General features: G+C 54.3%; 4 protein-coding genes across 12 annotated transcripts; 3 read left to right on the top strand and 1 right to left on the bottom strand.

Moving 5' to 3' along the window:
• Positions 1–6,973: 6,973 nt before the first annotated feature.
• Positions 6,974–25,417, top strand: ARF1 (ARF GTPase 1). 3 transcript variants are annotated; one of them, XM_079770719.1, is made up of 5 exons: positions 6,974–7,091; positions 23,367–23,551; positions 23,636–23,746; positions 23,823–23,947; positions 24,077–25,417. In XM_079770719.1, exons 2-5 carry the CDS (start codon positions 23,404–23,406, stop codon positions 24,236–24,238), a joined length of 546 nt encoding a protein of 181 aa, XP_079626845.1. In that variant the 5' UTR covers positions 6,974–7,091; positions 23,367–23,403; the 3' UTR covers positions 24,239–25,417. The 3 variants fall into 3 exon arrangements, with proteins under 3 accessions (XP_079626845.1, XP_079626846.1, XP_079626847.1); XM_079770720.1 differs by lacking the exon at positions 6,974–7,091 and adding an exon at positions 7,096–7,214; XM_079770721.1 differs by lacking the exon at positions 6,974–7,091 and adding an exon at positions 19,100–19,219.
• On the bottom strand, positions 24,484–34,059 carry MRPL55 (mitochondrial ribosomal protein L55). 2 transcript variants are annotated; one of them, XM_079770722.1, is made up of 4 exons: positions 33,949–34,059; positions 33,064–33,150; positions 31,022–31,223; positions 24,484–30,770 (listed from the first exon to the last, which is right to left on the bottom strand). In XM_079770722.1, the coding sequence occupies exons 2-4, from the start codon at positions 33,111–33,113 to the stop codon at positions 30,618–30,620; spliced, it is 405 nt and encodes a 134-aa protein (XP_079626848.1). In that variant the 5' UTR covers positions 33,114–33,150; positions 33,949–34,059; the 3' UTR covers positions 24,484–30,617. The 2 variants fall into 2 exon arrangements, with proteins under 2 accessions (XP_079626848.1, XP_079626849.1); XM_079770723.1 differs by having other exon boundaries at positions 33,064–33,153; positions 33,949–34,053.
• On the top strand, positions 34,017–42,458 carry GUK1 (guanylate kinase 1). 6 transcript variants are annotated; one of them, XM_079770715.1, is made up of 8 exons: positions 34,017–34,202; positions 39,721–39,834; positions 40,057–40,098; positions 40,787–40,883; positions 41,623–41,761; positions 41,837–41,930; positions 42,069–42,154; positions 42,259–42,458. In XM_079770715.1, exons 1-8 carry the CDS (start codon positions 34,142–34,144, stop codon positions 42,292–42,294), a joined length of 669 nt encoding a protein of 222 aa, XP_079626841.1. In that variant the 5' UTR covers positions 34,017–34,141; the 3' UTR covers positions 42,295–42,458. The 6 variants fall into 6 exon arrangements, with proteins under 6 accessions (XP_079626841.1, XP_079626839.1, XP_079626842.1 ...); XM_079770713.1 differs by having other exon boundaries at positions 34,017–34,331; XM_079770716.1 differs by having other exon boundaries at positions 34,020–34,202; positions 41,846–41,930.
• An 8,676-nt stretch (positions 42,459–51,134) lies between these two features.
• GJC2 (gap junction protein gamma 2) lies at positions 51,135–52,461 on the top strand. Its single transcript, XM_079770324.1, has one exon. It carries the CDS (start codon positions 51,137–51,139, stop codon positions 52,400–52,402), a length of 1,266 nt encoding a protein of 421 aa, XP_079626450.1. The 5' UTR covers positions 51,135–51,136; the 3' UTR covers positions 52,403–52,461.
• Positions 52,462–54,149: the final 1,688 nt, after the last annotated feature.

Genomic DNA, 54,149 nt, shown 5'->3' with positions numbered 1-54,149 from the left:
GGAAGCCCCTTCCTGCCCTAGCTGGTTTGGCTCAGTAGATAGAGCATCGGTCTGCGGACTGAAAGGTCCCAGGTTCGATTCCGGTCAAGGGCACATGCCCAGGTTGTGGGCTCAATCCCCAGTAGGGGGCGTGCAAGAGGCAGCCGATCAATGATTCTCTCTCATCATTGATGTTTCTATCTCTCTCACCCTCTCCCTTCATCTCTGAAATCAATAAAAATATTTAAAAAAAAAAGGAAGCCCCTTCCTGCCAGCTGTCCTCATCATCAACACATGTCTCTCCCATATGACTTCCTCCCACACAAGAAATGATAGAGGCCCGACTGGTGTGGATCAGTGGTTGAGTGTTGACCTATGAACCAGGAAGTCACCGTTCGATTCCTGGTCAGGGCACATGCCTGAGTTGTGGGCTTGATGCCCAGTCGGGGGGTTTGCAGGAGGCAGCCGATCAATGATTCTCTCTCATCATTGATGTTTTTCTCTCTCTCTCCCTTCCTCTCTGAAATCAATTATATATATATATATATATATATATATATATATATATATATATATATATATATATATATTTTTTTTAATTTATTATTATTTTTTTAAAAGAACTAGCTTAAAAAAAATGATGGAATCTGAGTTTTGGCTCACCTAGAACAAGCCTTACCTGATGCCAACACTCATGTGTTGAAAGTCCATTTAGCCTCCTTTAGCATGCCTCCAGCCACAGTAGCTCATTCATACTGTCTTCCCCACATATGGAGCTGCTCCCTACTCTGTGCTGGCCCCACCAAAATGGCTGCACCCCTAGCCCCTGGACATTCCTGGAGAGTTCCCACCCCAGCAGGCCCAAGGTGGAGCAGTTCCACATCCTCATCCCTGTCCCCTGATTTGGCATCACACAGCAGAGTTCCTAAGAGCCCTGGGCTCAGATGCAGGCCCTTCAGGTAGCCAGACAGACCCCAGCTGAGGGTCCAGTTGGTTCTTTTGCAGGATTCCAGGGAGGATTTCTTGATCTTCCCAAGAAGACATCTGGCCTAGAAAAAGATGAAAGAGTTTCCTCTCCCCTCCCGAGGAGAGGGCAGGCTCCAGGCTCCTGGCTCTATCGCAGGTGAGAGGACAGAGGGCACAATGGAGAGCTAAAACCATCTGCCCCTGACAAGGTAAGTAAGGGGTGCTGCCCTGCGTTCATCCCCTCCCTGAACCTCAGTCACCTTCTGTATTAAGCAGCAGAAGCAGAGAGCCCTCTGCAGAAGGAGAGAGTCGCCACCGCAGCAGGTGGGAAAGCTGTCAGTTCCGGCCCAGCGAGAAGGGACCCATGGCCTGGCCCCACCAGCCAGCACTGCACCCCGCGGCATTACAGTAGTGAAAGCAGGTTGCACAAAGCCAGCCTGGTTGCTCCCTGCAGCTGATTCATAACTGCCCAAGGGTCCAGCCATGTCTGGCAGGAGCTGCATGGCACCTCGAAGGCGTGCAGATGGAGGTGTTCTGTGTATTTGCTGGAATGTGGGTTTCACAAGGGTTTGCACAGATGTGACCACTTTCCAAAGCTCACTGAACACTTGTGCATGCCACTGCCTGTGAAATATGCCTCAATTTAAAAGGGAAAAACCAGAGAGGCCAGGACCCAGCTGACCACTCACCACAGCCATGCTAGAGCCCCCACTGGACACCAGGGCAGCCTGTCCTGTTCTCAGGCCTTGATTTCCTTTTCTGTGGGGGGTAGAAGGGGTGGGGGTCCTAAGACTCTAGGACAGGTGATCTGTCCCCAGTAGAACAGGATCAAGGACTGGTCTCTCCTGGGACCTGGGCTTGTGAGGAAAGTGGGCCTGGAGGTGTGAGCACTAAGCGATGGGCGCCCAGAGGCCTGGGAAAGAGGAAAGTGACAAGGCCCCAGAATGTGACCTCCGCAGAATGAGTGCAGTAAGCCCTCCATCTCAGAGCTGAATCACAGAGCCAGGCTTCAGTATGGATGGGGCTAGGAGTGTCCAGGGGCTCCTCCCAGAGCCCACTCTGCCCCTCCTAAGTACAGACTCCTCAAAGGTGCCAGCACCTGCACCCCAATCCACAAAGACAACATATACATGGACAGACACTCGCCAGCAGAGCCCCCCAACCTTAGGGCCTCAGGGCCAGAAGAGGCTAGCTGTCCGTCATCCCCACCCCATGTCACCCAGAGGGCTCTCTGGGCCAGCAAGATCTGAATCAAGAGAACCTGTTACAAATGCAAATTCTCAGGTCCCACCTAGCACTGCTGACATGGTTAGTGTTATGTGTCGACTGGGCTGGCTGAGGGAGGGCCAGATGGGTAAAGCATCACTTCTGAATGTCTGTGAGGGTGTCCCAGATGAGACTGACATTTGAAAAGCTGCCCTGAAGGAAGGAGATGGCCCTCACCAAAGCAGGTGGGCCTGCGCAGAACAAAATGGTAGAGGAAGGGCGAATTCACTCTCTGGACGTCTGTCTCAAGGATGTCCATTTTGCCTGCCCTCAGACTTCAGAGCTCCTGGTTCTCCCATCCTCAGACTGGGACTGCCTCACCCATCCCCTCTCCTCTGTCCCCAGCCTGCAAATGTCCGGTCGTGGGACTTCTTGGCCCCCATAACCACATGAGCCAATTCCCATGGTCAACCTTGTCTCATATATGTCTGCACACACCCTATTGGTCTTTTTCCAGATAACCTTCATACAGCCACTGACTGGGAAACAGGCAGAGGGGTCAGAGGTTAAGTGACATTCCAGGTGGCTGAGATGAGCTACAGCTTGGGACCCACACAACCTGAGTGACAAAACTGGCTCCCCCTTTCCCTATTGATATTTTCTTCCCAGAAACTCCACCCTAACCACCGTGAAGAGTGAGGCCAGTGGCAGGGGCTGCACTGGGTGCAGGCAGACTACTCGCCAAAGTCCCGGCGGGGAGGGAGTGTCTGGACCCAGCAGGTGTTGGGGGCCACTGTTGGGGGTGTCCAGAGTAAGGAGGCCATGTGTGCATCCAGGACTCCCCTAGCAGACTGGCAAAGATGGGACCCTTTTGCGGAAGAAGGATGTATCACTGCCTAAAATAAATCACGCCATTTCAGAAAAACAGATCCAGTCATCAAAAGCTGTGTCTATTGTAGGATGTGACTTAAGGGGTGACAGGTTTCTATCACCTGGATGGGGGCGAGGATCCTGAGATGCACCAAGTGTGATCAGAACTTTCCAGACTGCACACCTCCAGTGTGTCCAGCTGACTGCGTTCCTCTTGCACCCCCTTAAGGCCAGGAAACATGGAAGTGCTGTGCAGAATGGGACACAGGGTGCCATCTGTTATGGATGTCAGCCTCAGTTATTAGCCCTGGAGGTGACAAAGCCAGCTGACAACCTCATAATTTCGGCTGAGTGGGGAGGAAAAAAATCGTATTTCATAGTCCTTGCAACAGCCATGATGTGACATGAGCATGTCTGATGTTTCTGTTGCTGGCACAGTCATAGGTCCTGTGCACACAGTGTTAGGGAATGTTGCCTACATTCCAAATGGAAGGAAATGCTCAATGTCAGTCAGAGTCTTCCTAAGAGCAAAGACCTGTTTTCAGCATCCCTGTATGAGCCCCACTGGGTAGGGCATCCCATACTTGCCTCACCTGCTGTTCACCAGGTATGAGGGGAGCCTGAGAACGAGGCAGGAAACATCCTTGCCCTGTGGATTGGCCTTCCAGGGACAGCCACAGTGCCTGGGAAATCCCAGCGGAGCTGCCCACCCTAAACAGCGTCACAGGAGAGGGGGCAGGACCCTCAGGGAATGGTCCTGGCCTGTCTCGGGGATGGAAAGGAGCTCCATGAGCTGGGCCAGGGCCAAGGGATCATAAGAGGGATGCAGGAAGGGAGGGGCTGGCATGAGATGGGGAAACTGAGGCAGGTGCATGACTAGAGCAACAGGAGTCAAGGCCTGGCTGGCCCCAGACTCCAGGTTAGGCCAAGGAGCAGGGCTACCTGGGTTGGGGCGGGGAATTTGGTGTGGGTATGGGGGCTCTCCAGGCCCCCTCATGAGATCTGTGCTGTCAGAACAGCCGTAATAATTCCCGCAGCTTGCATCAGGAGGGGCATGCAGGAGGGCCGGCTTTGGGAATGGGCCTGGAAGAGAATAAGGGAGCAGGGCCCAGCAGACCGAAGGGCAGGGGCCTCTCCACACCCACCCCTGTCTGCACAGAAACCAGTCTCAGGGTCCCCTCTGGGCTCAGGGGGCCCATAGAGGCCGGCCCCATGGAGCCAGGAGCATGTGGCAGAGCACAGGGAGCCAGAGAGCCTCCTTTCCCCCCACCAACCAGGGACCCCTTCAAGAGGATAATGTTGTGCAAGTAGGTGCTGAATGTTGAGTATATTGACTAAGGAGTGAGCTCCCTGTCACTGGGGAGATAACATTGCAGCCTGCAGAAACACCGAAGCTTTAGTGTCTTGAGAGCCTGGGGCGGGGGGGGGGGGGGGGGGGGGAGAGCAAAGGTGTGTCAACAGGCATGCTGAGGGCAGAGTGAGTTCCAGAGGCTCAACCCTAGCTGTGTGACCTTGAGTGGACTTTCAACCCCTCTGAGTCATTAGCCCGTGGTGAACACTGCCCACTGCACAGGTGCTGCACACGAAGATGCAGAGGTGCCTGCCAACTTGGGTCCTGGAGAGTATGAACATTTCCTACTCCCTCTCTTTCCTGCCCCTTTGTTCTAACTGTCCTTCCATCCTTTCAGCCGCCTTCCTTGGGGGACTTAATGTTCAGCACACCTGGATAGTAAGTTCAGGAACTCCCAGAGGGGAGGAGTTCAACCCCAGCCACCTCCCCTCCCCCACGTGGGCAGGCTGGAGTGAGGATCTGGGCACGGGATACTTTAGCCTGACCGTGGAGGATCTCAGGCTGGCAGCCCTCTCTCTAGTCAGCTCACCTCATGCCTTCCTGGCCAAAGTTGGGCCGCACTCCACTCAGTGAGTCTCCAGGATGTCTATCCCCAGAATCCCAGGGAAGAGGGGCTATGGCCCCAACATAACCTCAGGAAAGCACCAGGGCCTCAGTTTCCCTAGGTAACTGCCTGGCACTTTCTGGCTCCCTGGCAGATCTGCTAGTCACAGCTGGGATCCCCATACCTATATGGCCTGAAGATGCCCCAGGACCGAATCAGGAGGAAGGTAAATTCCCTAACACAGGAAGCCATCTTGTTCTTTTTTAAACTGTGTACCTTTCGCATGCTCCTTCCTGTCTATATTTCTCACAATTAGAATAATTTTAGCCCTGGCCAGTGTGGCTAAGTGACTAGAGTGTCAGTCCTGTGCACCAAAGGGTCGAAGGTTTGTTTGATTCCTGGTTAGGGGTACGTATCTGGGTTGCGGGTTCAATCCCCAGCCCTGGTCAGGCTGTGTGTGGAAGGCAACCGATCAATGTTTCTCTCTCTCTCTCTCCTGTATCCTCCCTCCCTTCCACTCTCTCTAAAAATTGATGGGGGAAATATCCTCCGGTGTGGGTTTAAAAATAAATTTTTCTAAAGGACCTTCCTAAGGACACATGAGCAGGTGTTGAAAGTCCTGAGCACTTGCAGACGACTGGCCATGGGTCAGCTCTCCCAGGCTGGGAGCCAGCACCACCTGAAGGTTCTGTGCCCCACTTTGGAGGTATGGACCCCTGGAGGCACTTTGCATGAACAACCCTGGAGTGTTTATGATGTTGGGAGTCAGAGGCAAGGTCCAGAACACATAGGTGGTGGGGTCTGGGGGAGGCTGGGCTCCTGAGGGGGACCAGCGGGTCTGGCTCCTAGGGCCAAGAGCCCACAGCCTCTCAGAAGAGGAGGTCATCAGTGTTTGGGGCAGGAGGAATCCCTGTTGAATATGGGCAGCCCCTAGAGGCTGCTTAGGTCCCAGTGAGGGGGCCCTGCCCAAGGGGAGCAGGTGAGCAAGGTGGGCAGAAGGGGGACAGGAGATCCCCACCCCCTGCCAGGCCAGAAACACAGGCAGGCCCCTGGGCCAGGGCCCAGGTGATGGCTGTTTTGCACCCTCTACAATACTCAAGGCACAAGGCTGAAGAGACCCCCAGCAATCTCCTCAGCGCTTCTTGATTGGGGGAACCTTTGCAGCAGGAAGGTGGTGGGGGAGGGAGGAGCCCAGGTAGAGTAGGTGAGGGTAGGGTGGGGGTGGGACTATGGTCGGTGGGATGCCAGAGTAAGGTCCCGAATGGGGGCCACAGCCAGGCCCTGAATCTGGAGAAAACAGAGAGGACCATGATGCTCCTCGCCTCCCTTCTGATCTGCCCAGGGAGGCTTCCTGGAGGAGGGGGCTCCCTCTTCTTGTCACCTGGACCGTGACTCAGCGGCCTCCCCTGGGGCAGAGCTGGCACTGCTTGGCCCCTACTACTGACAGCTTTTTTTTTCTTTCTTTCTTCCTTTCTTTCTTTCTGAGGGAGAGGGAGAGAGAGATAGAAACATCAATGATAAAAATCATTCATCCTTTGCCTCCTACACGCCCCCTACTGGGGACCGAGCCCGCAGTCGCAACCCGGGCATGTGCCCTTGATCAAATTCGAACTTCATTCCGCAGACCGATGCTCTATCCACTGAGCACCATACAGCTTTTTATTTGATCCGCGACCAGCTCCCCCACAGCAACAACTCCGCGATCAAGGGACTGCGTGGGTCTCAGTGGGTGTCTCCACAATACGGGGGTAAGAGCAGCCCGTTCGCGGGGACCCCCTGGCCGGGGAAGGGGTCTGACATCCTGGCTGCTGTCTTTCTGGAACCCTAGGATTTGCTCGAGCCTCAGTACCCGTAGCCACGAAATATGTTTTTAAGTTCCCCCACCCCACCTTCCCGGGAGACAAGCGGCCCAGGCGCAGTCGGACTTCGTCCCGGGGGTGCGCATGCGCAGAGGTGGGGCGCGCACGCACAGGGGCCCCCCCACACAGCACTCCCACTCCTGGAGTCTGCGCGTGCGCGCCGCGGCGGGGCGTGGGCGGGGCTCTGGTGGCCTGCCCCATTCCCCAGCGCCCACCGCGGCAGCAGGCACTGACGTGGCTGCCGTCAGAGCCGCCATCTTGTGGGAGCGAAACCAACGCCTGGCTCGGAGTAGCAGCAGCACCGCGGCTGCCGAGGGTGAGGCAGGGGCCGTGGGCCGGCGCGAACTGCGGCCGGGGGCTGACCTAGGCCGCGCGAGTCCCTGCCGACCGCGGCTGGAGCGGCGGGGCAGGGAGGGCCGACGCCGGTCCGGGGGCCGCGGTGAGGGCAGAGGCGAGGCTGGGCCGGGGACCGGGTCCGTGGTGGGGGCCGAGGCTGAAGCGAGGTGAGGCAGGGCTCGGGGCCGCGGTGAGGGCCCAGTCTGAAGCGAGGCGAGGCCGGGCTGGGGGGCGAGGTGAAGCCCAGACGGTAAGGGTCGAGGCCAGGCTGGGGCCGGGGTCGAGGCCAAGCTGGGGAGCGAGGCGCGGTGGGGTGGGCGCGTAGGGCTAGACTGGAAGTCTAGTTGAGGCCGGGAGGGGGTTGGGAGCGGGGCCAGTCACTCGCTGGGGGTCAAGGCGAGGTCGCGTGGAGATCGGGTCGGGGGGGAGGGGGCGGTCAGTCTCCCGCTTAGACCCCGCCGCGGCCCCGAGCCTCCTAGAGCCGTCGGGGCTGGCGCCCGGAAGTCGGGCCCGGCCGTGGGCTCCCTGGAAGCCCCGTTTCCTGCTCCGCCTCCGGCTTCGGGGCTTAGAGGACCAGGAAACTGAGGCCTCTGTCCCGGGACGCGGCCAAGGTCACGCGATGACCAGGGTTTGAGCCCAGTTCCTGTTTGCTTCGAAGATGGGATGGGACGGGTGGGGCGGGGTGGGGCCCGGGTTCCTGGGCCCGGCCGTGGGGCGAGGTCCTAGGGTCTGAATGAGAACGCCTGTGCAGGGTCCTTTATCAAAGCTTGCTGCAACGCCCAGCTTGTTTCTTGGGCCCCGTTGGCAGAGTTGAGAACACTCTTCCGAGCTGGTGAATCTTTGACCTACCCATACATAGAACGATGGCCTCCCTAGCAGAATGCCTTCACACTTTCTTGTTGCACAGTCCGGGTGGTTATGCTCAGTAAAATTGTAGCTGTGTTAATAAGGCTTGCCAATTAATTACAGAGTACTTAAAATATTAGCTAGTCAACTCAGATGGCACTTCTTAGCTAGGTGGCACTCTCCAAATTTCCTCAAAATGCGAAGTTGCTGTCTTAAATGAATTGAGCGGAATTGCACAAGAAGTTATTGGCAGGAGAGGAGGCAATTCAAACGCTTTGGAGTGGTTTGGGAAGTCACTGTTGAGAGTTGTGTAGAAGGTGCCACTACTGGTGTTCCAGTGGTCAGCTCTGTTTTTTTTTTTGTTGTTGTTTTTTTTTTTAGATACTTTTATTGATTTCAGAGAGGAAGAAAGAGATAGGAACATCAATGGTGACAGAGAATCATTGATAATCGAGTCCATAATCTAGCATGGGCCCTGACTGCCCCTGACAGGGAATCCAACTGTGATCTCCTGATTCATAAGTCAACGCTCAACCATTGAGCCATGCCGACCTGGCTCAGCTCTAGTTCTTGTTTCGGAACTAGTGGTCAGCACTTTATGCTGCCAGCTATTTTACATGATGGGTCTTGCCTTTCCAGCTATGTGTCTGGAAGAGTGTGAGATGCTGAAGTGCATTATGGCCCTTTGCTGGGGCAGTTCCTAGTATCTAACTAAGTGTGTTGTCCTCAGAGTTTTGAGCAACTTCCATGAGTAGCCAAATCTGTAAGAACTTGAATGCATGGTGCTACTAGCTAGTTGGGTACAAAGTTAAGAGTAATTGAATGTGTGTATGTTAATCACAAATCTGGCCACATTTTTAGAATGTGCTACTTTCTTCTCATAAAAGTTATCTCTCCATAATGGGCAGAATGTAGCTGTGCCTCCTCACAGGTGTCACTGTCTTCAGGAATGTCCTGTCGAAAGTAAATCCTTCTCACTTGGGTGTTAGGAACATGCTATTTCCTGTGAGGGCTGTCTTCAGATACAGGTATTCAGAATTACTACTTCAAAAACACTTTAAAAGTTGGCTTGGATAATAGGTGACTCACATGCTTTTTAGTTCACCACTAAGAAAGTTAGTAGAAAGCAAAAACTGGTTCTGTGCTTCTCACAGTTCTGGTTTTTAAATTGTGTGGTCTAGCTATTTGCTTTACCTCTTGCACAATTTGGAGAGAACATTCAGACCTGCTAAGCTGCCTCTACCAAGACTAAATGTACTTGAAATTATAAGAAGGTACATTTTGATTTATCTGTAGATTTCAGTGGAATTTGATGTGGAGTATTGGCCACAGGGATGATATGCAGAGTCAAATGGGCACAGGAATAAACCTAACCAAGGAGAAAACTCTGTGCAAGTTTATCAATAGTATGTTAACTTGGTTTGAGAGAGCTGAATCAGTTTTCTTCAGCTTTTCCAAATTGAATGTTGCTTTGACATATGCATTTAAATGTGCACTTGGTCACATAAGGTCAGTCTTCCTAAGCGTTGTGATAGTTTACTGAGCAAGTGTTTCAGATCCCAGCTAGGTTGGGCTTGCCAATACCATTCGTGTCCCATCAACATTCCCACTGGCTTCCAACCTCTGTAAAATTAGGAGAATGAAAGGAAATAAAATGCACATCTGTCAAAAGTGGGTGGGAGAGAAACATGAATGAAAAGTTTCACTTTAGATCTTAAAATTAGAAAAGAACTTATCTCTTGTGCTCTGTCTGCACCTCCGTGGAATGGATGGTGTTAAAGATGTCCATCCAGCATCATCTGAAGTGGTCTTTTGGAAATGATTTTTACCTACTAGTGGGGTTGGGAATACTCTTCCTACTGGCAAGTAAAGGACACCTTGGAGAATATGTGAGTGTATGTATGTCGGGGGGGTTGATTTCAAGTCACATATAACATCTCAGCTCATTTCCTTTATCCTTAGGTTCTATCCTTTTGTGTTAGAAACACTTTAAAATATAGTTGCATTGCACCTGTTACGACTATAGCTGTGTCAGTATTCTGGAAGATGTTCAGAATTCTCAGATGGATCAGATGACCTGATTAACTGGGGGAGAGGGGTAATTAACACAAAAACACCAAAGCTTTGTATTTCCTAGGAAAGTACTCTGGGTGAACACCATTGCTATCACTCCACCTTCTTTATATGAGTTGGAAGGAATGGTGAGTGCCTGATGTAGGAACCTACCTCCTTGTCCTTAAAAGACCGTTTTTTTCCTGTTGTTTTGTTTGTTTTGTTTTTGCATACAGTGGCACAAGAGCTTGGCAACCTGTCATCAGCAAACAGAAAGGGAAGAGACAGGGAAAAGAACAGATTTTACTACACACACAGCAATTGGGAGTGATTCTGTTTAGGATTCAAATGTTTTTACGCACTTCTGAGGCTACAGGGTGACTGTTAGTATAGGGCATAAGTTAATAGGAGGCTCAGGTATGACCCATGCACGTTTTCAGAAGTTAATGTATACAGTGCATTTTGGAAATGTTAGTTAATGTTTAATCAGATTTTAATAAGTAATGCTTCTCAAAGGGATGCTAGCAAGTCATAATGTAAAATAGCCATCATCTTTCATTTGTGTTATATGTCAGGTTGTTTTTGCAGTACCCTATCAGTTTAACTTAGGTACAAATGGCCAAGAAAGCAATTTTAAGATTTTGTCTAGACCCATTCATGAAGAGTAGGAATGAAGGCAAAGTTAGATGTGCCAGTATTTTGATAATCAGAACAAAAGATGTCTTTTAAATTTCTAATCTGTACATGAGTATGCAGTGCCTAATTAACTGATTGGATCCATTAATTTATATTTAAAATACTGCATCTTTTGTCAGTTTTGCTTAAAATAATTATAGCTTCTAGCATCTCTTCTGTCAAAGTGATATAGTATCTTGCCAATCTTGGGGACTCAATGAAAATGTATTGAGTCACCAGTTGCAGGCACCTAAGGGCAGTGTAGGAAGCAGACGTGCACACATCCCTGCCATGTACTGGACATTAGATGCTCACCTTTGCCCTGAGTAGTCACAGTGTCCCCACAGCTCTGATCTCACTGGATCGTCAAAGGAATGTTCAGACGGCACCACCCATGTATAGTTTTAAACCAGCATGAAATTCATTGTTGACTTGACAGGTTTTTCCTGATAACTAATATTTTGGGAAAGCATATTTGTAGATATGTATGATTAATATTTTTGCTTTTCAATCCGTAAGGGCCCTAGTTCAGTGCTCTTTTACAGTTCTTTTCTTCTCTCCTTGATGGTGAATCCTTTGGGTGCCCAGGGAGGTACACAGTGGAGGAAGATGGTAGAGGTGTGAGGAAAATGGTGAGTTCTGGATAGAGGAGACCCCAACAGGCAGAGTGGGGCCTGGTGGAGATACAATGAACAAAAAGGGAAGGCAGGCCCACAGGACATAGGAAAGGGGCAGGCGGTGAATTTGGCCTATCGGGAGGATAGGGAATAAGCATGGGGGGTTGCGGGGAGAGAAGAGGTGTGAGGGAGCAGAGGTCCTGTGGCTCTGTGGGAGAAATAGGGAGCTTCTAGGCAGGGGAACAGTGAGTACAGAGTCCTTGGAGTGGTTTTGGAGACCTGCCAGAAGCAGAATGGTTGAGGATCCGGAGGGAAGTGTACTGGTGTGTTCCAGTGGGCCTTAGAGGGGCTAGCTCCACAGAAAGGGTGTTTGGGGATTTGTGAGAGCAGCAAGAATGCATTCTGTGTGACTTTCATATCTTAGACCTAATTCTGTTTTATCTACAGAGACAACAATTTCCGGTTTTTGGCATGGTTTTAATAGATGTTTTGAATTTTCCAGGAAATCAGGGAGTGGGGTTTATATTTTGTTCTTTGCAGAGCCTTCCCAGGAGTTGCTTTCTCTTTCTGCTTCACGGACAGTCCCCTAGTGCCTGAGCTACAGGTACTGGCTCAGGCAGTGTGCATTGCAGCAGGCTCCTGCGGTGGTTCTTTGACAGCCTCCCTCAGCTGATGGTGTGGTCGTGCCCAGTATTGAAGCGTGTGTTTTATTCTAAGTCACTATCCTTCATTTCCCCATGACATTACAGTTGGGCAATGTAATGGGTGTTTTACAATCAGAGCAGATGTTGGTTGTGTAGTCTGCTAACTTCCTTTCGTGACAGTGGAGGTGGTGCTGTGAAATGCCCATTCTGACCTGTGTAGGGACCCTGAATTAGCATGTGGTGTTTCAGGCTCCTCTTGCTGGTATTGAGAACACCTTGTGGAGTGGAAGCTACAGGCTGTTGAGATGCCAGAGAGGAGATGAGGTGGCTGTACCAGGGCACAGGCACATGATGGTGCGGATGCATCTTTCAAAGGGAGAGGCAGGACTTGCTGGTAAAGCAGACAGATTTGGGGGTGAGAGAGATGGAGAAAGGGATTGTGGGTATCTCTAAGAAACTGGGAGAAAGTTGCTCAGTGTTAAAGTGAGGAAGGGTGGGTCCTTTATGTTGGAGGGTTAGAATTCGCGAAGAGATTTGTGTGTGGAGGGGATGGTAGGAATGGGGGTAGCTAGGGTAAGGGAGGGGTCTAGCTGGGAATAGAAATAAGAGGCATTTTTAGGGGCCACACTGCCCTGGGAGTAAATGGCTGAGAAGAGGCAGTGTTGGGGTGTGATTGTACCAGATGCAGAGTGTAGTGGACAGTGGCAGGGATCTGGGAGATTTTAAGGAGAGGCCAGTGTGAGCAGGCATGTAAATGAGATTTCTCTTGACACTAGGGCTTCTGTTTAAAGCAGTGGTTCCCAACCTTTTTTTGGCCATGCCATACCTAAGCATCTCTAAAATCCTGATGCCCCACCTGTGACATACAAATCTTATTATTCAAAAAGTGAACTCCTATTCATGTGGAGGAAGCCTAAAAGGCCATTAACTTGGTCTAAACAAGCTTCCAAAGAACATGGCATCCATGAAAGTGAAAAATAAGGGAACAAAAGGACAGTTGAAGTACTGAGGAAGAAATCGCTAAAAAAAAGTTAAAAATTAAAAAAAAAATCATATAATAAAGGGCTAATATGCAAATTGACAGAACTGCGGAACAACCGGTCACTATGATGCACACTGATCACCAGGGGGCAGACAATCAAACGCAGGAGCTGCCCCCTGGTGGTCACTGCGCTCCCACAGAGGGAGTGCCGCTCAGCCAGAAGCCCTGAGCTGGGCTCACAGCTGGCAAGCACAGCAGCGGTGGCGGGAGCCCCTCCCACCTCCGTGGCAGCACTAAGCCATCAGTCAGAAGTCCCCCGAGGGCTCCCAGACTGTGAGAGGACGCAGGCCAGGCTGAGGGACGCGCGAGCACACACACACAAGTGCACGAATTTCATGCACTGGGCCTCTAGTAATAATAATATGAAGTGATATGGAAAAATAGCAAGTTTCAAAATATATAACAGAACTGAAATGCATGAATATGTCACAATATAAATATATATGAGGCCCCTAGAACCGTAAGAAATGCAAAAAACTCATTCTTTAATTGCTCCCCTTAAAAATCAAATTGTCCCCTGTGTCCATGTTGGGAACCACTAGTCTAAAGTGTGACCAGAGGTTGGAAGAAGCCCATTGAGAGGATGCTGTGGCCTCTCAGGCAAGAGCAGCTTCTTTCTTGGAGGATGAAAAGGGCATCCTGAACCCTGCACCTCTGTGTGCTCTTGAGCTGGCATTGGCTGCCACTGTGGCAAGTCTGGCAGGGGACTTGTCCCAGAGATGGAGGGATCTAACCGAGGCTCTCAACCCCCTGCTACACTTTCCTTTTCTGATCACCTGGAAGCCTGGACCTCAGAAAAAGAGGTGGGGCTGCAAATTTTAAAATACTGTTTTCAAAATGAAAGTTCCCTGAAGGCAAAAATCAATTTTTGGAGATTGGCTTACCCCCTCACCAAAGCCCCTGTGCCAAGAAAGCCTCAGGGACTGCCTGCCATTTTTGAAGCTTAGAAGGGTTCCCAGGGTTCCTGGTTGCAGTTTCTCTTTTCTTCAAGGGTATGGAGAGTGGTCTTAGAGCCCCACCCTAGTGTTGGTAGAGGACCTGTGTCCACATGGTGGGCCTGGGTGGGCTCTTTGAGAAGGCACCGGAATCGAGTCTGCAGAGGCTTATGTATGTTTGCAGTGCCCACATGATTAAAGGAGTGGAGTGACAGAAACAAAGGAATGTGATATATTTCACAGTAGAAATCAGAATGCTGAATCCTTTTCTCCATGTTCTCACGATTAGAACTGAAACCCAGGACTGTGCGGTGTGCCCCCCTTTCTCTCTGTTGGGTGTGGGGCTGTGCATGTCTGGGGCTGAAGCTGTTTAGCTGCATTGAGAGGGTCCCAGTGCCACTCTCAAGCAGCTTTTGATGTTGCTTGACCTAGAGGCCTCTTAAGAACTAGCTTACTCATCAGGTGAGGGAGGAAGAACAGACGCTGTTTGTTGCTGCACTCTCCTTCACCACCTGTCAGTTGGATCACTGAATATTCTTGGCCTCTGTGTGCCCAGCTCTGTTCTCCTCACACAGCTTTTCCTTTTGTGAGTATGGTGACTGTTAGCCCCGCAATGTGTCAAGGGTGCGCTGAGAATAAAGATGAAAGGACCCTCCTGTGGAACATTTGAGCTTAGTTTCAGAGATTGAGCAAAGGACCTGGTGGGCACAGCATGGAGAAATGGGTGTGGCAAGGGCACTGGGACTGCAGCTGGGGTTAGAACACACCGGAGCAACTTTCTGAGGCACTTCAGACTGATCCCAAACTGCTGGTCCTCTGGTTCCTACTGTATGGATCAGAAGAACTCTAGTTGACATCCAAAGAACCACTAATAACCTGCAAAATTAGTAAGGAGTTGATGGTAGGACACCTTTCAGGTGTCTGGGTGCTTTAGAGTTGCCCCTGCTTTGTATTTTAGTCATAAATTAATTTTCTCCATTTTTTTTCTAGAAACAGGTCCTTCAGACTTAACTGCAATTGGGGTCAGACAAAGGGTATCTGTGCCCTTACTTCCAGAGTAGACGTACTCATTAGGGTCTAGAGTGCTGATGGCTTTACAATAGAGGACCTGGACACTGCCCCATTCCACAGGCCAGAATACTCAGTTGGCCTTAATGGCTGTGGGGGGAGGGGGCAGGAATGTAGCATTGTTCTGGAGCCCAGGGACAAATCAGGGAGAGGAAATACAGATAAGCAGGGGTCTGGCACAAGAACAGGTGCACAGAGCTGTGAGAGCTGTTCCTGGCTTAGCTCCAAGCTGTGGGTCTCCTCCATCCTGGTTTCACTTTCATTTGGGCTAGCCCATCAAGTTATTTGCTTCCAGCTGTAGGTTTCAGGTCATTAAGTGTGTTTGGTAAATTGTTTTGAGAATGATTATCTTCTCTCTATATCTAAAAGCCTAATATGCAAAGTGTCCCCTCTGGATTTTGACCTACCGGGAGTTCGATTGCTCGCTATGACATGCTCTGACCACCAGGGGGTGGCGCGGAACGAAGGAAGGCTCCAGCCGGCAGCCACTAGGGACCTGACCCGTGCACAAATTTCGTGTACTGGGTCTCTAGTGTTTAATAATAAGTAGAACTTTAAGATTGAGAATAAAGGGGAACTACAAAACATAAATATGCTCATCGATTAAATGCTTTTGTAGGTAGTAGTAAGTAGGATTAATTGCAGTTATGCTGTTCCTACATGTGCCTTATGGTTGCTGGGTGCCTGTTCACTTAGATAGTGACAGTGGCTCTTGGGTGTTCAATTCATGTTACTGTGAACCAAGCATGTCAAACTCAAAGTCTAACACAAGCCAAATAAACAAGGTTTAAGTTTATATGGGCCGCAAAAAAAACACTAAAAGCTTCAATTTTCATAGAAACATAGGTTTATTTTTATAGAGAGATGCTGAATACAAAGGGCTGAAATAAATGAGTAATCATTAACATAAAATAATAGAACATTTTTAATATTAAATATTTTAATTTTAAATTAATATTTTTTTCTTAAACATTAACTTATCAGATACTGAATAACTGCACAAATTAATAAGTGTAATGCAAATAAACCTATTTTTCTTGTTCTCGGAAAGCGAAATATTTCCTGTTGCACACACCAAACAAGTCAGTCCAAGACTAATGACAATTGGCTGCTAAAATATTCGCTGCTAGTATTTGTGGAAAGAAATAGTGCGCAGGCGCGTAAGGGAAATGAATGCAACATGATTATAGTAATCAGTCATTAGCAAATGTTGTAGTTCGTTATTAATAATCTACATATATAAAAGCCTAAGCGAACCTTACTACTGGACAACCGGCTGGTAGCTATGCCACGCACTGACCACCAGGGGGCAGATGCTCAACGCAGGAGCTGCCCCCTGGTGGTCAGTGCCCTCCCACAGCCAACTTCCCGTGGTCCCGTCGTCCCAACGGCCCAGATCACCTGCCAGGCCAAGGGACCCCCCACCCATGCACGAATTCGTGCACCAGGCCTCTAGTCATGTATAACAGGATATTGTAAAAATTAAGTTATGAAGTTTTTATTAAAACGTTTTTTACATACCATTATAGCCACAAAAATATTTTGTTGCATGCAGCCCATGGGCCATGAGTTTGACATGCTTGCTGTAGACCAAGAGTCATATACATGAATGAAACTCATTTCTAGCTGTCACTTTAAGGATTTTTACCTTGAATCTTAAGCTGGCAAAGAGTGATCTAAATTGAATTTCACTTGTTGCTCCTCCTAAGAATTGGACCTCACAAGTAATGCTCTCCTTCAGGTGTGGGAGATGCTATGCAAAGGATGTATTAGAGACCAACCCTCCAGTGTAAGGATGCTGGCCTTCCTTGGGTAGCGGGGGTCACAAGGGGCAGAATCTTGCATAGAGGCTTCCTTCGTACCGCGCCACCCTTGTGCTTGATTGGTTCCTGCAAAACATCCGAAAATTTTGTTCTGAAAAAAACAACAAAAACTTGAACTCGCCTTTAGATGCAGATCAGAATGATACAATTCTAAAACATTGTTGCATGTTCTTTTATTTATTGAAAGTTTGGGGTTGGGAAATGGGTGGGTCAAAAGGTAAAAACTTACAGTCTTAAGATAATTAAGTAATAGGGTGCTGACTGTAGCTAACAGTACTGTGTATCATACATTTGAAAGTATTTCAGAGAGTACATATCAAGTCATGTTGTACACCTGGAACAAATACAGTGTGTATATCAATTATATTTGAAGGGGAAGAAAAGAAAGTTCTCTCAACTTCTTTAGATCCACTGAGTGTCTCAGGCTGAATGTTGTTCTGAGCCTGTTGTTGATGCATATCTTTGACACAGTTGTATTAAGCCTGTGAGGTATACCTTCTTATCACTAGTATTGACACATTCAGTTTTCCTCTTAACACTAGTTTTTACAAAGGAAAAACGTCAAAGCTACAGAAATTGAATGTTGGGCTAACAGGCAGAGTTAATGGCTTGAGGCTTTTATTTCACTGGTGTATAAGAGTCCCAAGGTGATACACAAAAAAGCAGTTTGCAGCCTGTAAAAGTAGAAGTCCGCCTTTAAATTTAAATTCTATGTGTCAGGGATGAATTGGGCTTTTGAATGATGGATACTCTAAGTACATATGTGACTGCCAGAGGCAGTTGCCCATTCACAAAACTCTTTAAAGAGAATGTTTTGTAATGTATATCAGTTTCTCCGGAATTTTCACTTTGTTAATTTTTCTCATACTAAAACAGATGAACTATTTTATCCTAGTAACTTACACCTCAATGACCTTTAAAAAGGCAAAAAGAGAAAAAAATCCCCCAGCTTTCCATTTGAGTAGGGGATTCGTCCATCTTAACTCCCATTTACAGAGAAGACCAATGCAGCTCATCCCATCTGCAGCGCAAAGTGCAGTTCAGTTCTCTCTTTCTGGCTCCCTGGGTCACACTTTTTTGTTTTGTTTCCCAAGCTATGCTCTGCATTGGTGGTGTCTTCTTCCTAGCAATCCCAACCATTTAGGTCATCTAGGTGTTCGCTGTTAAAGAGATTCTGTTGCATAAACCAGCTCTAACGGTTTCAGAAAACCTGTCAGACTTTCCTTCTGCAGAGATAAGTTGCACAAGTCTGATTGCAAATTCTGAAGTAGAGCTACCTCTGCTTCTTCTGAAACCACGGAGGCTTGGTGGCGATGCAGAGGGCACAGGTACACTTATTTCTCTGAAGCATTTAAAGCAGTCGTTTATTGGAGTCGGATGGATGTTTTCCCCAGGGAGGCCCCATCGTTTGCCTTGTTGGCCTTTAGATCTTTGCATGTGGGAGTTGTGTTCTATCCTAGGCTTTAATGCTGGAATGCTACCCTAAAAGTCCTGTCTGCTCTCAGAGAAGGGTCTCTGTTACTCTTGCATTTTCTAGATTGGTCATTTGCAGACTCACCGGTGAGGAGGAAGGGTTCTGCTGAGAAAGTCAGTCTTCTCTGCTCACTACTACGATGAACCTGAAAACGGGTTTTGCTTGAGTGTGGGGGATTCTGGTAGAGTAAAAGGTGAAATAGCACCTGGGCTGGGTGTCCCGTCCCCACGAGTTGGAATCTGTGCCAAGAGGATGGCACAACTCCGGTGGCCAGTGTTGAACTTTTCTGTTATAACAGATACTGGGTTAGGTCGGGACCTCTGACAAAGCAGTAAACGGTGCTGAGGGCACAGGCCAGGAAGCCACCAGGATGCCACCAGGATTCCTGGACCAGGTGCAGGGTGGGTACAGATGCTTGTAGTGGGGAGAGACAAAACGCTGTGTATCATAGTATCTTAAATCTTGAGACTTGGTGCTCATCCCCATCCTGGTTCTACCACCAAGTGTGACTTCCCTCTATGAGGCTACATGACTTTGATCTGTTTAAAAACAGTGAAGCGGATGAGGACCATGCTGATAATCAGGACTCAGATAAAGACCAGGGGGTAGAGGTAGGGACTGTGCATACAGAGGCCACACCCAGGTTGAGGGGGTTTTACCTGGAGATGTTCCCTCTGCCCTAGTTGGGGAGGATACAGATAACCTTTTAACCCCTTGGTGAGTAGAGGGGTTTTTTGGTCAGTTTTTGTGAAGGGGATTTTTTTTAATTTTTTTTTGAATCCTCACCCAAGGATATTTTCCATTGATTTTTAGGGAGAGTAGAAGAGAGAGGGAAAGACAGAGAGAAACATCGATGTGAGCGAAACACATCAATTGGTTGCTTCCTGTACGTCTCTGACCAGAGTCCAGGCCGGGAGGAACCTGCAACCAAGGTACGTGCCCTTGATCAGAATCGAACCCGGGACCTTTTGGTCTGCAGGCTGATGCTCTATCCACTGAGCCAAACTGGCTAGGGCATGAAGGGGATACTTGAACAATAAAACAGGCATAAATAGCAGTCCTCCATCCTGCTTCTCAGGAATAGCCCCTTTCATCATTTGGCTGTACCTCCATATGAGTGTGTCTGTTTGGATGGTGAGGGTGGGCCCTTCATACCACAAGTTCTGGCCTTAGCAAATAACAGTAACTATTGTGACTAAGTAAATATTGTACACTGTTGAGCTAAGAGGTGACTGTCTTATGTTTTCCCATGGGAAATCCTAAAATGACCTCCTTTTGTTCGTTTTTATCTTTGGATTTTTTTTCTATGTACCTGTCATTAGTTTTTTCCCAATTCCCCTGGAATTGCCAAGCCCATGTTCAAACCATGTAGGTAGTAATGGTTGGGCTGACTGCTGCTCAGGCCTGGGGCCACCTGGCATTTCTCACCTGACATTTGCTCTGCCTTATACCTACTTCATACTTTGCCTGGTGTTAGTAGTTTTCTGATCTACTGTAAGCAGTACTGCTGCTTTCTTATCTCTGGGTGCTAAGTTTAAAGTTCTTTGACCCTTTGTGTTCTGGAATTTAGTCTGCTTTGAGTGAATGGGTTTGTTTCAATCTTAGTCAGATGTTGATTTTTTTTTTTTTTTAAGGGAGCAGTTTTAGGTTCACAGCAAAATTGAGGAGAAGGTACAGAGATTTCCCATACACACATGGTATGGGAAATCCCCACTCTGAGCATCTCCCACCAGAGTAACCACCATTGCAGCTTCATACAGAGTAGCTTCACAGCCCTGAAAATCATCTGTGCTCCAACCATTCATCCCTCCCCACCAACCCCTGGCAACCACTGATCTTTTCACTGCCTCCTCGTTTGTGCCTTTTCCAGAATGTCAGATAATTGGATTGTCCAGTATGTGGCCTACCCCAGTTGGCTCCCTTCACTTAGTAATACACCAGGTTTCCTCCATATCTTTTGATGGCTTGTGATAGCTGATTTCTTTGTAGTGCTGAATAATATTCCATCATATGGTTGTAGCACACTTTATTTGTTCACTTACTAAAGGACATCTTGGTTGCTCCCAAGTTTTAGCAATTATGAATAAAGCTGCTGTAAACATCTGTGTGCAGATTTTTGTGTCGACATAAGCTTTCAACTCCTTTGAGTTAATACCAATACACAACTGCTTGTAAGAGTATGTTTAGTTTTGTAAGAAACCTTCCAAAGTGGATGCACCAATTTGCATTCCCACCAGCTCCTGTCAGTGTTCTGGATGTTGACCATGCTATTAGGTGTGTATTTGTGTTTCCCTGAGGTCATATGATGTGGAGCATCTTTTCATGGCTCATTTGCCTTCTGTGTACATCTTCTTTGCTTGTTTCAATGATAAAGTATTTTCTTCACAAAAACTGTCATAAAAAGTCTTTGACCCAGCCCTAGCCAGTTGGGCTCAGTGGAAAGAGCATCAGCCTGCGGACTGAAGGGTCCCAGGTTCGATTCTGGTCAAGGGCACATGCCTGAATTACAGGTTCAATCCCCAGTGTGGGGCATGCGGAAGGCAGCCAATCAATGATTTATTTTTTTAAAAAGTATTTGACTTATTTTTAAATCAGGTTGTTTTCTTATTATTGGGTTTTAACTAGTTTTCCTGTGTTTGGGATGCATATTCCTTTATTAGATGTGTCTTTTGCAAATGTTTTCTCTTTCTCCTAACAGTGTCTTTCCCAGAGTAGAAGCTTTCAATTTTAACAAAGTCCAGATTATCACTTATTTCTAGATCATGTGTTTGGTATTATATCTAAAAAGTCATCAGCATGCCCAAGTAGATGTTAATCTTTCAAACTCTCCCAGTTTTCCCCTTCTTACCCATGTTTTTTTGTGGATTTTTCACTTTGTCTGCACTGTTGCTCCCTGTGTTAGCACCCTGCTGTTTTTCAGGTAGCCCATACCCACCTTGTTAACACTGGGAGGCTGTGTGGGGGTTAGGGTTTTGTTTGTTTTCCTTTTAAATAGTCTCTGCTTTCTGTCTTGCCTCTCTCCAAATTCCTTGTTTATTTCGGTCTCTTCCATGGGGACTCCTTATAGGGAGATAGGAAGAAAACTTGCTATTTGCAGAAAAGGAAATGTTACAGTAAATATATTTTTAAACTTTAAAATTTAATTTTTTGAATAGGTAATATTGTTCAAAACCAAAAAGAATTTTAAAATGTCAAAAGCCCCCGACTGATTCCATGGTTGAGTGTTGACCTGTGAACCAGGAGGTTACAGTTCGATTCCTGGTCAGGGCACATGCCTAGGTTTCCAGCTGGATCCCCAGTGGTGGTGGTGGTGGGGGGGGGGGGGGGGGTGTTGCAGGAAGCAGCCAATCAGTGATTCTCAACTTTGATGTTTCTATCTCTCCCTCTTCTCTGAAATCAATAAAAATATATATTTAAAAAAAAAAACCTGTCAAAAGTGCACTGGAAAGAGCTCTACTGGGCATGTCTGGGACCATTGGAGCATCACATTCACAATGGGGCAGCTGACCCATTGAGTGAAATAGGAATATGTGAGTTCGTGTTCATGTAGATACTTGGAGAAGGAAAGGTGGTTTCTTACAGCAGAATGCTAACAGCTGGGAGGAATGACTAGATTAGAAACGCTCCATTTGACAGTTGTCATGGCAGTTCAGCCAGGAAATGTCAAGGTGCTGAAACCTGAGAGGGTGGGTGTTTGATGAGGAGCTGGGTGTGTACATTGTCACTCAGTGCTCAAGTGGAGAGAATTTAGAATAGAGAAGACCCCGTGACTCCACCTGAGCCTTTCATCAGAGGTGACATGGGGCTGTGAGGGTCTGGACACGTCCCATACAGTGGGGTATGCCTGTGCTAGGCCCATATGATGTCTTTCACTGGCCTCTGACCTCAGCAGTGTTTGTTCAAAGACTGGGAGCTCTTGGTTACTTCTGGGGGCAGGCGCATCAGCATTTAAGAAAGTGGCAGTTTTTTTTCTTGTTTAGAATAAAAGTTGAAGAGTAGCCCTAGCTGGTTTGGCTCAGTGGATAGAGCGTTGGCCTGTGGACTGAAGGGTCCCGGGTTCAATTCCGGTCGGGGGCATGTGCCTGGGTTGCGGGCTTGATCCCCAACGGGGGGGCCGTGCAGGAGGCAGATAATCAATGATTCTCTCTCATCATTGATGTTTCTATCTCTCCCTCTCCTCACCTCTCTGAAATCAATAAAAAATATATATTTAAAAAAAAAGTTGAAGAGTAACAGTGGTGCAGCATGGAGGGGCCATCTGGGACTGAGAGCCTACTCTTCCTGGCCTATAGCTTCCTGGGCCTTTCTGCCTGCTTTCTGACCTTGGGTAGTAGTTGACTGGATGATGTGAGGGGAGCCTGGGGTGAGTGTGGCCTGGACATGGCACGAATGTTCTCAAATAAATGTGTTGCCACACCACTTGGGCCGGGCCTCCTCCTCTCTGGGACAGGGGTCACCTCCACTGGTGGGAAAGAGCCCCCCTTGACATGCTACCCTGGGGCCCTTGCTGTGCCTTGGACTCAGTGCCCAGGTGTGGTCCCCATGTCTCGCCTGCTGCTGGCTGAGTGCTGAGCTCTCAGTGTGTTGGGAAAGGTTGGCTAGTGCTTCGTTCCGGGGGAGGGGAGTCTAGCTCCCCATGCATTCATCATTTTGAGCCTGGTCCATCTTTCACTGGGGCTTGGGTCAATTGAGGGACACTATGGGGCCTTGGTTCAGTTGTTTCTGACCCCTTGAAAAGATTAGAGAGAGTCTAGCATTCCTTTGAAAGCCATGGATGTCAGGTGGTAAGGGTCAGCCCTGTTCCTAAGATTCCCAGACTCTGCCTTCTAAGGGTGATTGGTGCAGGGGGGGGGGGGGTGCAGGGGGTGTGAAAGGGGGCTTGAGATGCCCAGCAGACAGAACTTTTTTTATTGTTCTGTAGCTTGGGAACTGGAATTTCTTTAGCTCCTGTCCTGTGAGTTTTCAGGAGGAAGCAGGATGTTTGTCTCTCCATTCATGGTGGGAGGGTAGGTTGTCTCCTGTGCTTAAACCCTGGGTTGCATAGAAAGAGACTCAGGGACCCCTTTCTTGTCTCTGCAGGTTTCTCTGGCCAGTGTCTCTCCCTCCAGTCTACAGCATGGGGAATATCTTTGCGAACCTCTTCAAGGGCCTTTTTGGCAAAAAAGAAATGCGCATTCTCATGGTGGGCCTGGACGCTGCAGGGAAGACCACCATCCTGTACAAACTGAAGCTGGGTGAGATCGTGACCACCATCCCCACCATAGGTGAGGAAGCCAGGCCATGGGGGGTTGGGGAGGTGGCTGGAATGGCTGGTGGGGGTTGGCTCACACTGGGCCTTGCTCCTGCAGGTTTCAACGTGGAGACTGTGGAATATAAGAACATCAGCTTCACTGTGTGGGACGTGGGTGGCCAGGACAAGATCCGGCCTCTGTGGCGCCACTACTTCCAGAACACACAAGGTGAGGGCTGGGGGCCATGGCCTGTGGGAGAGGTTGGGTGTCCTCAGCACCTTCGTTGACACCTGCTCCTCGGCAGGTCTCATCTTTGTGGTTGACAGCAATGACCGAGAGCGTGTGAATGAGGCTCGAGAGGAGCTTATGCGGATGCTGGCGGAGGATGAGCTCAGGGATGCTGTCCTGCTCGTGTTCGCAAACAAGCAGGTACGCACTTATATGTGACTGAGCCACCCCAAGGGGCGGGGGGTATGAAGGGATCACAGGTCAGGTGGGGAGGGATCCCAGTCTTCCTGATGATCCATGGCTGCCATGCCACCCTGCCCTTCCCACCAGGACCTCCCCAATGCCATGAACGCAGCTGAGATCACGGACAAGCTGGGCCTCCACTCTCTGCGCCACAGGAACTGGTACATTCAGGCTACCTGTGCCACCAGTGGGGACGGGCTCTATGAGGGACTGGACTGGCTGTCCAATCAGCTCCGGAACCAGAAGTGAGCCGAACTCCTCTCTTCCCCCTCACTCCCTCCTTCACCCTTGCTTTCCTCTCATGTGGCAGATGTGCCCCTGTGGTGTGAGTGCCAGAAGCTGTCTCCATGGTCGGTCTCAGTGTGCTTCATCATGCTGTACATGTGCAGACGCAGCCTGCAACCGGGTTTTTATTTAATGTAAATAGTTCTTGTTTCCAATGAGGCAGTTTCTGGTACTCCTATGCAATATTACTCAGCTTTTTTTATTGTAAAAAAAAAAAAAAAGAATCAACCCACTGTTTAGTACTGAGAAGGGATTTTAGGCACCCGGGGCGGGGCCTCTAGGAGCTGCTGTGAGATCACCTCAACGCTCCTCCTCTGGACTTTAAATCTGTATTGAGATCCATTTTGGTGGTTGGTTTTTAACCCAAACTCAGTACATTTTTTATAATATAAATATAAGGTAAAGGAGACACTTTAACACAGAGAAGGGAGAAATGTGCCTAGTGTAGGTTCTGCAGTAATGGCTTGAGTCCAGTCTGCCTGTGGTCTGTCTCCCATCTGGAGCGTGCAGTGGGCAGAACCAGCCACAATACATTCTGCATGGTCACTTACGGTCCCTGATTGGCTTTGTCTCGCTGGGTCATCTGCATCCCATAGCATTCATGCTTGTACCTGTGCTTACACCACTGCCTATGGGGCAGGGCTGGGGGCTGCGGCCACCACTCAGACCCCTTGGAAGGACCCCAGCCTTCCCTTCGGTCAGTGTGGGTCAGCATAGGTGCTTTGGTGGGACCACTCTGGCCAGAACAGGAGACCCCCATGGTCCCTACACATACTCACTTGCTCCAGGTTGTCTGGGTCTCACCAGTAGGAACGCATACAGGTGACCGGTCATCTTAGAGCCTAGCTCCTCAGAGCCCCCGTCCACATGTGCTTTCACTCCCTCAGCCTGCAAGGGTCAGATTGACATAAAACAACAACCTCTACTTTTTTCTTTTGTATTTTGATAAAACACTGAAGAAACTAGAGCTGTTAAAATTTATCTTGGGGAAAACCTCAGAACTGGTTTATCTGGTGTCGTGGAACCTCTTACTGCTTTCAATACACGATTAGTAATCAACTGTTTTGTATACTTGTTTTCAGTTTTCATTTCGACAAACAAGCACTGTAATTATAGCTATTAGAATAAAATCTCTTAACTATTTCATGGCTTTCCAGTGCTTGGGTGCCACTGACCAAGGCTGCCTCCTGGGACACAGGCAGGGATGGCTTAGGGAATGGGACCAACCCCTGATCCACCCCAGACCAGTTTCTTGCCAGCACTCCTGGGGGGCTTTGTCATTGGTCTGTCTCCACTGGCAGTCCAGTCCCCAGTCCTGGTCTAGTCTTGGGCCAAGAAGATCCCCATGTGGGGTATGCCTAAGAGGCCAGGGCCTGGGATCACCTACGGTGGTTTAGTTCCTTATCATTGCTTCCGGAGCCTTTGCCGTGGTGCACATCTCTGCCCATTTGGGTGCTGTGGGCCCCCTACCCACTCCTTGGGGGCTATCCCTTTGACCCTTCTGGGCTCCCTGGTACCTGCCCAATCCAAGTTCCAGGTGTCCTTCCCCCAGAGCCATCCAGCCCTGTGTGGGGCCCAGCCCTCTGCCCTGTTATCTAGTCTCACTAACATGTTGATAATCAGGGCCAGGGCTCTGAAGACAGAATCATCTTTCCTTTTTAGTTCTTTAAAAGCAAAATTGAATATATTTCATAATCCAGCCTGGATTTTTGTCTTTACTCCAATGTGATTTATTGTACATTTTCATTTCTTGCGTGGATGAGGTGGTGAATGGCTGCAGGCACATCTCCTAGCAGAGGAGCTGGAGCGGGGGGGTAGGGGAGGTGTACCTGGAGATCTGCCTGGGAGAAGCAGAGCAGATTCATGGAACAGGGTAGCAGATCTCTGGATACCTGAGGAACAAGGGTGTCTCCAAGTATAAAATCACCTTCACCCCCCATCCACCAATTATAAGCAACCTTGTTCTGACTGCCTTCTCCCCCTGCACTCTTCCACCTCAGAACGGCCCACCTGCAGGTGAGCAATTTCTGCCCACCACCACCAACTAGGGAGTCCCCTACCTAGTGAGACCTTAGGTGGTACAGCTGGAATCCAAGGCATCTGACATTTTCACACATCACTTTCTATTAGGACACTTCAACTTAAAAGTTTATTTAAGTACAAAGGATGAGTCAACACAAAGAAAAATCGAAGTATAGCACTAACTGGAGCCTAAAGCAGGTGGACCTCTCTCTCCTGGGCAGGTTTGTACTCCCCTGATGGGCCTGGAGTCACCTGGGGGTGAGGCCTCATCTAGATACCTGGCCTGCTTACAGGGTCCTGGTAGGGCCCCCAGAAGCCTGCTCTCCAGCTCCCTGGGCCTGGTGGGGCACATGCTCAAAGGCTTCACTGAGGACAGGGCCTGCCTAGGGTGAGAGGGTCCTGGTGGGCTGGGCCTTAGTCGCTGTCATGCCCTCGCCTTCTCTTACAACAGGGCAAGGGGTCAGAGTAGTGCCTGTGGTGGCAAGCCCTGGGGTGTATGAGGAACTGCCTACCACCTGGCCAGCCCCACAGGCAGAGTTGCTGCTCCTACTTGGCAGGCGCCAGGGACATCAAGGAAGCTTACCTTGGTCCTGTGCTGTTTTTCTCCTCGTTCTTGTGCTGCTTTTTCTTTTCCCTGCTCTTGTGATTCTCAGGGCTGTGAGGCGGGCACACAGTGCCAGCAGCGACCACAGTAGTCACTGACCACATATGGCTATTTCAGATTGAAGTTCCTCAGTTCGATATGTGGCCAGCGACTGGCATAATGGGCAGCTCCAATAGGGGCCTTCCCATCTAGGCAGAAAATTTGTGGGGCCTTTTCATGGTCCCTTCCAGCACATTCGCCAGATAGTACCTCCTCCTGCACCCCTCAAGTGGCCTCCACAACAGGTGGCCCCATGCACTTGGGGCTACCTGGACTCCAATGGGCAGTCCTGTGATGGCCCAGGCTCACAACTTAGAGACTCCCCAGAAGAAAAAGGGGCCAGAGATAGGAACATCACTTAGCCCAAGAGGAAGTCAGCAGGCCTGCTGAGAGCCCTGAGTCCTGTACCCCCAGCCAGCCCTTCCACCCCAGTTCCACCATCTCAGGCCTCTGGTTCTTTATTCGGACAGGGGGGACACGGGTGAGACATTCTCGCCCACCCCTCCACACACACACCCCTACTCCCCCCAGGTCTTCCTTGCCGATACCAGCTTCCACCTGGGCTGACAAGGCCGAACCCCCTGCCCTTCGTTAGGGCCCCCACACTGCACCTGTAGCTCCCCAGGCCAGAAGCCGGTCCACTCCCTTTCCCCCCCGCGGTCACTTCCTTTGCGCCTGCAGATCTCCACAGTCATGTGGGAAGGCTGGCAGGAGCTCATGGGACCGTGTAGTTTACCCCATCCCACTCGCACCTCGAGGAAGCCGCCCCTCACTTTGCTCAGGCCGGTAGGCTGCTTTTTCACAGTGGAGGCGCATGAGTGTCGGGCAGTGGGCCTTACCTAGGCCCGCCCTCCCGTCCTCCCCAGTGCGCCCCCAGGCTCCCTTCCCGGTTCAGCACAGCGCCGTGCGCCTGGCCCTTAGCTTACCAGGTGAGGTCGCGGCCCACCAGCGCCGTCAGCGAGTTGCCTGCAGGAACAGGCCAGTCCTCGGCCCACGAGTGGGTATGCACCCTCCGACCTCCTCCACTCGGGTTCACCCACAAAGTCCACACACACACACACACACACACACACACGTTTGCCGCTTAGGCTGGAACCAAACATGGTTCCAGGCTGCCCGTCGCCTCTGGGTTTCCTGGCCTTGGCGTCCGCGTCGCGCATCATGGTGTCATGCGCCTGTGCTGCTGGGCTCTGGCTTCGAACCCATGTGCCTGAACACTGCCCCGCCCTAGCCCGACCCCAGAAAGGGCAGTGGACAGCTACTATTAGAAGCCCTATTGTGTGGCGACGCAAGGACCCAGGGGTGGCGCCCGAAAGTCACTGTCCCAATAAGCGCTGTGTACCGGGGCCCACAGATAGGTGCCCTGGAGGAAAAGTTGGGGAGATGAGTCTCCAGCCGCACCGAGGTTCCCGCCATCATGTCTGCAGCTGTGGGAACCAGGGAGTGGCCAGGGCTGGGACCCAGCTGTGGTCTCAGCATGCAACGCCACAGAGAACCTCTGCCCCGGTGCTGGCGAAGGCTCCACCAGCTGGTCATTGGACAAATGCGTTCCCACCTGTCACCACAGCCTGTCGCAGACCCAACTCGGTGACAATGGGATAATGAATGCAGGGCCCGTTCAGTAGGGTGGCTGCAGACATGTAATAGGGCGTACCCTGGGTTGTCATTTTGGGTTCTTTTACAGGACACTGCCCTAGTGTGTACCCTGCTTACGTGGCCTGCAAGTCCTCGGTGGGTTGGGCAAAGAAGAGGCCTCTACCTGCTCCCCTGGCCCACCTCTGACTCCCTCACTAGCTTTCGGGACTAGGGGGCCCCCACAGTGGGATTCAACAGGGTTTGAACGCCAGCCTTGTAGTACACTACCACCAAGTCAAGTTTGAGCCTCAGTTCCCCCATGTGGGAGCTCCACACTTGCCTGCACAAGCTCAGGGGCCTCCAGTGAGGGACAGCAGCTCTGCCGTGCTGGAAAGCTTGTGGTGGGAGGCATGGGACCTCACTGGGCAGCTGTGGTGGGTCCAGAGGCGGTACTGCCATGTCTGACAAGGGCTAGATGCCAGTTGAGGGGCGCAAAGGTGCTGGGGAGCCGCAGGATCAGCTCCAAGTCTGCTCTCCCAGACCCACATTACCACGTGGGGAAGACCCAGCTGTAATCTGGATATTGGGGGTAATCAGCATTGATGGTATTTTAGATCGAGTTGACTGTGGATAAGGAGAGACAAGAGGCATGGAAGGAGCTAAGGCCCCGCCGCCGCCGCCACCACCACCCTAATGGAGTGCAGATGAGACTCTGCTTAACCCCTCAGGCTCCTCAGAGCTCTCCCACCAGGCATTGGGCCTCTAGGTCCATCTTTACACCTCCAGTTCTGGCAAGAACCCCCACCTTCCATATCTAGTGGGTTCCTCATTCGAAGTCTGATCGCCTGCTTGCCTTCAATAGCAGTCCTGCTAGATGGATTTAACCAGAACCCCCATTGGGTAAGTACTCTTAGTAACTTCCCAGCACTGACCCCTACCCTGCTCCTGGCACAAATCCACTTTTCTGTGCAATACTTAGCCTCTTCCCCCCACTGCACCCACAGGCACAGCCCTACCCGAGTCAGTATGCCTTACCATCTCCAATAGTGTCATGAATAATTTGGCCCTGAACAGTGAGTACAGACACTGTTGCTAGGTGTCTCCCTGGAGGTGAGTAGTAAGCAGTAAGCTGGAGCAGCAGCTGAAGGGATGAGGGATCCAGGGAGGCTGCCCAGGCAGGAATGTTCCTGAGCAGGCCAGAGGGTTGGCAGATCATGGAGGGAAGCCACCCCTAGGAGCTACAAATGGCTAGTTGCATGCTCAGTGGACCAGGGGGCAGGATTGTAAGGTATGAGTCCATCCAAGGTGGGTGCTCAGCCTAGCATCCTTCTGTGTGAGCAGGGTCACTTCCCACAGGCTTCTGCCTCCCTGGTCATGGCTGGAACGCCCTCCCCATTGTCTAGCTATATATCAGTGTTCTACCATGGGCCCTCAGGTTTATGAAAAAGAGCCTCACAGCCAGGGTCCCACGATCAACCTCCAGGAGAGGACAAGGTGTAGCCCCATGCCTAGGCCTGCTCAGCTGCTTGTGTAAAAGTTGGTAATTGCTCACTCAGGTCTTGCAGGAAAGGGCAAAAGGTGGCAGCCCACCACAGCTCTTGGCTAAGACTTAAAAAGTTAGCAATGGGGCTGGCTGCTCTGCTTGTCCCGTCAGATAGCACTTCCCCACTGTCAGGGGGCGGGGCTAGGGGAGCATCGGAGAGGGGCAGAGTATGCCAGCAGCAGGCTGGGTGCTACCATCCTTGGATCCCACCCACTCCCCATGTTGTGCTGCCTGAGAGAGCCCCTGGCACTGAGGCAAAGGCAGTGCTGGCAGAGCAGGCTCCAGAGCTGAGGAGTGGCTGGACAGTAGCAGGCACTTCCTGCAGTGGGAAGAACACCATCAACTTCTGTCATGTCAACAGCTCATGTGCCCTTTGAACCTCCTCCTAAAACCACAATTTGACCCAACTGATCCCTCCAGTGGGCTCAGTCGCAGAGAGCCCTGTCCAGCAGGTGTGTAAGAAAGAAAGACAAGGTGGATTTAAAATCCTGACATTCAATTTAAAGATGAATACCCTCCCCTTCTGCAGCATCCTGAGCCAGGGCAGCTTGTGGGCATGATCACTTCTTGGTCCAAAACTGCTTGTACCGCTCCAGGTCAAAGTTGTCAAGGAGCTCTGGCTCCTTCTCCTCCTTCCCTCGGAGCTGGGCCTCACGTTTGCGGAACCGTGCCCGCCTCTCCTCTGGGGACAGGGCATCCAGGTCCACGGGCATCTGGAGAGGAAGGGAAGGCACGCACTCATTCACTGGAAGGGACCAGAAAGTGGATGCCACTTCTCTCCCTTCAAAGCTTCTACTCTTGAAAGAAATTTCTGCCTGTCTACCCAGGAAGTGTTTTTTATTTTTATTTGTTTTACACATAGCCTGTTGCTGCTGTCTGATCTTGGTGTGTGGGGTGAGTTCCATGACTTGCCCTCCCTCCCCCCAATCCAGCCTAGACCTGCACCCCAGGGAGGGAAGCTTACCGCCAGCACTCGCCTGGGCTCCCGGTAGCGGATGTGAATGGTGGAGCCATCCTGCTTGACCAGGAGCATGGGGTAGAAGCGTGCATAGGCCTGTCTGTGCACACGAGTGAGCGAAGCTCTGCTGCTGTCAGCTCGACGGGAAGATATGTGCAGGCAGCGGCCCACACGGGGGGCCCCCATCACCACATGCTGCCGCACCAGGCTGCAGACACATATGTTGGTCAGTGGCAGGTGCTGGGACCAGAGTGCCCCCTAAGCCCCAATCGGCCAGCTCCTGTGGGTGCCCACAGGGATCTCCTAGGTTTGGGATATGGTCAAAGCACCTTCTGCCCATTTCTGGGAAGAGGCCAAGGGGGGAGAGCACAGAGACTTTCAGACTGCTGAGGACAGGAGACTTAGGATAGCAGTTCCTAGATGTCTGCAGCTCTGGACGTGAGCATGGAGCAGGAAACTGCCTTTTAGGGGAACACAGACTTGGTGCTGTGAACTGAATGTTTGTATTGCCAAATTCATATGTTGAAGCCCTAACCCCCAATAAGAAGGCATCAAAAGCAGGGCCTTTGGGAAGTGATTATGGTTACAAGAGATCATGAGCGTAGGGCCCTTACAGTAGGAATGGTGCCCTTATAAGAAGGGACGGGAACTGGCTTTCTCTATGCCCTGTGAAGACATGGAGAAGGTGACCATCGAACCAAGAACATCTCCAGAATTGTGGGAAATAAGCTGCCTGGTCTGTTGCGTTCTGTTGGGGCAGCCTGAGCCCACCAAGACCTGTGGAGCCCACTAGCTTCTGAACATGGCATACACTCAAAACCTCCCACACGGGAAAGCACATACTCTGAGGCAAGGCCCTGCCCTGCCCCATCTCTCACCCACTTGGGGCCTTGCCTTGTGACCCCCTAAGCCCCCTACAGCCTGGCTTTCATGCAAATTTGAATTCAGACCCACCTCCTGCACCTCCCAGCTGACACCCAGGGCTGAGGGCCCAACTCCTCTGCTAGACTCTGATGGCCTGGGGGCAAGAACCACAACTTATTGACTGTTAAGTCCTAGCCCAGTGGTTGGCAAACTCATTAGTCAACAGAGCCAAATATCAACAGCACAATGACTGAAATTTCTTTTGAGAGCCAATTTTCTTAAACTTAAACTTCTTCTAACACCACTTCTTCAAAATAGACTCGCCCAGGCCGTGGTATTTTGTGGAAGAGCCACACTCAAGGGGCCAAAGAGCCGCATGTGGCTCGTGAGCCGCAGTTTGCCGACCACGGTCCTAGACCATTAGCTGAGCACTCAGTAAATTTTGGCCAAATGAATCCAGTCCCTGCCTTCAGAAGTGTGACGGGAGAAAGGAGATGGTGGGGGAGCACCAGAAGAGCCTGCCGTCAGGCAGGGCCTATGCCTAGCAATGCCAGGGAGCCCAGGGCACAGCCTCTCCTGAGAACCTAGGTCAGTGGGTTGGGGAGGCTTCTGGAAGGGGATGGAGCCAATCCTTGAGGAGAATGTTGGTGTTCTCCCACTATAGCACGGTTCCCACATGAACCTTTCCCAGGATGAGGGCCCTCCAGGGAATGCTGAGTTCCTTCCCCATGTTCACACTGACTCAGACTTCAAGTGTCACATCCCTCTCCCCGGATTCCACAGAAACAAGAAACCTGCCCTCGTTTTCTCCTCTGGCAACACTAACCACACCATGCTTCCCATTTTGGGGAGGCAATGGGGCAAGGGGAACAGGCAGTGCCTGTGGGAACAGCAGGAAAGCCATGGCATTCTCCAGGGACCCAGAGCAGAGATAGGTTGCAGGCTCTGAATAGGAAAGTGATCACCATCACTGTCTGATGCTAAATAGTCACAAGTGGCTTCTAGTCCCCCCTCAACACCCTGTTAAAGCATCTATACGTGTGTACTTGTGTGTATTCTCCAAATAACAAACACACTGGCTTGGGAGGCTTCCCTAGGGCAGCGTGGCCTGAAGCTCCAGAGTTGATATTCCTTTGGATGACCCCAGGACAGCAATCACAAGGGGCCTGGAAGTTTGTGCTTACCCAAGCATGCTGCCCACAACTGCCATTCCTCCTGAGGGCCACTGTGGCATTGGAGGCCCAAGACCAGTCACTGGCCCAGTGTGTGACCTGCTGAGCAAGAAAAGTATTTTTTAAAGTATGTTTTTATTGATTTCAGAGAGGAAGAGAGAGGGAGAAAGAGATAGAAACTTCAATGATGAGAATCACTGATTGGCTGCCTCCTACACGCCCCCCACTGGGGATCGAGCCCACAACCCAGGCATGTACCCTGACGGGGAATCGAACTGCGACCTCCTGGTTCATAGGTCGACGCTCAACCACTGGGCCACGCCGGCCGGGCAAGAAAAGTATTTCTAATAGGCAGCCTTTTCCAACATAATTAATCCTTGCCAAATCCCAGCCAGGAAGAACGCCACAAACCAAATCACATCTATAAACCGGTGTGTGATTCCCAGGTCACTGCCAGTCTCTCCCAGTAACATACCAAGCTCTCGCCCTAACCTGACATTAGAACCACCTGTGGAAGGTTTGTGACCAGCAGATGCTCAGGTCCTACTCCCAAAGAGCCAGGCTCGGTAAGTCTGGGCAGGGCCTGGGCCCATTCCGGTGAGTTAGGCCAGGGGTCCCTCTTACTAAGCCCTTACTCTGTGCCGAGGTTCCCGCGGTGACAAACCAGAAGTTTCAAAACCCAATGCCTGAGGTCTCCGCATTCAGACCCCAAGGCCGCGCCGAGAGGTGCAGGTTTGTCCCGCTGTCCCCCATCGGTCAGAGCAGGGCACTGGGGCCTCTCGCCGTAGGCGGCGGCCCGGCGGGGGACGGAACAGCTGTGAGCTGCCCCAGAGGACGCCGGCGGGATCCGAAACCTCCCTTGGGGCAGCCGTCCCCGCCGCACGCCGCCGCACCTACCTGCCGCTCTCACGGAACTCGGACCCAACACCAGCCCTCCCGCGGCGCAGCCGCAGCGCGGTCACCGCGAGCACTCCGTCGCGCAGCGCTTACGTACGGCCCTCAGGGCGCTGCGCTGACGTAGCCCCACGAGCGGAAGTGGGCCGGCGCGGCGCTGCGACGCACGTCTCCGAGGGTGGCGCCGTGGCCCCTGATGCTGCGGCGCCCGCTGGCGGGGCTGGCGGCTGCCGCCCTGGGCCGCGCCCCCGCAGACGGTGAGTGGCGTCCGAGCGCACGCAGGCTCCGGAGGTCCTTCCTGCGCGCCGCCGCGACCCGCATGGTTGGAGCCGTTCGCGTTCCGCTCTCTCCCTGCACCCAGGACGTGGCATCCCGCGTGCTCCAGGGTGCGTGCGGGGGCCTGGGGGCGGGGGAGCCGCCGGAACTCCCCACCACCCCGGTCCTCAGTAGTTTCCAGGGCTGGCTTGTCGCCGAGTCCTAGCGAGCGAAGAGGGGCCACGAGGACTGGGTAATGCGGTTTGTCGTGGAGGTGAATTGACTTCATTTAGGATCGTTTTGAAGCTGTGTCCTGTGTGTCTGGGTGTTAAAGCTGGCGTTTGGTGGCCGCATTTCTTAGACACATTAAAAGCTGGTTCCTCTGTGCCAGTTCTCAAAACGTAGGAGGGAATTCTGAAACTGAAAGCTCCAGCCAGCTTGTAAAACCCCTGCAGCCTGAGGACTTCATGCTGATGACATTGTGGACCCTGAAGGACGCGGAGGGGCAGAGAGGGAAGCAGTCTGACACTCCTCCCCAGGGTGGGCACACAACAGAGCCGGAAACCCTGGGAGATCAAAGGCCATTACGTGGCCGCCCGAGGAACCTGGTATGGCATCATCCCCACAGCCCCTACCAGCTTGTGGGCCCCCAGGACTGCAGGGTCCTGGCCTGCCCCAAGGCCCAAGCCTGCTGGGCAGTGCAGATACAGATACACCACCAAGAGCAGGTTCTTGGGGGCGGGCATGCCGGACTGGTGGGTGTGGTAATTTGATGTTCAGCTTCTCTCAGTCCCAGAGACCTCAAGGCTAGATTGCTGGAGCTGCCCATCTGCTGTTCTTAGACATTCTTTTGGGAACAGAGAGGGGATGAATCTAGTTCATCCAGGTGGTGGTTTGGGGAGGAGCAATGAGGGGCGTCACCTCGCCTGTTATTACTGGGGACAAGGGAAGCAGTGGGCTGAGATGACCGCTGGCCAGTAGAGGTGGGGCCCACAGGGACTGGAAGAGGGGAACCAGGACTTGGCCTCTTGTGAGTCCCCCAGGCAGCATGCCTGCAGGCTTTTCTGGACTGTCACTCTTAGATCTTCCCGACCATGACTTGCTGTGAAGAATGCAGGAAAGCCTCTCTCTTCACTCCTAGGAGGGATGGGGAGGGGTGGGGTTTCCTGTCTTACCACTAACAAGCTTAATTTCCTGCTATGTGAGTTTCCACTCTGTCCCTGCTCATAGAATGCCACACAACGGCCTGCAACACCAAACTCCATTATGCGCAGGTCAGGGCCACACCTGTGACAGGTGTAGTGTGCTTGGACTTTGTTTAGATTCTGGGTTCACGTAGACCTGGCCCTTGATCTTTGACTGGGATGGGTGATATCAGTTATTTTCTATTCTTTTTTTTAAAGTAGGTTTACCATTTTTAAAATATATTTTTTTTATTGCTTTCAGAGAGGGAGAGGGAGATAGAAATGTCAACAATGAGAGAGAATCATTGATCGGCTGCCTCCTACACGCCCCCTACAGGGGATCTAGACCGCAAGCTGGGCATGTGCCCTTGACCAGAATCGAACCCGGGACCCTTCAGTCCCCAGACTGACGCTCTGTCCACTGAGTCGAACAGGCCAGGGCTCACTTATTTTCTTGAGTAGCAGATTCCGGGAGTTACAGCACTACAGTCACTACTTTTCAGCCACACCAAAAAAAAAATTATTTTACACTTAGACTGTAAATTTCAGGGTTTTTTTGTAGCATGTTCACCACAGCCTGAAAAACATGTTCAGTCGATCTGAGGAAGAGCAGAAATGAAGAGGGTGTTGTGATGTGTTTGGGGTGGAAAGCGGTGACTCCAGCCCACCAGCAGTGAAAGTCAGTAATGGGGGGGAGCCCCTGGGAGCACTGGAAGGGGGGAGGTAGTTTGGTAGTCGGCCCCAAGTCCTTGCTACGTCCATGTGTCAGGCCTCTGCCTCCCCCAGTCCCTGCTGACTCTGCACTTGAGGGTTTCGGTTTCTTCTCTGAGAGCCAGGCTGATTCCGTAGCGCCTCTGCCCTTCCTGCTTTGTGGCTTGCTTGCCTGGGACCCTTCCCCTCTTGTGCCTCCTCTGCCCTCTGTCTGTGATGCAGAATTGGGATTTGGTACAAGACTGAATCCTGGTTCTTCTCCTTTATGGGAAGAGACCCAGACATGCCATGCAGCACCGATACAGGCCCAAGTCCTGCACGGACAGTGTGGCTCTCGCTCCTGCTTTTGGGGGGCCAGCTTTCTTTTATGAGAGGAATAGTTCCAGCCCCGCTGTGGGGAGAAGTGAGAAGTAATGGCTGGCGCTTTGTGGCTGCCACATTGCAAGCCAAGTTCCCAACGGCTGGGTGGTTTGTCAAGGCTGCTTGGCCAGGATGTGTCCCTCTGGGGGGGTGGGACGTGACCTGCTGTCCTGGGCCAGATTCTGTCCCGTCTTGTGGCTTGGTGCTTACACGAGGGCTGGCAGGGCTTGACTTTCCTCCCCGTGTTCTCAGAGGCCACGCCTTACCTGGGTGTCTTGTGGAGGAGTGGGAGGAAAGTGGGGTGGCAGTGTCCTGCTCTTGGGACAGAGCGGGATGAACGTGGAAGCGGGAAAGAGGAGGTCCCACCTTGTGCTTCTGGAAGAAGGCTGCCTGGCTGGCTGCATCGGGTGCTGCTCGGCAGGTTCTGTCGGAGAGCATTCCGGAATGCACGTGCTTGCGGCTGGGTTTTTAGTGCAGTCCCGTGAGCTTTGCCGTTTCTTGCCAGGCCACTAGGGTTTGGGATTGTGGGATAGTCGAGAAATGGAGAACACAGAATACCCCAGCTAGAGGGCTCTATGCCCAAGAGATGACTCCTCTGACGTACACGTTTCAGTTGGTTGGTTCTGCAGGCCCTGGGGCCAAAGTCAGTCTCCGTGTACTCAAGGCCAAAGCACTGTCCCATGCTGGGTGTTCTGTGGAAAGTGGCTTTACTGAGTGCTCTGTTGCGTGCTTACTGGACAGAGCCCTGTCCCCCGCGGCTCTCTAGGCACTTGTGCAGGGCCAGGCCATCCCTGTGTGGTTTGTGTGGGCCCCTCAGGGTAAGACTCAGCGCACATGCCCTTAGCCAGGCTGAGCAGGCTGGACTCCACCACCATGAGACTGCAGAGTGGGGCAGGTAATGCTGCACTGGGCACATGGAGCTTGGGCTTGATGTCGGTGGGGGCTCAGGAGAGGCTGAGGGCTGCAGTGACTCAGAGTCAGGCAGGGAGTGAGCTTTGCAGTTGCCAGCCAGTCCTGTGCGGCTGCACCCCCTGCTCACTGCTGGCCCGGTGCAGGTAGGCAGTGAGCCTGGGAGTGCTGCTCCGTGGGACAGGCTCCCCTACCCAGTGTCCCACCACAGGGTGGAGGGCGCCGGATGGAAACCAGCGTTTGGATGTGAGGTGATAAGCAGGACGCGTGCCACATGCCCTGTGGGGGTGTCGGCACTGGGATTTGGTGTGTGATGTTTGGTCCAGGCCAGTCCTGTGCCGGTTGGCAGTCTCCAGGTGTCAGAACTCAGTCAGGAGGTGTGGCCTTATGCAGGCGTGGGGAACGCAGCAACTGCTGGGAAGCATGTTGGAGAAAGCCCTGGGTCTTGCTGACCAGGTTACAGTTGGAGGCTGGAGGGTGCCCCTCGGGGTTGTGGGGTATGAGGTAGGGCACCCCCCCCTGGCAGACACATGACAGAAAGCAGAGCGTCCCTGAGGGGCTTCTATGCAAACAGGCAGATGGGCCTCCCTCCCTTCTCTGTGCTCCCAACCCCCCTGAGCACCTCCCAAGTCCCTAACGGGAGGGTAGGGGTGCCTTTGGGTCCTCCTCTCCCTAGAGGTAGACTCCCCAAATTGGGTGCTGGGATGAGTGCCCACTGGGTTGAGGGCTTGCCACTATGATCAAGGCTCCGGCAGTCCTCCTGGTCCATCGCTGTGGCCATCACCATGTGTCCACTCGGGGCTGCTCCTGCCCTGGAAGAACTAACGTTCCTGTGGCACCAAACACAGCCCGCAGGTCCAGGAGTTCTAGGCCACCGACAACCGCAGCTGCCCGGCCTGAGCGGCAAAGACCCAGCACTGCCCAGAGGCTGGGCCGTGTGGGGGTCAGACCCCAGCCCTCAGTCCCTCACGGGACCTGGTGGCACCCAGCCTCTCCACTGCCTTGATGGGTCTCTCCCTCCACTCCCCTCCCAGTCACCCAGTGCCTAGGGAGTCAGGACAGATCCAGGGGAGTAAGCTGGGCTGCCACTGGGACATCCTTCCTGCAAAGGACAGGCTTTGTGAAGGTTGCCAGTGAGGGAGAGACCTCTTGTGCACCAGGCCTCAAGGGAGAGGCAGGGCTGCACGTTGCTAATGGCCACGAGCTTAGAGCCAGCGCACGTGTGTGCAGCTGTGTAGGTGGCACATATTTGGGTGGGAAAGCTGGGATGCCAGTGAGAAGCTAGGAGTCCGCTGGGATTATCTCTAGATAGAAACGGTACTTTTTGTCATGTGTGTGGTGTGATTGCCCAGAATAGCAGTGCTTAAGCCAGATTACCCAGTTGGCCTACATTGTGGATTAGGAAAGCAGTGCCCGGTGGGTGCCCTGCTGGAGATGGGCAACAGGGCATCCCTGAGCCAAGTGGCCTTCCCTCCTGGGCCTGATTGCCGGTCTGCTGGCCACTGATTGCACCTTGGAGGCTTCCACGCCTTATCAGAGGCCCCCAGACAGCCTGCAGGGCCAGGCCTGCATAGGGAGCTGTTCCAGTTCCCACATGCCCGCCGGGGTTTCCCTCTGAGGCAGGGCACACTTGCACCTGGCATTCTGCCATCAGGCTCACGTGGCTGGGTGGGTAGGCCACTACTGAAGGGCCGGAAGCAGCCTCCTCTTCCCAAAGGCGCCAAGGGCGGGGCTGATTGCCCTGGGAGGAGTTTAGTGCTAAGAGGTCAGAGCAGGCTGGGATTACCCCCTCCTCCCAGTTTAATCGGAGCAGCCCAGGCTGACAGAGAGGGCCTAGCCCACCCAGGAAGTAGGTCCTGTTCCTGGGGAGGGGCGAGAGGTGTCAGGCAGGCACAGAGCTGTCAGGGTTGATGCCTTCCTAAACCCCTGCTTCACCCGCTCCCATCTGTGGCAGATGTCTGAGCCCTGTGCCGTTGGCTGGGAAGGTGGGTATCGGAGAGGAGGGGAGGTCAGGAAGCTGTGGTCCTCTGGATCGGCCCCTCACTTCTGGATGGAAGTTCCCAGAACAGGGTTTGGGTTCCGCTGACGTTAACCTTGGAAATGCAGGGGTGGGGACCCAGATGTGCCTCTCCCAGGAGCAGAAGTCCAGGCTCCACAGGGGGGTGGGAGGGCACAGCTGGGGAGGTCATGTGTTTGTGGTACCAGGTAGCCCACCCCTCGAGGAGGTGCAGCCAAGGTTTGAGTATGGCCCTCAGCTCTGATTCCTGGGGAGAGTTGGGGTGGAGGGGTTGTGACTGCAGCCATCCCACTCACTGGGGTCCCTCAGGCCTGCTGATATCTGCTCCCTCACCCACAGGGATGTCAGGACCAAGGCCTGTTGTCCTGAGCGGACCTTCTGGGGCCGGAAAGAGCACCCTTCTCAAGAGACTTCTGCAGGAGCATGGCAGCATCTTCGGATTCAGCGTGTCCCGTGAGGTCCTAGGGCTTGGGGAGCCCTGTGATCCACATATATAGGGACTTGCCCACACTGCTAACACCCCCAAGAACCCTCTCTCACACAGGATGTGCCCATACTGCTGACCCCCTCCCCCAGAAGTCCCCCACACGGGCTGAACTGGGCCCTTCGGGAAGGGATGGGATGGGATGTGTGAGCTCCGGGTGTTCCAGACGGGTCACAGATGCTTGTTCCTAGACACCACGAGGGACCCGAGGCCTGGAGAGGAGAATGGCAAAGGTAAGCTGGCCCTGCTACTCAGTGCCCCGGTGCAGGTCTGGGGGGCGCCCCTCCCCCCCACCCCCCCGACACACACACACACACACACACACTTGTCAGGGTGATGCATGAGGCCTCATTCTCCCCATCTGATGGGGGCCCTTCGGGGAGGGTGGGTGGGCAGGCCTAGTTGGATAATAGGCATCAAATCTCATGCTGACACCAGCTGTCCATGGCAGGGCTCTGATCCCAACACCAGGCAGTCGTGGGGCTCTGATCCCTGCTTGTGCACGGCATTGCACATGGCAGTATAGCTGGGGTCAGCCATGCACACCCTTTAGGGCTCTCTGACATCACAGCCTTAGTAGGGTGTTTGTATCTTCCTGAGGCAGAGCACTGAAGTTCCCCCAACCTCCCCCACTGAAGTTGGTAGTCACCAGGACCCCCCAACCCTCCCCCCAGAAGCCAGCAGTCTCCAGGTCCCCAGCCTCTCCTGTGGAAGCTGGCATTCTCCAGGCCCCTCAGTGAGGACGGTGTGAGAGGTGGTGTCTGTTCCTTCCTCAGATATCTCCCTGCCAGTGACTGGAGCACTCTAGGTGTGGATGGACAGAGGGCAGACAGGCCCAGAACAAGCTGGTTCTGCTCATGTGGTTGCATGGGCAGTTGTGGCCTGGCTGCGGACAGCTTCACCAGCTCCTGCTCTTTGTAGATTACTACTTTGTGACCAGGGAGGTGATGCAGCGGGACATTGCTGCCGGGGACTTCATCGAGCACGCTGAGTTCTCGGGGAACCTGTATGGGACTAGGTGAGTCACATTCAGCAACCTCCAGACCTGCTGGGACCTAGAGTGGGCAGCCCCCGCAAGGGCTTGATCCGGGGATCAGGATCGAAGAGAAGCCTGGGCTGTCCAGGCCGCCCCCTCCTGTCCCCTCCCCACCCCACCTGGCTAGGCCCCTGTGGGAACGGGGAGCCAAGTGATGGGCTGGTGTGCAATGAAGATTCAGAAGACCTGGGTCTCAGAGGTCTGTGGGCTGCACTTCAGCCCCCCTCTTCCCTCCAGCAATTAGGGCAGCCTGGGAGAGTCCCCAGCCCAGCAACAGCTGCCTACCTCCCACACATCCAGAGCAGTATCATTGCACAGGCGGGTCCAGGCTTGCTATGCGCCCCCCTGTGACCGTCATGCTCCACCCCAGGTGCAGCTGGCAGGGGCAGTTGGCCCCCGAAGGGGGTCACTGGGGCTGCTATTACCCTTAGATGGTGGGCACCCAGGAGCCCTGAGCCCAGTGATGACAGCCAGGGCCTCCCTGCCCCTCCCCACTGCTGCCCCCGGCCTAGCAGATGGCCAGTGTGAAAGGGCTACTGAGGGCGTGCTTCCGGAAAGGGGAGCAGATGCTGGAGTCGGGGTGGCCCCTGCAGGCTCCCAGAGCAGGGAATGGGGGAGGCAGAACCCCAGGGGATGGCAGTGGAGATGGTCTGGGTGCTAGGACCCCAGGAGCCCTGCTGAATGTCCGCCCCCCCCCTCCCCCCCGCTCCTGCCTCCCTAGCAAAGCGGCTGTGCGAGTGGTGCAGGCCATGAACCGGATCTGCGTGCTGGATGTGGACCTCCAGGGAGTGCGAAACTTAAAGAAGACGGACCTGAGGCCCATCTACATCTTCGTGCAGCCACCCTCGCTGGAAGTCCTGGTGGGGGTGGGGAGCCAGGCACGGGAGGGGTGGAGGAGGGGCTGAGGCGGCCCTGCAGGCTCTGACCCTCCTTAGGCACCTCAGGAACAGAGGTTGCGGCAGCGGAACACGGAGACAGAGGAGAGCCTGGCCAAGCGGTTGGTCGCTGCCCAGGCCGACATGGAAAGCAGTGAGTGTGTGTGCAGCCAGGGTCCCCCACCCTCCCCGATAGAGACCACTCATCTGCCGGAGGCGGGAGGCAGGCCCACAGCCCCCTCCCCTCACTGACCCTCCACGGGCCCTGTACCCTCCCTCCCCCCCATCTCAGGCAAGGAGCCCGGTCTGTTTGACCTGATCATTGTCAACGACAACCTGGACAAGGCCTACTGGAGCCTGAAGGAGGCACTCTCGGAGGTGGGCTCTGCCAGGGGCCAGGGATACATCTCTGTCGCTGCAGGAAAGGGCTTGGGACAGCGGACTTGGGCTCCAGGGCAAGCCCCTCTTTCTCTCTCCTGCAGGAAATCAAGAAGGCCCAAGGGACTGGCTGCTCCTGAGGATGCCCACGGCTGTGTCCTCCCTGGACAGGACCCTGCACCCACCCCGGTGGCCAGGGTGCCTCTGACAAGGTTGGCTCTGCCAGCCTCCTTCTGGGTGCCCCTGATCAGTCCCACTCTCCTGTGGGACCTGGGCCCGCATCCTAATAAAGAGCTGCTAGTTAGAGTGTCCTTGAGTCCATGGATCGCCACCCTGGCCCTGCATCCTTCATGCTGGACCCCCACTCCGGCAGCCCCCCTCCTACACAGCCAGCCCTAAGAGGGCTGCTGGCAGCAGGTTCTACCCCATATCGGCTATCTGGGCTATTGGCCAGTGGGGTTGCTCCCCGATTGCACACTACTTCCCCAGGCTCTCCACATGCCCAGCTCCACACCTCGGAGACCAGCAGGGGTGCCCTGCCCAGGGGCACTAGGGGGTTCCCCAAGGCTGGGCTGCTTTCTGCCCCAAGGCAGGAAGGGTGATGCTGACGGAGCACACAGCTCTCCCACTGTCTCCCCAAGGCAATGAGGCTGGGAGGAGAAGGCCCCGGGGGCTCATCCTGCCCCAGCTACCCCACTTGGTCCCAGAACCAGATGAGGGGTGGTGATGGGGGCTGAGAATACAGGGGCTGGATCCCTGCATCCTGAAGGCCTCTGTGTCAGACACTCCATCAGTCGTATGCACCGCCTACTGAGCCCAGTTGGCCTGATGGTCTGGGAGAGGTCAGCTCTGGAAGGACATCTGGGGGCCTCTGTTGGGGTTACAGGCGCCCTGGAGGCTGAGAAGATGCCTCCCTTGCCACTCGTCTTGGGTCAGGGCAGCTGTGGTGGCCTGTGGTACAGTGATCGATGCCTAGGCCATACTCTTGCAGTGGGACCAAGACCAAACAGTGGACAGACCTGGAGGAGGGGAGGCTGGGTGTTGTCCAGACCCTCAGATGCACAGAGGAGGCCTGGCATTGGGCCTGGGCATGGGACAGTGGGCGGAGGGGTGCTGGGCAGGTAAGGTAAGGCTGGCTGCCTCCCAGCGCACTGACAGCCTGGGGGAGGCCCTTCCTCGGCCCCATACATATCTAGGGACAATCAGGGATTCAGACCCGGGGCCTTCGGGGGAACAATGGAGCCCTTGAAGGCCCTCCCCCCTGCATTGTGCTTGGTGGTGAGAGGTGGCCCTGGATCGGGCTGGGATTCTGCCGGGTGTACACCCTTGGAGGCCAGTGTCTGACCAGCCGGCAGGTGGAAGGGCTCAGAGGGACTTGCATTTTCCGGCCTGAAAAAGGTAGGGTGCTGTCTAGGGGACCAGCTGTGGGGTGCCCTTGGGGCTGAGCAGTGTCACCCTCCCCTCTGGACCAGGGTTTCAGGCCTGATCTAGCCTCTCCTGAAATGGCCTTTCCCCAGGAGATGGCAGGTGCTGGGCCCGGCCAGTGTCCCTTCATTCTGGGGGATCTGTCTCAAGCCCACTGTTCACAGGTGGGTCCTGACCAGCAGGGTCTTCTGGGATCACAAGACCTGAGGGGGGAGGCTGCCCAGGCCAGCTGGTCAGCAGGGAGAGAAGGGGTGTGCGCCCAGAACCTCCCCCAGCAGCTGGGAACCCTTACGCTGTGCGGGACTGACCAGCCCACGGCAGGCAGCTGCAGTGTGTCCAGAGGCTGGAGCCTCAGGCTATTAGGGCCTGGGGGAAGTCTGGGAGCCCCACCCCTATATGTGGGCAGTCAAGCCAGGATGGGTACACCTCCCTGCCCTCCACACCTGACCTGGCGCCAGCCAGCCTCTTCATGGCCTGGGACGGACTTCCCTTAAGTTTTTGTGGGTCCCAGGTCCTCGGGTCTGGGCCCGGGGGACCAACAGAGAGTAGAACAGACCCTTGTCCTCCAGGAGGGGCCCCCAATATGCCACAGAAATGGTGAGTTGTCTTTGGATGGTGAGCAGGAGTTGGCAGGGGGCTTGGCAAGGGGCGGCAGCTGGTCCCGGAGTGGTCAGGGCTGCTGCACAGGGCAGGGCCGCGCCCGCTCAGCGCCTGTGGTGTGCTGGGCTGTGGGGGACGAGGTGGACATGGCAGGGCCGGGGAGTGCAGAGAGAAAGGGGCCCATGTTCTGCGCTGAGAAAGGTGGCAATGTGCTGGCCGCGGTGGCTTTACCCAGGGCCGTTTGAGAGGTGGGGGTGAGGGGGTTAGGAGGAGTGGAGAGTGTGGGCACCCTGCAGGGGTGGGCGAGGGGCTCTGCATCCTACCCTGGGCCAGCAGTGCATGGGGAGTTCTGGAGGGGGGGGGGGCAGAGGACAGGCTGTTGGGGCTGTGCCACCATGACTTGCTCCCCAGGCCCACGCCCACCACACCTCCACCCTTTCAGGAGGAGCTCCCTCACTTCCCAGTTCCAGCTGCAGCTAAGAGGGGCTCCTGGGTCCTCAATGGGGTCTCTGCCTCCTCGGGTTCCTCGAAGCCCAGCTACCTGCACCGCAGAGCCCTGGGATGCACCCACCCTCCCCAGAGCTAGGTGTCTCTTCACCTCCCTGCCTTTGCTGAGCACAGTGAGGGCGCCTCTCCCTCCTGGTGTGGAGGGCGTGGCAATGCGTGTGGGTGTGCACACGTGTGAGTCAGAGTCCAGACATGGACAAGGCCAGCCCTGAAGGCCCTGGGAGGATGAGGGCTTTGGCTGAGAACCCAGGCTCCCTGGGACCCACTCTGTCAGGGCCTTCAACCTCCTTGGGCGGCTGGGGGTGGGGGTGGGGGTTGGGGATAGACTGTAGTGTGCATAGGAGCTGCTGTGTAGTTGTGGTAGGGGGTCCCCAGGCCTGGGGTTTGGGTCCTGGCTGGCCAGGAAGTCTAGGCAAAATACAACTGGGACCTCCAGGATGGGAATTAAGTGTCCCGGGGAGGGACCTGGAAAGACTGAACCCCATGGGATCACCACAGCGCTGACAAGGGGACACCTGGGAGAAGAGCTAAGGTTGGGGGGTGGGCGTGCAGCACCAGGCCTGTGCCCCCCAGGTCCCCTCGGGGTGGACGGGTGGGGGCCGGCTCTGGGCTCCAGCCAAGGCCTCAGCTTCACAGGGCAGAGCCATCTTGAAGTATCCATGGTGCTCACCTGTGGATGAAGGCTGTCGGTGGCAGGTGCATGCAGGGTCCCTATGTCCTCCTGGAGGCAAAGCGCTGCCTGAGACTCCTCATTCCACTGCCCGAGGTTCCAAGGCCAGGGTCCCCCTGCCTCATGGCGAGCTGAGCCCTGGGGCCCTGCCCACAGCCCCACCTCAGCAGAGGAAAGTCCCACCCTCATGGCCCTAAGGGGTGCTGGGAGGAAGTGTGGCCAGAAATGGGAAGGAAATTGCTGGCCAGGCCATGGCCTGCTGCACTGCAGGATGGCGCTAGGCTGTCCTTGGCTCTCAGCCCTGCCTCCCCACCCCCACCTCCTAGAACCTTTGTGCAGACCTGGAGGTGGTGGGTACTTGAAGCAGGGAGAGCCCAGCTGCCCACCCCTGCAGAGGCCACTCTCCAGGTCTGGACTGGGGGTAGCAAGCCAGCTGTCTCAGGATAGGCCATCCTGAAGCCCACCGTCAGGCGCCTCCCTCCAGGCTCTTGGTGGGGATGACCAGCCAGCCGTCATGGGGAACCCCTGTTTGTGCTCACACTGGCCCAGCAGTCATCGCTCCCAACACCCTTGCTGACCATTCAAGATCTGCCACCTCCCAGACCCAGGGTTTTTTTGTCCCCCGCTGACCCACCCCCACAAAAAAAAAAAAACAAAAAAACCACCTCACTGTCAGACCTCAGAGGGAAGGTAGGGGAGGGTGGGGACAAGGGAGATAGATCAACCAAAGGACTTGTGTGCTTGCATATGAGCCTAACCAGTGATCACAGACAACAGGGGGAGGGGGGCTTGCGTGTGGGGGGGTTTGGGAAGGGAACGGGGGGAGGGGGTTGATGACAAATATGTGATACCTTAATCAATAAAGTAATTTAAAAAAAAGAAAAAAGAAAAACAAAAGTGCTGGGGAAAAAAAAACCAAAAAAATAAAATTAAATTAAATTTTTTAAAAAAACCCACCTCATCCTGGATCTCTGAGCAGCTCTTACCTACACTTGCTCTGATATAGTTTTGGGTGAGATTCCCTGTGAACAAAGGTCCCTGCAAACCCCCAGGGTCTGGATCCCTGAAGGGCCAGCAACCCCCCTTCCCGCTGGCCCAGCTGAGCCCTTGCTGGCCGCAGCCGCCCAGCAGCACTGACAGCCCCGCAGCAGCCCAGAACAGGTCACCAGCCAAAGTCCATCCTCCAAACCTGCAGCCCCCAGACAGACAGATGTATGCCGGGGGGGGGGGGGGGGGGGGAGAAAAGATGGGCTGGGCGGCTCAGAGTGATAGGCAGTAACTATTTCAATTAAGGTCTTCATTTTACGACACTGCGGTTTATAGAGAAGTTGTAGAGGCAAGAAGACCATGTGACCCCCCACGCCCATCCCCCACGGGACAATCCAAACTACAGCCCACACTTCCCTCAGATTTCCCATGTTTCCTATGACCTTTTAAAAATGTTTTAGTTTAATTTTTTTTTGTTAATCCTCACCTAAGGATATTTTCCCCATTGATTGTTTTTAGAGAGAGGGGAAGACAGGGAGGGAAGGGGAGAGGGAGGGAGGGAGAGAGAGAGAGACATCAATGTGAGAGAGACACATCCATTGGTCGGTCGCTTCCCACACAAGTCCAGACTAGAGTGGGGGCTCAAATCTGCAACCCAGTTATGTGCCCTTGACGGGGAATCAAACCTGTGACCCTTCAGTGCACAGGCAAACACTCTAACTACTTTGCCACACCAGTGCTTTCCCATGTTTCCCATGACCTTTTCTTTTTAATATATTTTATTGATTTTTTACAGAGAGGAAGGGAGAGGGATAGAGAGTTAGAAACATCAACGAGAGAGAAACATCGATCAGCTGCCTCCTGCACACCTCCTACTGGGGATGTGCCTGCAACCGAGGTACATGCCCTTGACTGGAATCGAACCTGGGACCTTTCAGTCCACAGGCCGACGCTCTATCCACTGAGCCAAACCAGTTAGGGCTCCCATGACCTTATTATTATTATTATTAGTTAATCCTCACCTGAGGATATTTTTCCATTGATTTTTTTTTTAAGGGAGAGTGGAAGAAAAGACAGAGAGAAATATTGATGTGAGAGAAACACATTCATTGGTTACCTCCAGCATGAGCCCCTACTGGGCCCGGGCTGCAACCAAGGTATGTGCCCTTGACCTGACTGGAATCGAACCCGGGACCCTTTGGTCCACAGGCCAACACTATCCACTGAGCCAAACCGACTAGGGCTCCCATGACCTTTGATGTCCCGGGTTCCCCCATGAGGCATGTGGTCCTCACTTCTCTGTCCCCAGGGCCCCACTGGGCATGCATATCTTGGGTCCCCTTGGTCCCTCAGAGCCCCTTGCCCGATGCCCTTGGCTGTGCCGATGGTTGGGTATGATGGAGGAGCCGCTCCTGGAACTTGTCTCCTGGTCGCCTGGGCTGAGGTTTTGGGGGCGAGGCAGCAAGGGCAGCCCTTCTCACACCATGGCAGGCCCGTGCTCTCAACCTGCCTTTTCACTGCAGGTGGGTCTGGTCCCCACCTGAGGTCACATTTGCAGGTTCTGCTCTCTCTCCCTGTTGTGCACTCTGGGCAGTTGCCCTTGAGGAATGGGGGGTTGGATGCCCCCCCCCCCGGAGGGCACAGTGGCTGCAAAAACTAGTTAGAATTTCCTTTTCCCCATTTAGTTATTCAATAATTTGTATCAGTAGGGACTCGTTGATTTTATACCTTGGTAATAATCTATAACTCAACCTATATTACCACTTTAGCCACTCTATTGCCCAAGTTGATCTGGTTTCAGACACCCATGGGGAGCCCCTTCCATGAATTACTGTATCGCTTTGCCATACCCCTCGGCAGTAGATGTGTGTATGTGTGTATGTGTGTGTGTGTGGGGGGGGGGGGGCGCGGGGTTAGGGGGCGTGTGCTAGCACTTCCTTACTCCGGCACCACCAGACGCTCCAGGAGAATTCCTAAAGTGCTGGGACTGGTCCTCTGGACCCACGTGCCAGGTCAGGAGGCAGCGCCAGCGGAAGGGGTGGATTTGAGGACTCCTGTGCGTGTCACTAAGACCAGGGCCAGGGTCTTCCAGGCTAGAGCTGGGCACTGCCAGCCCCTCACTGTGGAATGACCACCTTGACTGCATGTGTGACACAGGTCCTGCACACACATGTATGAGCACATGGACGTGCATCTGGTCTGAAGAGCCAGAGCCTCTGCCCCTGCCCGAAGGCTGTCTGAGCTCCCCCATGGCACTGGGGGAACAGAGGTTCGCTCCTTCCCCTCCCACTGCTCAGGACGGCCCTTCGCCTGACCCCTGTCATCTGCCCTCTTCTTCTCTCTACACCTGGTCTCCGTGGCCCTGACTGCCTCGTCCCTCACCCCCAGGGCAGGGCCTGACCCATGCCAAGCTGGAGCTGGTCTCAGGATCCCCCTGCCACAGGTCATGGGTGTGAGGGGAGTGCGTCCACCACAGGGATTGCCAAACGAGACGTGAAGGCTTTCCCCAGAGAACCCGTTGTTAATACTGCTCCCCAAAGCACAAGTCAGGTCTGCCTGCACCCCGAGACTCCCCCCATGTCTTGGGAGAGAGGAAAGAAGTGGGGGCTGTTCAGGTTCCTGGGGGGTGGTGTGGGCCTTAGTGGTGTCAGGGCAGGGTGGAACAGGTCCTGGAAGAGCAGAGGTTGCCATGAAGAACAGCCAGTCTCAGGCCTGAGGAATCCTCTGTGAGTCCCTGCCTGCGCCAGAGTGAGGGAGAAGGTGGCCCTGGAGGGACTGGCCTGCACCAGCCTGTACCTGAGTCTGTGCACGCATGAGTATATGTGCACATGGGAGTGTGCATATCTGCATACACGTGTGTCTGAGTATTTGTATGTGTGTGTGGTGACTGTGTGCATGAGTGTTTATAAGTGTGTGCACACTTGAGTGTGCATATCTGTGAGTTCATGGTATACCTGTATGCATGTGTCTGAGTGTTTGCATGTGTGTAAGGTAACTGCATGTACACGGGGTATTTTTTTATATGTGTATTCACGTGAGTGTGCATGTTATCAGTGAGTATGGTTGTTCACCTGTATGCGTGTGTGTGTCTGAGTGAACGTGAGTGTGTGTCTGTTTGCATTGCATATGTGTAGCTCTGAGGTGGGCAGTGCACACAGATGTAAGGAAGTGGGGTCATTTCCCCAGGAACCCTGACTACCCCCTCTTCCTCCCCACCTCCCGCCAGGGAGAGGCCCAGCTGCATAAAGAGGGCCCGGAGCCCTGCTTGTCTCTGCCTCTCCATCCCACACCTGCCCACACTGCCTCCAGGCCTGTTCTGGGAGGGAGGGCCAGAAGAGCCGGGCACTCAGGGGTCTCCTTTCCCAGACTATCCAGGAGCAGGTACTGGCCGTGGCTGTGGGGAAGGTGGGCGTTGGGAGCAGGTACTGGCCTTGGCTGTGGGGAAGGTGGGCGTTGGGAGCAGGTACCGGCCTTGGCTGTGGGGAAGGTGGGTGTTGGGAGCAGGTACTGGCCTTGGCTGTGGGGAAGGTGGGCGTTGGGAGCAGGTACTGGCCTTGGCTGTGGGGAAGGTGGGCATTTGGGGGCACAGGGAGTTGGGGTGGTGTGGTCCTGCCCAAAGAGGCTCTTCTCCTGGGCACAGGCCCACCCAGGGATCCGCTGGCATGAAAGGGGCATTGGTCTGGGATGTGGTGAGTGGCCTACGGCTGTTCTGAGTGTCACAGGTGTCTTATGGTCACTGTGTGCCTCAATGGACATGGTTCCATCTGCACAGATGCCTGGCCTAATCCACTCCCCACCCCACCCTCCTACAGCTGGGCTTTCCCCACTGTGCCTGCAGAGGACATGAGGGTAGCCATGAGAGGGAGGAGCAGCCGGAGAGTTGGGCAGTAGCCCTGGTGCATCTGGACAGAGGGAGGGCATGAAGGAGCCTGAGGGTCCTTTGCAGAGGCAGAGGGACCAGATTCCCCGTGAGGGTGTGGGTTGGGGAGGGGTGTGCTGCTGGGAGGCTGCTGAGGGTGTGGGGGATGGGAGAGTAGACTGAGTGAGGCACTGGGGATGCTGGGCAAGTCGGGCACTCAGGGTCTCCTTTCCCAGACTATCCAGGAGCAGTACTGGCCTTGGCTGTGGGGAAGGTGGGTGTTGGGAGCAGGTCCTCCCGTGCTGGAAAAAGGACTTCATGCAGCGAGGTGCTACTGGGGGCTGAGTGGGGTGGGGGCCAAGCATGCATGACGGCTGAGGCTGTGCAGCCCCCACACTCTGAGTGAGGCTGGCCTCTGATTTCTAGGCGACCCCATGAAGTTGGCTCACCCAGTTGACTCCCTGTGGCTCTCAGGACCTAGGGTGGGGTTCCCAGAGGTGAGGGGTGGGAGAGGCTTGCACAGAACCAAGCTTTCCTGGGGAGCACAGGAGGGGCTGGCTGCACTTGAGGCCACTGGGACCTGGGGGTCCGCAGGGGTGAGTGGTCCACGGAGCAACACAGCCTCTTGTCCATCTGCATGGGGTCTGTCCTTTGCCAACCCAGGCCCCACCTCTCTGTACACACCCCAGGGGCAGGGCAAGGGGTGGGAGCGGAGCTCCTGGAGGGGCTGTTCCTTCAGCGGAAGGCAGCTGAGTTCCCTCTGGGGCCCTGACTCCTGCCCCAGTGCTCCTCCTGGCCATGGGTTTAGCTCTAGTCCTCCACCCAGGGTTGAGCTCCCCTTTTAGTCCTCAGATCCTGCCACCCCCCATCCCCACATCCCCTCCCGCCCCGGGCTGAGCTCTGCTGTGGCCCCCAGGTCCCGCCCCGCGCCCCTATGACCAACATGAGCTGGAGCTTCCTGACGCGGCTGCTGGAGGAGATCCACCACCACTCCACGTTCGTGGGCAAGGTGTGGCTCACGGTGCTGGTGGTCTTCCGGATCGTGCTCACGGCCGTCGGAGGCGAGGCCATTTACTCGGACGAGCAGACCAAGTTCACCTGCAACACCAAGCAGCCGGGCTGCGACAATGTCTGCTACGACGCCTTCGCGCCCCTGTCCCACGTGCGCTTCTGGGTCTTCCAGATCGTGGTCATCTCCACGCCCTCGGTCATGTACCTCGGCTACGCCGTGCACCGCCTCGCCCGCGCGGCCAAGTACGAGCGCCGCCGGGCCCCGCGCCGCAAGCGGGGGCCCCGCGCGCCCCTCCCGCTGCCCCCGCCGTCCCACCCCACCTGGCCCGAGCCCCTCGACCTGGGAGAGGAGGAGCCCATGCTGAGCCTGGGCGAGGAAGACGAGGAGCCGGGGGCGGCGGAAGGCCTGGGCGCGGAGGACCAGGTGGAGGTGGCGAGCGCGGCCAAGGGCCTCGGCGGGGACGCCAAGGCGGCGGGGACCCCCACCCCCAACGGGCCGCATGACGGGCGGCGGCGCATCCAGCGCGAGGGCCTGATGCGCGTGTACGTGGCCCAGCTGGTGGCGCGGGCCGCCTTCGAGGTGGCCTTCCTGGTGGGCCAGTACCTCCTGTACGGCTTCGAGGTGCCGCCTTTCTTCCCGTGCAGCCGCCAGCCCTGCCCGCACGTCGTCGACTGCTTCGTGTCGCGGCCCACGGAGAAGACGGTCTTCCTGCTGGTCATGTACGTGGTCAGCTGCCTCTGCCTGCTGCTCAACCTCTGCGAGATGGCGCACCTGGGCCTGGGCAGCGCCAAGGACGCCGTGCGCGCCCGCCGCCCCGCGCGCCCCCCTCCCAGCCCCGCCCCGCGCCCGCCGCCCTGCCCGCCGCCGCCCGGCCCCGCCGGCCTGGCCTACCCGCCCGACTACAGCCTGGTGGTGCGCGCGCGCGCCCACGACCCGGACCTGCCCGGCCCCGCGCTGCGGACCTTGCGGGACGCGCGCGCGCTCGGGGACCGTGACCGCCCGCCCTGCCCCGGCCTCCCCGCGGCCACCCGGGGGCCCCCGAGGGCCGGCGCCTCCGCTTCCGGGTCAGGCAGCGCCACGTCGGGGGGCACGGGCGGGGACCAGAGCCGGCCGGGCGCCAAACTTAGGGCGGGCTCCGAGAAAGGCAGCGCCAGCAGCCGGGAGGGGAAGACCACCGTCTGGATCTGAGGCCCCGCCCCGGGGCTCGGTCCTCCCTTCGCGCCGGCCTCGGCTGGGGACTCTGGGGTGAAGCTGGGTCTGGCCGCGCTGGGCACCCCTGCTCTGTATCACTACCCCTGCCCACCTGAGCCCTCTCTGTCCGGGGTAAGAGGGGGGGACGGGCCTGGCAACCACAAGGCTCCCCAGTTCTGGTCCGTGAACCCTGAGGAGTGTGCTGGACTGTGGCTAGGGCACTGCCCCCCCCCCCCCCCCCCCGTCCCCTACAGAGCCACCTTGAGCCTCTCTGGCCCAGGTGCCCAGTCCTTCCCTCAGAGCTCCCCGGGGACCCGGCCAGCGCCTCAGGACAAGGTCTCCGAACAGAGGGTCCAGCCTCCTCCCTGCTCCCTGGCAGCAGCCCAGATACGACCCCAGAGGTGTCTGGCCTGGGCGTTCGGGGTACAATGCTGTCCCCACTCCCTGCAGCAGCCAATGTGGCTCCTTTCCCAGCACCCCCCGCCCCCTCCAGCCCACATGCTGCTTCCTGCAGAACGGAAGCAATTCTGAGTCTTCTTCCTACAGTAGGGGAAACCGAGGCAGCCCGGAACTGTGTCTCCTTCCTCCTTGGCACTCTGGGCACCAGCTCCTTAGCTGCCCGTCCTCCTCCCCGAGTGTGGGGCGGGCCTGCTTCCTGCCCGGGGTCCCGCCCAGACAGATGGAGTGGATTCGGCCACGCCCTCTAAGCTTCGCGGCTGCCTGGCTGGGCCCTTCTCTGGCACGTCAGTCTGCCTTGCTGCTGGGACCTACAGGGTGGTTGGTGGCCAGGAGCTGCGGCTTTGGCCGTGTTGGGGGCAGGGGCTTAGGGGCTCCTGCCCAGGGCCTCCCTGCCCTGCAGCCCCCTTCCTAATTCAGACACAGCCTCCCGAATAAAAATCTAACTTTTGTTTGTAACTGTATGTGTGATGTGTGTGTATGCACAGGTATGTATGTATGTGCATGTGACATGTGTGTACATGTGCTGTGTACAAGCACATGCATGCATGTATCCATATGGCGTGTGCAAACATGTGTGCATGTCCATCACTGCCTCCAGGTACACAGCTAAGCTCCAGGCTAGCCTGGAGAGCAGCTCCTGAGAGACACCGGGTGCAGGTCAGCGCCAGGCAGAGGCCAGGCGGGCCCTCCAAGCACTCGGGTGGTAAGAACGAAGAGCAGGCCAGGCCCGACTCTCAGAGCCAAGGTTGGCCTGTGGCTCAGGGGACAGAGGGGCCCTGCTGTCTCAGGGGATCTTGGATGAGGTGGCTTTGGTGAGGAGCAGAGGTGGGCAAGGGAGGTGGGGAAATCAGCTGCTGTCTGCAAGCAGCCACCTTGGTCTAGACTTCGGTGACCCAGCTGCCTTCCAGCCTCCCTCAGGCCCAGCTCAGTCCTGATCACCTCTCCTGGCTGGAAGCCCTCTCTTTGCTGCCCCGGGGGCCAAGCCCTGTTAACATAAAAACATTCAAACCTGTAAAGAATTTTCGTGAGTTTATGTGAGCCAAACTGTCACCAATTGCGGGGAAGGAGAATCACAACGGATTGGGATAATGCTACGGATAATGGTGGTTTTTCACCTTGTTTTATACCTTGCATATAAAACTAGGAGGAGACGTAAGTGGGTTACAAGAAATCCATTGGTGATAGATTAGGGAGGTGAGAGGAAGCCAAGGGGCGGGGGAACCCTGGGATTGGATAGAAAGTAAAATGATAGACACATACTTCTTTTACTTGGGTGCTGGATAGT

The sequence above is a fragment of the Cnephaeus nilssonii genome (genome assembly GCF_951640355.1).
Source record: "Cnephaeus nilssonii genome assembly, chromosome: 5".
Taxonomy (NCBI): Eukaryota; Metazoa; Chordata; class Mammalia; order Chiroptera; family Vespertilionidae; genus Cnephaeus; species Cnephaeus nilssonii.
The sequence above is the reverse complement of the archived record's forward strand: the minus strand, read 5'-3'. Positions and strand labels throughout refer to the sequence as shown.

Bases quoted from the DNA above. Each gene is read 5' to 3' on its own strand.
- ARF1 (XM_079770719.1), top strand. From the start codon at position 23,404: ATGGGGAATATCTTTGCGAACCTCTTCAAGGGCCTTTTTGGCAAAAAA. The intron at 23,747-23,822 runs GTGAGGGCTGGG...GCTCCTCGGCAG, and splicing joins CTACTTCCAGAACACACAAG to GTCTCATCTTTGTGGTTGAC. The intron at 23,948-24,076 runs GTACGCACTTAT...CCTTCCCACCAG, and splicing joins TCGTGTTCGCAAACAAGCAG to GACCTCCCCAATGCCATGAA.
- MRPL55 (XM_079770722.1), bottom strand. From the start codon at position 33,113: ATGCCACAGTGGCCCTCAGGAGGAATGGCAGTTGTGGGCAGCATGCTT. The intron at 31,224-33,063 runs GTAAGCACAAAC...ATGTGTCTGCAG, and splicing joins GTTGTGGGCAGCATGCTTGG to CCTGGTGCGGCAGCATGTGG. The intron at 30,771-31,021 runs GTAAGCTTCCCT...CTTCCTCTCCAG, and splicing joins AGCCCAGGCGAGTGCTGGCG to ATGCCCGTGGACCTGGATGC.
- GUK1 (XM_079770713.1), top strand. From the start codon at position 34,142: ATGCTGCGGCGCCCGCTGGCGGGGCTGGCGGCTGCCGCCCTGGGCCGC. The intron at 39,835-40,056 runs GTGAGGTCCTAG...GCTTGTTCCTAG, and splicing joins CTTCGGATTCAGCGTGTCCC to ACACCACGAGGGACCCGAGG. The intron at 42,155-42,258 runs GTGGGCTCTGCC...TCTCTCCTGCAG, and splicing joins TGAAGGAGGCACTCTCGGAG to GAAATCAAGAAGGCCCAAGG.
- GJC2 (XM_079770324.1), top strand. From the start codon at position 51,137: ATGACCAACATGAGCTGGAGCTTCCTGACGCGGCTGCTGGAGGAGATC.